Source organism: Chlorocebus sabaeus, chromosome 5 (genome assembly GCF_047675955.1).
Source record: "Chlorocebus sabaeus isolate Y175 chromosome 5, mChlSab1.0.hap1, whole genome shotgun sequence".
Lineage (NCBI taxonomy): Eukaryota > Metazoa > Chordata > Mammalia > Primates > Cercopithecidae > Chlorocebus > Chlorocebus sabaeus.
In genome coordinates this window covers 21,082,029-21,142,187 of record NC_132908.1, presented here as the reverse complement: position 1 = coordinate 21,142,187, position 60,159 = coordinate 21,082,029, and the positions used below count along the sequence as shown (strand labels likewise).

The 60,159-nt window shown below is 46.7% G+C and overlaps 1 protein-coding gene across 1 annotated transcript; it reads right to left on the bottom strand.

Annotated features, from left to right (window-relative positions):
• Positions 1 to 25,456: 25,456 nt before the first annotated feature.
• Positions 25,457 to 58,721, bottom strand: SCNN1G (sodium channel epithelial 1 subunit gamma). The gene is made up of 13 exons (XM_007987843.3): positions 58,640 to 58,721; positions 54,845 to 55,205; positions 51,745 to 52,045; positions 48,828 to 49,018; positions 47,100 to 47,203; positions 43,920 to 44,083; positions 32,659 to 32,757; positions 30,363 to 30,480; positions 29,747 to 29,825; positions 29,609 to 29,666; positions 29,339 to 29,400; positions 27,709 to 27,784; positions 25,457 to 27,259 (listed from the first exon to the last, which is right to left on the bottom strand). The coding sequence occupies exons 1-13, from the start codon at positions 58,716 to 58,718 to the stop codon at positions 26,879 to 26,881; spliced, it is 2,073 nt and encodes a 690-aa protein (XP_007986034.3). The 5' UTR covers positions 58,719 to 58,721; the 3' UTR covers positions 25,457 to 26,878.
• Positions 58,722 to 60,159: the final 1,438 nt, after the last annotated feature.

The following is a 60,159-nucleotide window of genomic DNA, read 5'->3' as shown; positions in this document are numbered from 1 at the left end:
AGGCTGGTCTCAAACTCCTGACCTCAAGTGATCATCCGCCTCACCTCCCAAAGTGCTGGGATTACAGGCGTGAGCCACCATGCCCAGCCGACCTACCCAGACTTCTCCTGGACTGGGTTGCAGCACAGAACAACTGGGTTTCCCCTAACATGCTACATCTCTATAGATGAGGCCTAAAGCTGCCGTCACCCATGTGAGAAGGCCAGGAATCGCAGCACTAGCCAGTCTTACCTAATCACAGTGAAACATCCTAAGATAAAACGAGCTACCCAGATATCATCAAAAAGCTACATTTAGCTATACAAAAGTTATACTGGGACCAAGTGGAGAGGAATGTAGACCAGAGAAGGTTTAAAAGAGCCACTGATGGGCTCTTTGAGACTTTTGTGCCAAAATTGAGGTGTCTAAATTACGATTCTTGTCCAATCCATTGGACCAGCTGTCTTTTGAAACCTGTCCAACATTTAAGGCTTGGTGACTGGATTTGGGGTGAGGGCTGACTTTTGTGTTTTTTTTTTCTTTGGCTTGATGAGAGTGAGGGGGATAACTTCTAGGTTTTTTGCCTGATGAACTGGATAGATGCTGCCAGTTGACATTTTGGGAAGATGAACAGATTTGAAGGGGAAAGAAACTAGTCTAGTTTTGAACATAGAGACTTTTTAAAGGTGCTTGAGGGGTGTTGAGGTAGAAATGTCTAGAAGATAATTGAAAATGTGAATTTGGAGCGTCATATACAGTCATAAAGATGTAGAATTAGAATTGTACATAAGGAGGGGACAATGGCAGTTGTAGGTAGGGACCAGATAGCCCAGAAGTATAAGGTAGAATGAGAAGAGGACTAAAAAGAAAAGCATGAAGAATTGTTATTTGGGGAGGGAAAACAAAAGAAGAGAATTCAGCAAAAGAAGACATGAAAGGCCAGGTGCGGTAGCTCACGCCTGTGATCCCAGCACTTTGGGAGGCCAAGGCAGGAGGATTGCTTGAGCCTAGGTGTTTAAGGCTAGCCTTGGCAACATGGCGAAACCCTATCTACTAAAAATACAAAAATTAGCCGGGTGTCAAGGGACACTCCTGTGGTCCCAGCTACTTGGGAGGTTGAAGTAGGATGACAACTTGAGCCCGGGAAATTGAGGCTGCAGTGAGCCTTGATGATCATATCACTGCACTCCAGGCTGGGCAAGAGAGCAAGACCCTTTAAGAAAGAAGGAAAGAAAGAGAAAGAAAGAAAGAAAGAAAGAAAGAAAGAAAGAAAGAAAGAAAGAAAGAAAGAAAGAAAGAAAGAAAGAAAGAAAGAAAGAAAGAGAGAGAGAGAGAGAAAGAGAGAGAGAGAGAGAGAGAGAGAGAGAGAGAGGGAGGGAGGGAGGGAGGGAGGGAAGGAAAGAAGGAAGGGGAAAGGAAAGGAAAGGAAGAAAAGAAGGAGGAAGGGGCCGGGCGCGGTGGCTCAAGCCTGTAATCCCAGCACTTTGGGAGGCCGAGACGGGCGGATCACGAGGTCAGGAGATCGAGACCATCCTGGCTAACACGGTGAAACCCCATCTCTACTAAAAATACAAAAAACTAGCCGGGCGAGGTGGCGGGCGCCTGTAGTCCCAGCTACTCCGGAGGCTGAGGCAGGAGAATGGCGTAAACCCGGGAGGCGGAGCTTGCAGTGAGCTGAGATCCGGCCACTGCAGTCCAGCCTGGGCTACAGAGCAAGACTCCGTCTCAAAAAAAAAAAAAAGAAAAGAAAAGAAGGAGGAAGGAAGGGAGAGAGAAAGAGAAAGAAAGAAGAAAGAAAGAAAGAAAGAAAGAAAGAAAGAAAGAAAGAAAGAAAGAAAGAAAGAAAGAAAGAAAGAAAGAAAGAAAGAAAGAAAGAGAAAGAAAGAAAGAAAAAAAGAAAGAGAAAGAAAGAGAAAGAAAGAAAAAACAGAGAGGGAAGGAGGGAAGGAATGAAGGAAGGAAGGAAGGAAATAAGGAAGAGAAAAAAATCAGAGAAGGAAGAGAAAAGCCAGAGGCTAGATGTTCTACCACCAGACATCTGAAGGATACCTTTAATTCACTGGAAAATAAATGCAATTAAATTTTAAACACACGAACCATACTCAACCTCACTCATGATGGAAGAAATACATGATCAAACAATGAAGTGGTGCCATTTTTTTTAAAGGCTTTGTTTTTCTCTCTCTTTTTTTTAAATTTTACCCCCCAAAAGAGCTACTTGAGGTTTCATTTTTTTTAGAGCAGTTTTAGGTTCACAGCAAAATGGAGAGGAAAGTATTAATACAAATACTTCCCATCCTTCTCCTCCCCATGCATAGCCTTCCCCACTATCAGTATCCCCCACCGGAGTGGTACATTAGTTGCAGTTGATGGACCTATATTGACACATCATGATCACCCAGGTCCATAGTTTACATTAGGGTTCACTCTTGGTGTTGCGCATTCTATGGGTTTGGTCAAATGTATAATGAGAGCCTGGCATAGTGGCTCACACCTGTAATCCCAGCACTTTGGAAGGCTGAAGTAGGTGGATCACCTTAGGTCAGGAGTTCAAGACCAGCCTGACCAATATGGTGAAACCCTGTCTCTACTAAAAATACAAAAAGTAGTCAGGTGTGGTGGTGTGCACCTGTAGTCCCAGCTACTTAGGAGGCTGAGACAGGAGAATTTCTTGAACCCGGGAGGCTGAGGTTGCAGTGAGCCAAGATCACACCATTGCACTCCAGCCTGGGTTTCAGAGCAGGACTCCTTCTCAAAATAAATGAATAAATAAAATAAATAAATAAATAAATGTTTAATGACATGTGCCCATCATTATAGTATCATAATGGAGTAACTTCACTGCCATAAAAATTCTCTGTGCTCGGCCGGGCGCGGTGGCTCAAGCCTGTAATCCCAGCACTTTGGGAGGCCGAGACGGGCGGATCACGAGGTCAGGAGATCGAGACCAACCTGGCTAACACGGTGAAACCCTGTCTCTACTAAAAAATATAAAAAATTAGCCGGGCGTGGTGGCGGGCGCCTGTAGTCCCAGTCACTTACGAGGCTGAGGCAGGAGAATGGCGTAAACCCGGGAGGCAGAGGTTGCAGTGAGCTGAGATCCGGCCATTGCACTCCAGCCCGGGCAACAGAGCAAGACTCCGTCTCAAAAAAAAAAAAAAAAAATTCTCTGTGCTTGGTGTATTCATCCCTTCCTCCCCACTATCACCTGGCAACCACTGATTTTTTTCGTGTCTCCACAACGATTGGTCTTTTCGTTTAGTAATATGCATTTATGTTTCCTTGTTTCCTTTTCATGGCTTGATAGCTCATTCCTTTTTAGTGATGAATAATAGCAGTTTATTTATCCATTCGCCTACTGAAGGGCATCCTGGTTGCTTCTAAGTTTGGGCAATTATGAATAAAGTTGCTATAAATAAATATCTGTGTACAGGTTTTTTTTGGTGGACATAAATTCTCAACTCCTTTGGGCTATTTTTAAAAAGGCTATCCAATTGGCAAGAATGGCGAAGTTTAACACTGTGTTGGAGAGGATGTGGGGAAATAGGTAATCTAAAATAGTGAAGACACACACTCTTTGGCTTGGTAATTCTCCTTCCAGGAATCTATTGGACAGATATACCTACACATGCATAGAGGGAGGTTTGCACAAGGATATTCTCTACAGCATTATTTGTTGTAGCAAATGGTTGGAAAGAATTTAAATGTCTGTCAATAGTGGACTTACCAAATAAGTTACGGTAAGGAAGGAGACCACTACTACTCCTGCTGCCTTCCTCCCCACACCTTGCCTAGTTCACAAGACAAAAGAGAAAAAGCAAAAAATTAAAAAGAAACAAAAGTAAAATAAATAGCCAGACAACCTTGGCACCACCACCCGGTCCTAGGAGTCAAAAAAAGTAATAATAATAACGTCAACCCCTGACCTAAACTACTACTGTTATCTGTAAATTCCAGACACTGTGTGAAAAAAGCATTGTAAAACTTTTTGTTCTGTTAGCTGATGCATGTAACCCCCAGTCACGTTTCCCACGCTTGCTTGATTTATCACGACCCTTTCACGTGGACCCCTTAAAGTTGTAAGCCTTTAAAAAGGCCAAGCATTTCTTTTTCAGAGAGCTTGGCTCTTAAGACGCGAGTCTGCCGACGCTCCCGGTCGAATAAAGAACCTCTTCCTTCTTTAATCTGGTGTCTGAGGAGTTTTGTCTGTGGCTCGTCCTGCTACATTTATTGGTTCCCTGACCGGGAAGTGAGGTGATTAACAGACGGTTGAGGGAGCCCCTTAGGCAGCCTATGCCTGCTCTGTAGAGCATCCCTGCGGGGGACTCTGGCCAGCTTGAGCGATGCAGATCCTGAGAGCGCTCCTGGGTAGACATTTGACCCGGTGGAACGCCTCATCAGAGCAGTGCACAGCAGGCTCCCGTGGAGGATCAATACAGTGGCTGAACACTGGGAAGGAACTGGCGCATCAGTCTGGACATCTGAAACTTGGTAAGACTGGTCTTTGGAACTTTCTCACTCCATTTGAGTGGAAGCGTGGCCTGATCACCCACGGCGTGCCTGTACCAGCATTTTGGATTTTGTTTTTGACTTGACTTGAATTAATTGCTTGATACTTTGGTTTACTTTTGTTTTTGACTTGAATTGCTTGATAAACAGGCGTGCCTTTATTGGCACTTTGGTTTTGGTTCTGATTTTGACTTGGCTTAAATTGCTTGATGAACAGGTGTGCCTTTAACAACGCTTTGGTTTTAGTTTTGATTTTGATTTAGTGTAAATTAGATGAGTGAGTGACCTTTTACCCTTTCCGTCTTATAGTGTGAATGTTGTTTTGTCTCGAGAGAAGAATAGGTCACACACAAAGTAAGCCCACTCTGCTAGGAACTGTCAAAAAGAAAAATAAAAGAAAAAAAGAAAGTCATCAAATCATCAAAACTTACTCTATCAAAATGCATGTTACAGAACCTAAGAAAGGTTTTGCAGGAGATTATAGAGTTAAGTTAACCCCTTGGAGGTTAAGATCTCTGTGTGAATTAGAACTGCCCTCTTTTGGTGTTGGATGGCCCACCGAAGGAATTATAGACAAGGAACAATTGGCCATGTATTTAAGGTGGTGACAGGGGTCGGAGGACAGCCAGTATACCTAGATCAAGTTCTCTCATATTGACTCATGGTTAAATATAATATAGACAAAACCAGCATAAATTTAGCCCTGTTTAACAGCTTATTGCAAGAAAAGCCAAAAGTAAAAGTAAGAGCAGCTTCGTCAGCAGACACAGAATTAAAAAAGGGAGTCCTAGAAACAGCAAGAGAAGCCAGTTTCGGAGGAGCTACCAGAGATAATAGAAATTCTTTCTCCATATGTCCCAGCCTACCCCGCTTTACCAAGGCCAACAGCCCCCTCAGAAACTAGATTCAGGAGCTAACACGCCCCAGGTCTCACCTCAAAGGGGAGGATGGGAGTCTCAAGAGACCAAGGAAGGAAGTCAAGATAGTCAAGTGGGCCGTCTCAGATCTGGTCTTGCTCGAGCTATGCAAATGCCTCTCAGGGAGATGCGAGGTCCTGTCTATTATAATGACCAGGCCCACATCCGTGGGGGGAACAGACTTTCATCTATCAGCCCTTTTCAACCATTGATCTACTAAACTGGAAACACCCTGAACCCGCCACCTTGCTCTCGGCAGCTAGAGCCCTGTCGAGCATGACTGTGTAGAGGTGTTGGACCCAAGTTTACTCTAGCAGACCTGACCTCTGGGACCAGCCTTGGGCACCAGTAGACTAGGAGCTATACGTGGACAGGAGCAGCTTCATCAACCCACAAGGAAAGAGATGTGCAGAATATGCTGTGGTAACCCTGGACACTGTCGTTCAGCTGAGCTCATTGCTTTAATTCGGTCCTTAGAACTCGGTGAAGGTAAGACTGTAAACATTTACACTGACTGTCGGTATGCCTGTTTAACCCTCCAAGTGCATGGAGAATTATATATAAAAAAGAGCCTGTTAAACTCTAAAAAATAAAGGGAAAAAAAGACCCAGAGAATGCAACTCAGCTTCAGCGTTTGCAGAGGTACCGAGAAGCACTTCTACAGAGGCTGAGTTGGTAGAAAAAAACAAGTAATATAAAAAAAATTTCAGAAATGCTTCAAGGAGCTGACAAAAGCCTAAGTCAGTTTTATAAGAGACTCTATAAAGCATTCTGGCTTTACACCCCATTTAACCCTGAGGCTGCTGAAAACCAGTATATAGTGAATACTTCATTTGTAAAGCAAGCCCAAAGTAACAGCAAGCAGAAGCTGCAGGCATGAATACCACCTAGTCTATAAAAGTGGCCACCAAAGTGTATGTTAACTGTGACCAAGGCACAAAACTGGGAAAGAGCAAAAGAGAAAGAAAGACTAAGAGTAAGTGTAAAAAAAGAAAAATTAGTAATGTGAGAGGACGTGGACGTGGATGTAAATGTGAAAGAAGTCAAGTTAGGCAAGGATTCAAGAGCTGGACAAGGCTAGAGAGAGATTAATGTGCAAGATGCAAAAAGAAAGGACACTAGAAGGGTAAATGTTCAAAAGGCAATAAAGGAAATCACCAAGGCCACAAGACAAAGAGGCCATGGACCAAGGGCTGCCGCACCATGGAGGAACCAAATACTGATCTGATCGGACTGATAGGAGCTGAAGGATGTAAAGGCTAGGGCAGACTACGCACCTTCTCATTAGGCTCCCAGGAGCCCATGGTCACATTAGAAGTTAAAAGCAGCAAGATTCTGCCGTATCTGGATTCCAATTTCTCACTGAAGGCTAAGCCACTAAATAGAGTTACAAAGGGGCGGGGGGCAGGGAGTAGGGAGAAAAACTCCTCCTCTAAGAAACTTAAACAGTAAAAAGAGCCATACCTTGTGAAAACTTGCTGATAGACTTTACAGAACTGCCCTGTGCTGGAGACTATTGTACATGCTAGTGCTTGTTTGCTCATTTAAGATACAATCAGGTTTTTGCCTATGGTCCTCCTCCGAGTCAGGTGCACCCCCACCAAACAAACTAGGTATTTGTCCTATAAGGTTTTGTTCGGTCAGCCATCCCCAAATCGTAAGTTAAATTAAAGGTGACCTCCAGAAACTAAAGGAATTAACCTTTAAAAAGCAAATGCAGGCTTTAAAAATAGCCATACAAAATGTTCATGATTAAATAAATGAAAATGCCTATAAGCCTGACACCCCTTTAAATCTAGTGACTCTGTTTAAAGTAAAATCTAATTTTTCTAGGACCCACATAAGATGGGCTCTATACTGTTAAAGTTGCAGGTGTTGTGTCTTGGATCCACCACTGTCAGCTAACACTGGCAGTTCAGGAGACGTGGACCAGCCAGCAGGACACAGATCGTCCAACCCGGCTGATCCTGAGATGAGACCAAGCTGCTGCTGAGGATGAGAGCCCTGCTCTGGTCACTCCGGAGGCTGACCAGTCTACGCACAGCTGAAGCCTGAGGAGACAACAAGCCCTGTTCTAGTCACACACCAGCAGCTGACTAGTCTACGCATGGCCGAAGCTTAAGGACTTGTCAAGCAAGTAAATGTAGTTAAAAATCTTAAGACTAATAGTTTTCCTGTAATACTGTTTTCCTATTGTTCTGTCGCTGTATTCAACCTTTTTCCCAGGTAAGGACCTCTTTTGCTCTTGCTGGATATGAATATGCTGTACATTGTTTTGTCGTTGTTACCTCCCATAACCATGCTAGAAGAAACACCTATATAAGGTGTCCCCACTGTACACATACTACTTAGGAAACCCAGACCTGTCTAGCCCAGCAACAATTCCGAGTGTTGCAGTCATTCTTTAAACATACAGACCAGAAGTTACCAGAACCTCTTCCTTTAGCAAAAACAGAAAAAACCTATTTGCTCAGTTGGCTGAACACATTGCTGGCAGTCTGGATGTTTCTTCATGTTATGTTTATAAAAAGGCTAACATAAGAGACCAATGGCCTTGAGAAGCAAAAGAGTGAATGCCTCAGGATAACTTTACTTTAACTAACTTTTCCCCCAAACAGATACCACAAGTTCAAGCATCTGACTCTTAAAAACTTCTCTTATTAAAAAATTCTGTGTTACTCGCTAGGAAAAAGGTTTTAAGACCCAGTAAAAAAAAAAAACTAACCTGCTTAGGACATGACAAAGTTGATACATGTGCCTGTACAGGTTTAACACAGGTTTGATCCTAGGTCTTCATTTAGAAAATAGTTTGCAGCTATAAAAATTTAAAACCCTCATTATAAATGTGTTACTGGTAATAGAAAGTTGCTTGCTGCTCCCCTGTGTATTACACTTCTTCCTTCAAATGATAAAAGGTTTTGTAGCTACCGTGGTTCATCAGAAAACTTCAGCGCAAGTATATTGCATAAAACACTATCACTCTGTCTCACAAAGAGACTCAGAAAGTAAAAATAAAAGTGAGAACTCCCACTAAACTAGTGAAAATTCTCAAAGGAGGGGATAAGGAAGGAGACCACTACTATTCCTGCTGCCGTCCTCCCCCAACCTTGCCTAGTTCACAAGACAAAAGAGAAAAAGCAAAAAGTTAGAAAGAAACCAAAGTAAGATAAAGAGCCAGACAACCTTGGCACCACCACCCGGCCCTAGGAGTCAAAAAAAGTAATAATAATAATGTGAACCCCTGACCTAAACTACTTGTGCTATCTGTAAATTCCAGACACTGTATGAAAAAAGCATTGTAAAACTTTTTGTTCTGTTGGCTGATGCATGTAACCCCCAGTCACATTTCCCACGCTTGCTTGATTTATCACGACCCTTTCACGTGGACCCCTTAAAGTTGTAAGCCTTTAAAAAGGCCAAGCATTTCTTTTTCAGAGAGCTCAGTTCTTAAGATGCGAGTCTGCCGATGCTCCCGGCTGAATAAAAAACCTCTTCCTTCTTTAATCTGGTGTCTAAGGAGTTTTGTCTGCGGCTCGTCCTGCTACAATGGCACATCATTTCAGTGGCTGTCATATGGGGTTGTCAAAACAAATAAGGTCAATCAATAAGAACTGATATGGAACAATACCTAAGATTTTTGTTGTTGTTGCTGTTGTTGTTGTTGAGATAGAGTCTTACTCTATCGCCCAGGCTGGAGTGCAGTGGTGCAATATCAGCTCATTGCAGCCTCAACCTCCCAGGTTCAAGCCATCCTCCCATTTCCACCTCCCTAGTAGCTGTGATTACAGGTGTGTGGCATCACGCCTGGCTAATATTTTTGTATTTGTAGAGATGAGGTCTTGCTATGTTTGCTGGTCTCAAATTCCTGAGCTCAAGTGATCCCTCTACCTCAGCCTTCCAAAGTGCTGAGATTATAGCCACTGCCAGGCCAATGTCTAAGACATTTGAAGTGAAAAAGTCAGTAACAGGATGGAACATGGTGTACTACCATTTATGTAAAAGTAGATAAGGGTCTTACCCATTTTTTGAAGCCAGACTGCCTTGGCTTAAATCCCAGCTCTACCACTTTCTAGCTATGTAACCTGGGAAAAGTTGCCTGTGCTTCAGTTTCCTCAGCTGTCACCCTCATAGGGTTATCAAGGAAAGGAAGGAGTTTACTTCTCCCTCTTGTATTTTTGAACCATGGGACTATGTTAACCTATTTTTTTTCTTTTCTTTTCTTTTCTTTTTTTTTCTGAGACAAGGTCTCTGTCACCCAGGCTGGAGCACAGTGGCATGAAGATAGCTCACTGCAGCCTCCATCTCCTGGTGTCAAGCAATCCTCCCACCTCCTGAGTAGCTGGGACTACAGGCACCTGTCGTCATGCCTGGCTAATTTTTAATTTCTTGTAGAGACGGGGTTTTGCTATGTCACCCAGGCTGGTCACAAACTCCTGGGCTCAAGCAAATCCTCCTGCCTTGGCCTCCCAAAGTGCTGGGATTACAGGCGTGAGCCACAGCCCCCAGGCTACCTAATTTTTTTTAGTTGAGATGAGATTTTGCTACATTGCCCAGGCTGGTCACAAAATCCTGGCCTCAAGCAATCCTCCCACCTCGGCCTCCTAAAGTGCTGGGATTATAGGTATAAGGCACTGCACCTGGCCTACCTCTTTTAATTAAAAATTCTAATCAAAGAAGATACACAAGTAGCAAATAAACATGTGGAAAAGACGCTCAACATCATCGTTAGGGAAATGCACATTCAGAATACCACCTCATACTTATTCATGTGGCTGAAATGATAAAGGCTGACAATACCAAGTGCTGGTGAAGATGTGGGCAGCTGGAATTTTCATGTGCTGCTGGTGGAAATGCAAAATGGTACAGTCACTCTGGAAAACAAGATGGCAGTTTCTTATTAAGTGAAACATGCACCCACTGCACCTTCACAGTGACCTGCAATTTCAGTCCTGGGAATTGACCCAAGTGGAATAAAAACCTATGTATGTGAATGTTCTTGACAGTTTCCTTCAAAATAGCCCAAAACTTGAAACCACCCCAAAGTTCATCAACCTGGAAATGGACAACCAAACTAGTATATCCATACAATGGTATAAAAAGAAATGAACAACTGACACTTGGAACAACATTGATGAATTACGCTAAATGAAAACATTAACATTATACTAAGTGAAAGAATCCAGAAACAAAAACCTTGGCTGGGCACGGTGGCTCACTCCTGTAATCTCAGCACTTTGGGAGGCCTAGGTGGGTGGATCACTTGAGGTCAGGTGTTCGAGAGCAGTCTGGCTAACACGGCAAAAACCTGTCTCTACTAAAAAGACAAAAAATTAGCCAGGCGTGATGGCACGCACCTGTAATCCCAGCTACTTGGGAGGCTGAAGTGGGAGAATCGCTTGAACCCGGGAGGTGGAGGTTGCAGTGTCCTGCCACTGCACTCCAGCCTGGGCAACAGAGTGAGACCCTGTCTCAAAAAACAAAACAAACAAAATAAAACAAAACAAAAAACCCCACAACACCCAAATACTGTATGGTTCTCTTAGAGTAGGTAGGCAGACATGGGCAGGGCACGAGAGGGCTCCCCCTGATCCACAGACCAGGACTGTCAGGCGACCATCAGGTGACGGTCAGGCAGCTGTTAAGCTGTTCTCTAAAATAATAATTGGTCACAGTCAGTGCCAGGGAAACAGTCTACCAATAGATAGAAAAACCTGAAACTAGTGAAGAGCAGCTTCCCAATAAGCTCTTGGGAGTTGAGTGAGTGGGCTCGAGCATGCTCATTAACAGGCAAAATGGCAGAGTTTAACTGATACATGGCCTTCCAGGAATATTCAGCTGGTAAGGGAAGAATGCCTCAAGTAGGCATGCGTGCAACTCCAGTAGCCACAGTATGCATGCAGCTCCTCCCAAGCACTGGCAGGTCACCGTGCATGCAGACAGCCCATCCCAAGGGAAGAATCAAGGAACAGATACAAGACCCTGGAAGTATGCCAACATATAAAACTCCAAGTCAAAAGGTCCAACCATGCACTGGACCTCTCTCAAGTCACCTGCTTGGCCCTCTTCCAAGTGTACCTTCCTTCCAAGTATACCTTCCTTCCTTTTGTTCCTGCTCTAAAGCTTGGTCATAAATTTTCCCTCCTGCTCTAAAACTTGCCTTGGTCTCTCACTCTGCCTGATGTCCCTTGGATGAATTATTTCTTCTGAGGAGGCAAGAATTGAGGTTGTTGTAGACTCGTACAGATTAGCGACCAGTTCCACTCTGGGAGGCCTAGGCGGGTGGATCACCTGAGGTCAGGAGTTCGAGACCAGCCTGGCCAACATGGCAAAACCCTGACTCTACTATGAGTTCAAAAATTAGCCAGGTGTGGTGCCACGCGCCTGTAATCCCAGCTACTTGGGAGGCTGAGGCAGGAGAATCGCTTGAATCTGGGAGGTGGAGGTTGCAGTGAGCTGAGATCACACCACTGCACACAAGACTTGGTGACACAGTGAGACTCCATCTCAAAACAAAACAAAACAAAACAGCAGGCTTCATCTAACAACTATACTTTTTTTTTTTTTTAGAAGGATGACCTGGCCTAAAAGGCTCAGGGGCAGAGGCATGGCCTGGTCTCTAATGTTTGGTGGCAGGGAAATTAAACAGGATGAGGCTGGGAAGGGCCCATTTGGTTGGATGCTTTTGTGGCCCTTTTGCTGGGGCATCTTGGTTGGGGAGGGACAGAGTGGATCCCAAACTGTAAGGAGTAAAAGAGTCAATGTGGGGTGAATAAGGGGAGGTAGCCATCTGAGATCAACTTCCAAGAAATTAGTCTGTTCATAGATAATGGAATAAACATGACCCAACCTCTCTGGTTACAAAAGAAAGGCAGATTAAAAGGACAACATTGTGACTTATCTGCTTGGTACAGTCTGATGGCCTGGGCAGTCCTGGGTGTAGGAAAGTGGTGTGTAATCTTTGTACAAAACAATTTTAAATAAAAGGACTGTCTCTTCTCAAAGTGTAAGCTCTAGGCCGGGCGCAGTGGCTCACTCCTGTAATCCTGGTACTTTGGGAGGCCAAGGTGGAAGGATCACTTGAGGCCAGGAGTTCGAGACCAGCCTGGGCAACATGGTGAAACCCCATCTCTACTAAAAATACAAAAATTAGTTGGGTGTGGTGTCACATGTCTGTAATCCCAGCTACTCAGGAGGCTGAGGCACGAGAATCACTTGAACGCGGGAGGCAGAGGTTGTAGTGAGCTGAGATGACGCCACTGCACTCCAGCCTGCACAGCAGAGTGATACCCTGTCTCAAAAAAAAAAAAAAAAAAAAAAAAAAAATCTGTAAAAGTGTAAACTCTTTGACCTGGCTGCTCCAGTAGGAATTTATCCTAAGGAAATAGTTTGGCAAAGGCAGTGGCGAATCAAAGTGTCGTTTATAATGTAAACCTATAGAAATAACCTATGTATCCAGTAATAGAGGATTGGCTGAGTGAAATAATGGTTTATTCATCCCAGAATTTGCTGTCAGCTTTAACCTGTTTTGATCCACCCAATCATGTGGTGGAGGAAAGGATTGGGTGAGTGGGAAATGGGGATGGGAGGGAGATTTTTGCTAAATATTCTTTTCTACCTTTTGTATGTTGAACCATGTAAGTCTATTACCTATCAAAAAGTTAAAATAAAAACATTAATATGATAAAAATGATGATCTTGAGCTATAATTGCCAATATGAAAGGTCATTTATGATACACAATTCAGTGGAAAAAGCAGATTGTAGGACAGGGTAAGCGTATTTTTGTGAAATATATATATATACACACACACACATATATATATATTTACTTGGGTAAACACTATAAGAGAAAAGCAAAATGTCACCTATAGTTGTGTCTGGATCGTGGTTTTTGGTGACTGTGGGGGTTTTTTCTCTTTTTATATTTGTATTTTCTAATTTTTAAAAGAATGATGAATGAAGATATTGTATAATTTAAAACACACACTTTTTGGACGTTAGTGGGAAAACTGGTGAAACCGAATAAAGTCTGTAGTTCAGTTCAAAGTTTTGTACCAGCATTCATTTCTTAGTTTTGACAAACATCCCATGACTCTTTAAGCCACAGTAACATTAGAAGAAACTGGGTAAAGGGTGTACGGAAACTGTCCATACTATTTTTGCAAGTCATCCATAGAGCTAAACTGATTTACAGCAAAAAGCCTTTTTTGTTTGTTTGTTTTAAGGAAATTGGGTCTTGTTCTCTTGTCCAGGCTGGAATGCAGTAACACAATCACTGCTCATTGCAACTTCAACCTCCCAGATCAAGTGATCCTCCCACCTCAGCCTCCCAAGTAGCTGGGACTACAGGTACATGTCACCACGCCCAGCTAATTTTCGTATTTTTTTGTAGAGACAGGGTCTTGCTACACTGCCAGGGCTGGCCTTGAGCTCCTGGGCACAAGCCATCCTCCTGATTCGGTCTCCCAAAGTGTTGAGATTACAAGTGTGAGCCACTGAGCCTGGCCCAAAAAGCCTTTTAAGAAAAGTTTTTAGCTGGGCACAGTGGCTCACGCTGTGATCCCAGCACTTTGGGAGGCTGAGGCAGGCAGGTCACTTGAGGTCAGGAGTTCGAGACCAGCCTGGCCAACATGGTGAAACTCTGTCTCTACTAATAAAAATACAAAATTAGCCAGGCGTGGTGGTGCACATTTGGAATCCCAGCTATTCAGGAGGCCAAGGCAGGAGAATGGCTTGAACCCGGGAGACGGAGGTTGCATTGAGCTGAGATCACACCATAGCATTCCAGCTTGGGTGACAAGAGCGAAACTCCATTTCCAAAAAAGAAAAAAAAAAAAAAAAGAAGTTGTTTTTAAAGTAAGTTTACTTAACTGGGTGTGGTGGCACACGCTTGTAGTGCCAACTACTCTGGAGGCTGAGGTGGGAGGATCGCTTCAGCCTGGGAGTTCAAGACTGCAGTGAGCCAAGGTCACACCACTGCATTCCAGCCTGGGTGACAGAACAAGATCCCATCTCTTAAAAAAATAAAAAAATGAAAATAAAATAAAAAGTTTATGACAAAAAAATGTCTCACAGGCAGGCTGGGTGTGGTGGCTCATGCCTGTAATCTCAGCACTTTGGGAGGGTGAGGCGGGTGGATCACCTGAGTTCAGGAGATCTGAGACTAGCCTGGCCAACATGGTGAAAGCCAGTCTCTACTAAAAATACAAAAATCAGCTGGGTGTGGTGGTGCACACCTGTAATCCCAGCTACTCGGAAGGCTGAGGTGGGAGAATCGCTTGAACCCGGGAGGTGGAGGTTGCAGTTAGCCGAGGTTGCGCCACTGCACTCCAACCTGGGCAACAAGAGTGAGACTCCCTCTAAAAACAAAAACAAAAACAAAAACAAAAAAAAGAAAGAAAGAAAGAATAGGAGGCGAATTGTGGGAGAACAAGGGGGATGAACGGCGGAGAGGAATGGGCTAGGGTAGAAGAAGCACCTCCTTCTCCAACCTTGGAGGGAAAAGAACAAAGATAAGACGGATCATAAGTGAAGTTTCATTCATGCCAACACACCTTAGTTGTCTCTGGAAGGTCAGGGCCAGCTCACCTGCTGAGGCTTATGGGGATGAGTAAAGGGTGGAGATTGTGAATGGCAGAGAAGGTCTGGAATCCAAAATGAGATATGCAAATCAAATTACACGAAAGAACACTGTTTTCCAATTATCCCAGGAGATAAGTCACTTCAAAATTGTTAAAATTAAGGAGACCTTTTGGCCTCCAACCCCTACATATTGAGTGGGAAATTCCATGGAAGAGACCTGATATCTTCATATTTAACAAGCACCCCAGGTTCTTGAGGAATGTCTGAGGGACACTAAGGTAAAGGAATGCTGAACCCTGACCGCTGAAAGTGTGCTCTGAGGACCAGTAGCTTCTTTTTTCATTTTGTTTTGATTTGCTTGAGATGGAGTTTCACCCTTGTCACCCAGGCTGGAGTGCAATGTCGGGATCTCGACTCACTGCAACTTCTGTCTCCAGGGTTCAAGCAATTCTCCTGCCTCAACCTCCCGAGTAGCTGGGATTACAGGTGCCCAGCATCACGCCCAGCTAATTTTTGTATTGTAGTGGAGAAGGGGTTTCGCCATGTTGGCCAGGCTGGTCTCGAACTCCTGACCTCAGGTGATTCGCCTCCCTCGGCCTCCCGAAGTGCTGGAATTACAGGCCTGAGCCACCGCACCCAGCCGATGACCAGTAGCTTCTGCCTCACCTGGGAGCCAGTTAGAACTGTACACCTCATTCCAGACCTAACAGATCAGAGTCTGCATTTTAAATTGGATCCCTAATGGTTCATATGAAGATCAAAGTTTGAGAAGCATTATGCTAAGTAACTGCTGTGACCATAAATGTGTAACCGATCAATTGGTATAATTACACAATTTTCCCCAGCTGGGCTAATAAGCCCACTAGCCGAAAGAGAGAAACTCTCATTTGCACTGTTCCAGGGTTGCAAGAGTGAAAAGGTAGGGAGATGTTGAATGCGTGGCTAAAGTGTTTGACTATGAGGTCTCCTACAGAAAGATGAAGGAAAGGACGGATGAGTTGGGAGTTTAGCTCCTCAAAGTTGAACACTTGAGGCCAGGAGTTCAAGACCAGCCTGGCAACACGGTGAGAACCCATTTCCACAAAAAATTTAGCAAATCTGGAGATTCCAATTGGGTCAAGAAATAGGGTAGAGAACACGAGTAGGAAAAGTGGAGGGGGCCGGGCACGGTGGCTCACGCCTGTAATCCCAGCACTTTGGGAGGCCGAGGTGGGTGGATCACTTAAGGTCAGGAGTTCGAGACCAGCCTGACCAATATGGTTAACCTCGTCTCTACCAAAAATACAAAAAAATTAGTCGGGCGTGGTAGAGGGAGCCTGTAATCCCAGCTACTCGGGAGGCTGAGGCAGGAGAATCCCTTGAGCCCCGGAGGTGGAGGTTGTGGTGAGCCGAGATCACACCACTGTACTCCAGTCTGGGCGACAGGGTGAATTCCCTCTCAAAAAGAAAAAAAAAAAAAAGTGGAGGAATGGGAAGTATTTCATACGAAATGTGTAGCTTTGGGAATGTGTGGCTACCAAAGACTGAAGAGGAAAGTTATTGGAGTTGAGGAACTCAAAGAATTGTGAGGTCTCCTGATTAAGTGGGTCATTCAGAGTTCAAGTACAATCTGCTCAAGCTGAGGACTTAGACTTGTTTGCTCGGTCACTGTTCTTTGGGAAATTCACGTGGTGTGGGTGGCACTCACCTTTATCCAGGATGGAAACATGACTCAGACATGGCCAATGAGAGTGTCATCCTCTGACCACTGTGATTGGTTCAGAGCTGGGCATGTGACCCAAACAGGACCAATCAGAATCCCTTGCTGGGTTTGATCTATGAATGCAGGCCGAAGAGGAGCTCGTTTTCTTTGACATGAATGAGCTGGAAAAGCAGTAGCAGCTTAGCGGGGTGAGTGGTTGTCAGAGGCCATCTTCACACACTGTGGAGAGAAGTGATCTCAGAAGAAAGTCAAGGAGATCAGGGGAATGGAGGAGGGCGATAGATGGGGCCCTAATGACTGAACATTGGGTCCATCTGCCCTTAAAGCTGGATGCATCTAGACAGTTCATTTAAGTGAGTCACAATAACCCCCTCCCCCACTGTTTACCAAAGCCAGTGTGAGCTGGGGTGTCTGCCACACCTGAAAAAGCACAAATAAGACTGGGTGCCGTGGCTCAGGTCCATAATCCCAGAGCTTTGGGAGGCCAAGGCGGCAGGATCACTTGAGGCCAGGAGTTCAAGACCAGCCTGGCAACACGGTGAGAACCCATTTCCACAAAAAATTTAAAAAAAAAAATTTTTTTTTTTTCTTTTAAGGAGCCGGGCTTGGCGGTCCATGCCTGTAGTCCCAGCTACTCAGAAGGCTGAGGCAGGAGAATGGCTTGAGCCCAAGGAGTTGGGGTTGCTGTGAGGTATGATGGTGCCACTGCACTCCAGCCTGTGTCACAAAGCAAGACTCCATCTCTTCAATTAAAAAAAAAAAGTTGCGTAAATGCAAGGAGCAAACAGGGCAGCAGAGGCTGAAGTCTTCAGGGGATGTAAACAGTCCTGGATGATGGTGGGTGGTGTTGGCAAGGGTGAGAGAGGTGGTATGTTGGTGCCAGGGTCTTCAAAGGAGGAAGGTTGTAAATAGTGCAGTGGAAGGGAAGTGGCAGAGACAGCCTGGGAAAATGTCAAGGTCACCTTGAGGAAGCCTGTGGACAAGGAAGCAGCCCGTAGCCTCCACCCAAAGCCTGACAGTGAGGCAGGACCATCAGGACCAGAGACCTGTACATGAACTGAGCCTGGCCCTTGTTCGGGTTTAACCCTGATCCTAACCACAGACTGACCCCTGATCCTGACTGCACTGGGCACTCCTCTGGCCGTTGGCTCACCCTTGACTCAGGCCCCATGCCAAGCTCTGATCCTGTCCTTTTTCTCTCCCTCCCTTCATACTCAGTGTAAAGCCCCTGGTGTATGCTGGCTGGCCCACGGCCATCATAGTCTCTCCTTATTTCATGAGGGGCATCCATTACTCGCCAAGGCCAAGAACATTGTTCTAAGATTTCAAGCCATGGCCCAGAAAGCCGTATCCAGTTTTCCACCTAAAGAAGCAGCTAGTGACCTCTTAAATCCTCGTCTCTTTTTCAACGTCTCTGCCCCAAGGGAGGATGTGATGAGGACACCCCCTTGACTCCCAAGATATTCTGTAAGGCCATCAATTTCCATAAACTGTCCATTGAGGGTGGGCTGGCATTTGCCTGCCCCACTCCCCAGATCTGCATGAATGTGAGGGCTCCATAGCTGTCCAGTTTGGTCATTTTTCAGGTGCCCAGCCTTAAGCCAGAAAGTTTAAGTCAATAATTGCAGACCCCAGACAACTCCCTTGAGGATCTTCAGGAGTTGCAAAGCCTGAGTTGCATTTATTATTATTATTTTAAAGTTCAAGATATAGCAGCTTTAAAAACCAGAAGATCCCAGAGGACATTTCCCTGTGGTCCTAAAAGTTCTTTACAGCATCTGCCTCTAGGGCAGCAGAGGAAAAAAATTGCAGTTGGCAGTGCTTACCCAACCTTAGCCCATTCAGCTGCCTGTAGGTGGCCTTACTAATGTCTGATGCATGGTAAATACCTAATGTTATAACAACAACAACAACAAAAACCCAACACTAGAAAATTCTGCTGTGGATCTTTCACGAGCCAGGCCCTCTGCCAAGCGCTCAGAATCAACCTTATCTCATTTTACTCTCAAAATAAGCTTAGGTAGTAAAAACTGTCATTACCCACCCCCGCCTCCACCTGCTTTTATAGATGAGAAAACTGGGGCAGAGACTGGTTAAGAAACTATCCCAGAGACATAGAGCTAGTAAGTGTTGGGACTTGGATTTGAACCAGGTAGTCTGACTTCGGGGCTTAAAAAATAATTCTGGATCACTTCTTGGCCTTTTGGCTAAGATCAAGTGTAAAAAATAATTATAGGATAGGTGTGTAGTAGAATGGATGGATGGATATGTGAATGGATGGATAGATGAATGGATGGATGAACTTATATGTGAAAGGATGGATGGGTGAATGAATGGATATATGAATGGATGGATGGATGGATGGATGGATGGATGGATGAATGGATGGATGGGTATGTGAATGGATGAGTGAGTGGATGAATGAATGGATGGATGAGTGGATGGATGGACAGATATGTGAATGGATGAGTGAGTAGATGAATGGATGGATGGATGGATATGTGAATGGATGGATGGATGAATGATGCATTGATATGTGAATGGATGGATGGATGAGTGGATGGATGAACTGATATGTGAATGGATGAGTGAGTGGATGGATGGATGGATGGATGGATAGATGGATGGGCGGATATGTGAATGGAAGAGTGAGTGGATGAATGGATGAATGGATGGATATGTGAATGGATGGATAATGGATGAACAAGTTAATGTCAGATGATTCAGAGGCTGGAGGTATTCAGGAGGCAGAAGTGTGTTCTGAGGCTGGCAGGGATCTGGGGACTGACTGGCTGCAGAAGGTTGGCAGGCAACCACAAATAGCCAGCCTCACTGTCTTGCCAAAACTCCCTATGCTTTTCTTCTTTTTCTCATGTTTGTACTTGAATCTATTTCATGTTGCTGGGTTGGAAAATCCTCTGAGCTGGCTTGAGTTCCCTCATGTAAGAAAAGAGAGCCCAGATGGTATGTCCTGGAAGCCTGTCATTGTGGAGTGATGGCTGGTCTTTATTTTCTTCTTTGTGCTTTTCTGAAAATGCCCAGTTTTCCATAGTGTGGAATGGGGTATGTATTGTTGCACTAAACCCTGGTGGCTCTTGGGCAATCATTCATTACCCTCCTCTTTTAATGTGACTTTTAGGGGGAGGGCTGCTATCCCAATTCAGAAGTACACACAAAATCCAGGTCTGGCAAACCACAATGTTTTCATTCATTTGGCCACAGCGGTTGGTTCAGGAAAAGCCCCATGACCTAAGGATGTCCAATGCAAGCCCATTCAATAATTTGGGAGTTTGAAATAGTTATAAGACAGAAGTTCTCTTTCTTTGGATGAGGAGAGTGATAAGAGATGGTACACATGTCTAGGGTTTCTAGCACCCATCTTAACACCGTATGGCGAGTATGTCTGAGAATGGAGCTAACATAAGGGAAGACAAATGAGAGAGAGAACTTAGAGTTCAGATTTCATCTTCTGAATTCCTGGATCCAGCCATACCTGAAGCAGAGACCCATGGACATTTCAATTATGTGAGCCTATATGTATTTACTTTTTCTTAATCAAATGTAATTTAGGCTTTTACCACTGACAGACAAAATTCCAAACACAATACTTACTACTTTTCTATAACTACAAATAAAAATGTATTTTTAATAATGTTATTACCAGCCATGGAGGCTCATGCCTGTAATTCCAGCACTTTGGGAGGCTGAGGCAGGTGAAGCCCAGGAGTTCAAGACCAGCCTGGACAACATGGTAAGACTCCATCTTTGCAAAAAATACAAATATTAGCCAGGTGTGGCTACCGACTATATACTTGGGAGGCTGAGGTGGAAGGATTGAGCCTGGGAGGTTGGGGCTGCAGTAAACTATGATGGTGACGTTTCACTCCAGCCTGGGTGACAGAGTGAGACCCTGTCTCAAATAATAATAATAATAATATTAAAAAAGAACAAAAGACAACTGTCAGATCCCTGAGTACATGCAATCATTTAACAAAGAGAGCTGTTGAACAACAGAGTTTATCAGACAAACACCTGCCCATCTGGCCAGAGGTATGAGCAGACGAGGCTGGGAAGATTCCACTGGGAATGTTCCTGGAGGAGGGCGAAGCAGCGTTTTAACAATCAGTTCTATTTCACCTCCTCCTGCTGCTCCTTCCAGCTTCCAGCTGGGCACAATGGGGCCCCTTCAGTCTGCAACCCGCAATTAGAGCACCCGTCTCAGGAATCCTGCTGATCCAGACCCCTTCTCCACCCTGGACTGGTCCTGCCTTGGGAGAGAAGGAGCTAGAACAGTTTATCCGTTTCCTAGGAGGTAGCGGTGGCTACATGAGCCAGAGGTGGGTCTGGAGGGGACATTCCCAGGGTAGCTACCCTGGGGAATGTGTGGCCAGTCATTTCTTGGGGATGCCTCTGTGGAGGGGACAGAGCCGGAAAGATATTTGCACTTTGGGGACATTGCCTTGAATGCTGGCTTGCTTTTAGAATGTGTTATGAACATCCATGCAACACCTGTGTTAACACCCACTCATCATTTTCTTTCTTTTCTAAGATTTTTTTTTCTAAGACAAAGTTTTGCTTTGTTGCCCAAGCTGGAGTCAGTCATACTCACTGTAGCTACAAACTTCTGGGCTCAAGTGATCCTTCCCCCCTCAGCCTCCCCAGTATCTACTACTACAGGCCACTATGTCTAGCTGTTTTTTATTTGTAGAGATGAGGTCTTGCTATGTTGCCCAGGTTGGCCTCAAACTCTTGGGCTCAAGTGATCCTCTTGTCTGAGTCTCCCAAAGTGCTGGGACTACAATCATGAGCCACTGAGTCTGGCCTGAGATTTTCAAAAAATGTTGCAAAATCATGCACTATAGAAGAATGCATAAAAGACATATGTGGTTTTTAAAAATAGGAAAGCTGGCCAGGCACAATGGCTTACGCCTGTAATCCCAGCACTTTGGGAGGCCAAGATAGGCAGATCACTTGATCCCAGGAGTTCAAGACCAGCCAGGTAACATGATGAAAATCTATCTCTACCAAAAATTAGCAGGGCATGGCGACACATGCCTGTCATCCCAGCTACTTGGGAGGCTGAGATGGGAGGATCACCTGAGTCTGGGAAGTCAAGGCTGCAGGGAGCCGTGATCATGTCACTGCACTCACTCTACCCTGGGTGTTGGAGTGAGACCCCGTCAAAAAAAAAAAAAAAAAAAAAAAAAAGCAAAGCAAACACTTGGGTTTCTACTGCCACTTAAAGTGAGAAATAGGTCCTTGCTACCCAGTTTTCCAAATGCCCTGTGTACCTCTAATCACTTCTACTTTCTCCTCCACTAGTCTAGCCCTAGGCCAGAAGTTTCTGCTCTTCTAACTTCTATGCTCAGTGCATCTTGCTTTTCTTTGTAATTTCACTTATTATTTTTCATTAGGTCAACTCGCTCTCTTTTCATTTAAATAAATTTAGTTTTTGGATTTTTTATTTTTTATCTCATAACTCTTTTCTTTTTTTTAGGCGGAGTTTCACTCTTGCTACCTAGGCTGGAGGGCAGTGGCATGATCTCGTCTCATTGCAACCTCTGCTTCCTGGGTTCAAGCCATTCTCCTGCCTCAGTCTCCTGAGTAGCTGAAATTACAGGCGTCTACCACCACGCCCGGCTAATTTTTTGCATTTTTAGTAGAGACAGGGTTTCACCTTGTTGACCAGGCTGGTCTCAAACTCCTGACCTCAGGTAATCCACCTGCCTGGGCCTCCCAAAGTGCTGGGATTACAGAGGTGAACCACTGTGCCCAGCCACATAACTCTTTTAAAGTGCACAGTTCAGCAGCATTTATTATGTCCTCCATGCCATGTAACCACCACCTCTATCTAGTTCCAAGGCTTTTTCGTTATCCACAAAGGAGACTCCGTATCCATTAAGCAGTCACTCTCCATTTCTCCTCCCTGCAATCTGCTTTCTATCTGTGAATTTATCCATTCTGAGTATTTCGTATAAATGGAATGGGATCATGTATGACCTTTTGCATCTGCTGGCCTTATTCACTTTGCATGAGGTTTTCAGGGTTCATTCATATGTCAGTAGTTCATTCTTTTTTAATTTTTTGTTTTATTTTTATGGATTTAGGGATACAAGTGCAGTTGTGTTACATGTATATATTGCATTAGTAGTGAAGTGTGTGCTTTTAGTGTAGCCATCACCTGAACAGTGTGCATTGTCTCCAATAGGCAGTGTTTTATTCCTCATCCCCCTCCCACCTTCCTACCTTTTGGAGTTCATTTCTTTTAATGGGTGAATAATATTCCACTGGGAATAAATTTTATTTATTTATTTATTTATTTTTGAGACAGAGTCTTGCTCTGTTGCCCAGGCTGGAGTGTGGTGATGCGATCTTCGCTCACTGCAACCTCTGCCTCCTGGGTTCAAGTGATTCTCCTGTCTCAGTCTCCCAGGTAGCTGGGATTACGGGTGCACACCACCACGCCTGGTTAATTTTTGTATTTTTAGTAGAGACGGAGTTTCACTGTGTTGGCCAGGCTGGTCTCGAACTCCTGACCTCAAGTGATCCACCTACCTCGACCTCCCAAAGTGCTGGGATTACAGGTGTGAGTCACGACAACTGGCCCAGAATAAACTTATTTTAAAAGGAAATGTTTCTGTTACCACTGGCTTCTCCTTCTTCCTAGAACATTCTTCCTCCAGACATATCTGCATGAGTGATTCTCTCCAGCTGCTCAGATCATATCCTCTCAAGGTCTCCCCTGACCAAATAGTATTGTTCCCAGCTCCCTCTGCCTGTCCTTGCCCTCTCAGCACCCAACAATGTGTGTGAAGTGCTTAGCAGAATCCCTGGCAAACTGTAAGAGCTCAATGCATGTTAGCCATTGTTAGCATTGTTACTGTTTTTATAAGTGCCACAAACTTTTCCTAAACGCCAACACTGTACTCTGTCCTGTCCCCATCTAGGTACAAAGAGATAAGACACAATTCCTGCCCCTGTAGAACTCATAGTCTAATGATAGAGACAGATGTGGGAAAAAATTTATACAGGGCCAGGCACCATGGCTCATCCTGTAATCCCAGTACTTTGGGAGGCTTAGATGGGAGGATAGCTTGAGGCCAGGAGTTTGAGACTAGCCTGGGCAACATAATAGGAACCCATCTCTACAAAAAATTAAAAAAAATTAGCCAGGCATAATGATGTGCTTCTGTAGTTACAGCTACCGGAGAAGCTGAGGCAGGAGGATTGCTTTAGCCCAGGAGGTTGAGGCTGCAGTGAGCTATGATTGTTTGAAGTCCAGGAGTTCAAGACCAGCCTGGACAACATAGTGAGATCTTGTCTTTATAAAAAATTTAAATATGAGCCATGGGTAGTGACATGCGCCTGTAATCCCAGCTACTCAGGAGGCTGAGGCAGGAGGATCACTTGAGCCCAGGAGGTCAAGGCTGCAGTGAGCTATGATCATACCACTGTGCTCCAGCCTGGGAGACAGAGGCAAGACCTTGTCTGTTTCGTGTGTGTATATATACACACACACACACACACACACACACACACACACATATGTATGAAAGCTGTATAATGGTGGAAGCTCCAACTTCTTGGGGCAAGGGAAGAGGATCAGGGAAAACTTTACAGAGGCGCTGACATTTGCAGTTGGCCTGGAAAGGTGAAGTGGAGAAGGAGGGAAGGAAATGCTGGATACTGCAAGAGCCAAACAAGAATGGAGATGGCTGGAGCTTGCTGGGTGTGCACGCCTGTGTACTTGGGGAGAGTTGAGCAGCTGTTGGCTTTGGATTCTCGTGGCCTTGCCTTTGGCAAGCCTCACTAGAAGTGTTCCTCCATCAGGCAGAGGCTGGCCAGTTCCACGAATCTGAGGGCGCCTCCTGCCCCCACCATGGAGGAGGACGAGGAAGCTCCTGTCTGCGTTGTGCCTAGGTAGGCATCTGCTGCAAGTTCCCTGTCGGCACCGGCTATAGCCACCAGAGCCCAGCGTGGACGAGAGCCAGGCTCACGGCCTCTGTAACCCAATCCCCGCCTGCATGGGCCTGGCTCCTAAGCCCACTTCATAGGGGAGCTCCCTCCAGTCTGGGGTCACCATGACCTCCTCCTTGCTGACTGGCATGCCTGCTGGCAATGCCCTGCCCTGTGAGGTCTAGTGGAAACACCACGTAGGGCAGAGGCTTACTCTAGTCACAGGCCTGGGGTTGGGTTGAGTTGAACCAGGGGTGCCCAGGTCCAGACAGGGTCCCTACAGCCCTCTCTTTTACCAAGACTCTTGCCCTTACTAGCAGCCAGCCAGTCTCATGAAGGGAATTAGTCCTGAATTGTGGACCTTCGCCAATCATAGATGACGGACTTCCTTCAGCCCTAGAGCCAGGGTATTTAGCCTCTCCCTCTTCCCACCCAAAATAAAGGATGAAGCCTCATCCTTCAAAGGTACAGACCAGATCGGCTGCAAAATAATGGAGCGATAAAAGGCACCAGCTCTGGAGTCAGACTGTCTGGGGTCAAATCCCAGCTCAGCAACCTCCTAGCTGTGTCACCTTGGGCAAGTAACTTAATCTTTTATGCGTCAGTTTCTTCATCCACAAAATGGGATAATCATATCCATCGAATGTGCTCATCCAAGGGTCAGCATAGTTTTCTGTAAAGAGCCAAAGGGAAAATATTTTAGGGTTTGCTGGCTTTGCAGGTTTGGGTCGTAGCTACTCAGCTCTGCCACTGTAGTGCAATGAATGGCCGTAAACAAAACTTGAACAAATGGATGTGGCTGTGTACCAACAAAACTTTATTTATAGACACTCAAATTCGAATCTCATATCATTTTCATGAGTTACAGAATCTTCTTCTTTTGCTATTTAAAAGCAAAAATAAAAATTCTTGGCTGGGCACAGTGGCTTGTGCCTGTAATCCCTGCACTTTGAGAGGCTGAGGTGGGAAGATCATTTGAGGCCAGGAGTTCAAGAACAGCCTGGGCAACATAGTGAGATCCTATTTCTACAAAAAATAAAAAATAAAATAAAATAAAATAAAAATTTTAGTTCATGGTCAAAAACAGGATTTTGTTTGCAGAACACCATTTGCAGTCCCCTATGCTAACCTATCTAGGTGCTTAAAACAGTACCTAACACCTTTTCTTGGGTTGGCTTTAAACACCAACCAAGGATTTAATACCTGTTAGCCATTTTCGGGTGGGAAGATGTGAATGTGATATGAAATGGGTCATCTGTCGCAGTTGGCTTGTTGGTGAGGGACAGGCCATTGGTGATGGGGGGGTCAGCTCTGTCTTGGAATAGCTGCCCAGAGTATGGCCCACCATGCTCCCCGTCTTTCCACCCAAAGTGACATGGGCCCCACCCTTTAAAAGGTACAGACACAAATTGGATGCAAAATCTTGGAGTCAGATTGTCTGGGTTCAAATCCTAGCTCTGCCACCTCCTCACTGTGTCACCTTGGGCCAGTAACTTAATCTTTCTGTGCCTCAGTTTCTTCATCCACAAAATGGGATAATCAGATCCATCTCCTGGGCCCACCCCTGCCCCAAAGTGAGGACACTCTGACATAGTCCCAGACCTCCACCACGGCACTCTGATCTCCACCAACACTCCAAGGGCCCTGGGCCAGTTCTCTGCTGCCTGAGGGCATGGAGGACACCTTTCCCCAGTGTCAGCGACGAAGAACAGTTTATTCACAAACGGCTCCGGCTTCAGGGCTGGCACTTTCTCCTATCTTTGGCATCTGGCAGTAGCTGTCCAGCCTTGATACTCAAGGTCACATCCTTGGGCCCCAACCCAGGCTAGCAGTGCAGGTGAAACCCTCGGCTTTGGGGCTTTGGAAGAGTCCTTCCCTCTCAAGATCCGCAAAGAGCTGCATCAGTCCTCACTCGCCTTCGCTTGGGCCGGCACCACTGCCTCGGCCCCCAGTCTCTACTGACGCACTAATAGTTCAGGTCCCAGGACATATCTCAGCCTGGATAGTTGTGACTGTTGCTGCGTAGTACCCGATGGGTCTTCCTGCACATGTCCAGGCCCCATCTTGCGGTTTAAAGCAGGCTTTTTGGTTGGAGTCTCTGAAAAGCCCAGAATGGGGCAGAGGGTCCCCTGTGTGCACATCTGGGGGCACCCGGTCCATGTCCTTAGACCGTGGCTGGTGGTCCTTAGACCATGGCTGGTGGTCCTGACTAGATCTGTCTTCTCATCCCTGACTCAGAGCTCATCTAGCATCTGGGTATCTGTGAGCTGGTTGGAAAAGGCCCTCTCCAATCGCAAGGTATTGTATTTGGGAGGCGGTGTGCCGGGTACTTGGGTTCCTAGGGCTGGAGGCAGGTGCAAAGCAGAGTTGAAAGTGGGTAGGTCATTGTCTATATCCAGGGCTGGGTTGTCCTGGCCCTGTGGGCTGCGGGGAGCTTCTGGACAGGGGGGAGCCTGCTTCCGAGCCCACCACTCCTTGGCTTTCTGCCACTGGCGGCGGGCAATGATAGAGAAGAAGTCGATGAAGAAGACCTCAATGATCTCAATGACGCAGACAACAGAGCAGCTCATCCACAGGCCCAGTTGGCCACCGAAGTTGGACAGAAGCATCTCAATCTGCAAGAGAGGCCAAGCCACACAAGTCCCATCAAGAGAGACCTCCCCACAAGTTGGTCTCACACAGGAACCCTGATTCCCAAGGGAGCCACGGGTCAGCCCTGACCCTGCACAGACTGGGAGGAAGAAGCAGGCAGGCTTCCTGTCTCCTCTTACTCTGTGCGTTCTGACCTGAGACCTGGCTAGCCTACAGCAGCCCTCCTAGAGCAGGCTGGAACCCCTTTCCCTGACTGTGCTCCCCAAGGCCAGGCAGATGCTCACATCTGCCCCCAAAGTGAGGACACTCTGACATAGTCCCAGACCTCCACCACGGCACTCTGATCATCAACACTCCAAGGGCCCTGGGCCAGTTCTCTGCTGCCTGAGGGCATGCAGGACACCTTTCCCCAGTGTCAATGACAAGGGACATAGGCCCAGGACAGGTCCTGGAAGGAAGCCACTCTACTCACACTGTTGGCTGGGCTCTCCATGATGGATCTCTGGTTCAGGTCTTTGTAGAATATCAAGAGTTTTGCCAAGTCTGTCCTGCAAAATTCCAACAGGTGAGTCAAGAGCCTTGGCATCCTACCAGATCACCAGTCCTCAGCATGGCTGTCTCCCTCCTACCCAAGTTGGCAGCACAGTCAAGGCACTGAGCTCCTTGGGGATATCAGAACCTGGCCCCTAAGGGCTCCCTCTACACCCCAGAGTGTATCTCCAGCCTGGAACTGGTCCTCAGGTCATTCATTCACTCAATAACTGCTCCCCAGCTTCCAGATTAAGTCAGTCAACCCAGCCACACTGCCATTGTACCTTGTTCTTCATTAAACGTCGACATTTGTAATTGTTTGATAGCAATCTCAAGTATGTACAGGTAATGTACATGAGCAGGGTAGTTGAGGTAATATGATAATAGGCACAATGGCAATGAGCATTTATGGGGCACTTCCTGTGTTGCCAAGCACTGTCGTAAGAACTTTATGTGAATTAACTCACTGAATTCTCCCAACAGCCCTATGAGGCAGGTATGTATAGTTTCATCATCCTCATTTCACAGATGTGGAAACGGAGATGCAGATTGGTTAAGGAACTTGTCCAAGACTACACTGTCGATAATCGGCTGAGCCAGTACTCCAACTCATTTAGATTTGGCTTCAAAGTCCATGCTCTTAACCATTGCACTAAACTGCCTCGATAGGACGATGGCGAACTGGACCATGACTCATTCCAAAGGAGCAGGTATTACTCAGCTCTTCGGTGCTACAAAACAGTGGAGGGTCGTTCTTGCCAGAACTTTTGAACTTTCAGGAAAAGCTGGAAATAATGGATTGCGTTCATGAGGCTAGATTTGTGCCAAGGATCAGTCACCAGTTTGCAACACTTGGTTTAATGGTTTGCAATTGCTTGGTCAAAGTCTATTTTATCATTAGAGTGTAAGTACCTTGGGGGGCAGAGACCATGTCTGCTTGATTGTCCTGGTTTCCCCAGCACCTCACACAGCACCTGGCACCTAGGGGGTGCTCTATGAATGTTGGAAGCCAGATTGGCCAGATTGGCTCTCACGGTGGGCAGGCCCAGCAGTGGGCATGAGGGAGATAGTGATGGCTTAGAGAAATGTGAGTTCACACGGCATGATTCACAGATGCGAGTTCACTCTCCCCCAGCTTTGAGGAAATGAATGAGTGAGTGAATGAAAAGAAGAGGGGGGCAGGCTCAGTGGCTCCTGCCTGTAATCCCAGCACTTTGGAAGGCTGAGGGAGATGGATCACTTCAGGTCAGGAGTTCAAGACCAGCCTGGCCAATATGGTGAAATCCCATCTCTGCTAAAAATATAAATTTAGCCAGGTGTGATGTTGTGCACCTATAATCCCAGGTACTTGGGAGGCTGAGGCAGGAGGATTGCTGAAACCCAGGAGGCGGAAGTTACAGTGAGCTGAGATCACACAAACACCGCTGCACTCCAGCCTGGGTGACAGAGTAAGACTCTGTCTCAAGAAAAAAAAAGAGAGATTTGGCCATACCCATACTCATATGGAAGCAGGTGAGAAGACTGGGGGCTGTGGCGGCCAGAGGCAGAGGAACAGGGTAGAGGAAACTTACTTGTTGAGCTTTTTGTTTATTTGCCGGCCTTGGTCCCAAGTGAGAACAGGCAGCAACCACTTCTACAATGGAGAGAGAAAGAGTGGGTCTGAGGATGCCCAAGAGGCCAGGGCCAGCCTCCTCCGCTCAGGCTCCCCAACTTGTTCCCCAGCCTCCGCAAGGTAGCTCTCTTCCCCTTGGACCATGTCCCAGGCCAGAGGACACAGCAAAAATGTCAGTGGGGCTCCAGGCTGGGGGCTTGAGTGGGGAAGGGTGGGCAGAAGAACTTACCTCCGAAACCACAGATGGCCATTGTGCCAGGCTTGTGGTTAGTGTCCACTCCTTAAAGCTAAGGGAGGAGGGGACAGTATGAGTGTAGGTAGCCCAACCCAACCCAGCCGCCCATCTCACCCCTTGGGGTCCACATACCTGCAGGCTTCCTTGCACACAGACTGGCAGCCCAGCTCTTCCTGGACAAAGGCTCGATGCAGTTGGTAGTAACAATACACTGAGGGACAAGGGAGAGGGCAGCATGAGCTTTGAAAAAGCCACAGGACCCTTCCCAGGCATCCCCGGGTCACCAAGGACAGCCCTGCAGTCTCATTTTAATGATTTCTCCTCCCACTTTCTACCAACACTGGCTCTCTGGAAACACATACTGCCTTGTGACGTTGGGAAACAGAAAGCAGTGGTGGTTAAGGGTGTGAGTTGAAGGTCAGACCGCCCTTGGTTTGGATCCAGCTCTGTTCCTTTCTGGCTGTGTGACCTTGGGCAAGCCGTCTAGCCTTTCTGGGTCTTGGTTATCTATTCTGTGAAAAGGTAATATCGACCCATTCCTACCTTCTGGAGTTGACTAAGGTGGTCAGTTGCAAAGTATAATTCAAGCCAGGCTTGACAACAGAAGTAAAACTCTAGTTAAACGGTTCTCAACCAATACCTCCCTCACGCAAAAGGCAAGAGGGTTGGAGTCCCATGAGTGCCTATTGTCAGGGCTAGGCTGACCCTGGTCCTGGGGCATGCAAGGCTGGGGCTGGGTCTCACTCACTCCAGTTGGGGTGTTGTTGGTAGTTGCAGTAGTTGGCTGCGGGAGGTAGAGGCTGGCTGTACTGGGCACACCCACATTTCTCCACCATCTTTGTCTGGAAGCATGAATGAAGGCAGATCTGAAAGAGGAGACCCAGGGATGCCATTCATGTCTTTGCACAGGGATGCCAGGGAGTTCCCTGCATATCCTTCAGCCCAGGGGGTCAGCCTCCCTCAGCCTTGGTCAACCACATGAACCTGCCCCTTATGCCAGCTGGGCTGGGCATGGTCCCAGAACTGCAAAGGGCCCAAGCTGGAAGATATATTAAGAATTTATTTATTATTTTTATTTATTTGCTTATTTTGAGACAGTCTTGCTCTGTTGCCCAGGCTGGAGTGCAGTGGCACGATCTTAGCTGACTACAACCTCTGCCTATCGGGCTCAAGCGATCTTCCTACCTCAGCCTCCCAAGGAGCTCTGATCACAGATGTGCACCAGCATGCCCAGCTAAGTTTTTGTATTTTTGGTAGAGACGGGGTTTCACCATGTTGGCCAGGCTGGTCTCGAACTCCTGACCTCAAGTGATTCTCCCACTTTGGACTTCCAAAGTGCTGGGATTATAGGCATGAGCCGCTGCACCTGGCCAAAGTATTAAGAATTTAGACTAACTGAGATATGGAGATCGGGCTGAGCTGGGGCTGGAGTGGTCATTTTCCATCATGTGGGTGCCAACACAAAGTTAAATGGGAAAATTGGAGGAGTCCTCCAGAAACAGAGAGAAATAAACACAGTCTCAGTGTTCCTATTCTCAAGCCCAAGCCCTCCATGTTGGGTCTTCATGGATCATAAACTACCACAATATCCATGGAGCTTTTAGCATAAAAGCTAATAGCAGAGTTCCTGAAGGCAGGCTACTCAGGTCAAATCCCAGCTTTGCTATTTATCTGCTGTTTGGCATCAGGCAAGTTACTTAACCTCTCAGATGCTTTGCTTTCTTTATAATAATATCAACTTCATGAAGTTGTGAGCATGAAATGAATTGACACATGTAAGGTGTGTGTGTGCATGGTAGCTCTCACTAAATATCATCCAGAAGTATCTTTCTGATGAGCTCACTTTTTTTATTTTTAGAGACAGGGTCTTGCTCTCTTACTCAGGCTGAAGTACAGTGGTGTGATCGTGGCTTACTGTAGCCTTGAACCCTTAGGCTCAAGGGATCCTCCCTCCTCAGCCTCCCTTATAGCTGAGATTACAGGTGTGCACCAGTATACCCAGCTAATTAAAAACTTTTTTTTTTTTCAGAGGCAAGGTCTTGCTATGTTGCTCAGGCTGGTCTCAAACTCCTGGGCTCAAGTGATCTTCCTACCTTTGCCTCCCAAAGTGCTGGGATTACAGGCATGAGCCACCATGCCTAGCCCAAAAGTCCTCTTTTACTCATTGTCTACACCACCTCTCAACTCAGCTCTTATCTAAGTTGGCAGACTCAGTGCTGAAGGTTTCTGGTCCTTTTGTTCTGCTGGGCTGATTTTCATGGACTCTCTGGGGTATCCTGGTAGGAGGTGAACTATAAATTCCCAGAATGTGAGAGGAGGCAGAACAGATCGTCTCACTTAAGTGTTAAAAAGTCAAATGTCTACAGGAGACAGTGATGTAAGTGACATACGGAGGGGTAGTGAAAACTGTGGGAGCCAGAGAACACCTGCTTCATTTATTGGGGTGGCTACACCCACTGTTTATCCTGCAGGAAATATGTGCTCATTGCTGCCGTATCGTTTCATTTTTTCGAGAGACTGGAAATCTGGATTTTCTTGTGAAATTCTCTAACTTTTAAACACCATCCAGGCTCTTGAAAAACTGGGTATGCCACCTGGAAGGCAACTGGGAGCTGCGAATTAGCAGCCCCTGATCCAATCCCACCTCCCCTTGTGGTTGCTGAGGGGAATCCAGCTGGTCCAAGGCCATCATCAAGTGAGGGGCACCAGCAGGCCTGGAAGCCATGCTCTTGACCCTTCGGCCAGTGTCTCTCTCAGACAGCTTCTCTCCTGTTCCTCCCTTGCCAAGGCCTATTTAGCAGGTGTGTCTGTCTCAGCTGTACATTGAGTTCCACAGAAACCTCGGTGAATCAATTAAGCTCTGGTTACAGATGAACTGCAGAGGACTGGAACCAGCTGGCATCATTTGTTCTTGAGGTCTCTGGATGAACCCCAGGGATCCTCGCCAGAGTTCCTGGTGCAAGCCACACCCCAGCCTAGATATAACTTTTTCTCCTGGGTCCGGGCCATAAACCCAGGGCTGAGTGTCCCCGGCAATCTGTTACCTGGAGCGAGTAGGCAGCGTTGTAGATGTTCCTGATTGGCACGTCACTCCCGTCCTCCGTGCACTGACTGTAGGGCTCACTCAGCTTGAAGGACTCTGTCTGCAATCACAGCAGCACACATTCAGCCCTGTCGTCCCCCAGGACCCAGGTGGAGGGTTTTGCAGGGGGCACCAGACAGGGGACTTTGCAAGCAACCCTTGGGAGCTGAGAAGCTATTTGGTCATTCATTTAACGAAAAGTTAGTGAGCACCTATTAGGTGCCTGGTACTATGGTGGACACTGGAATCAGCAATGATCAAGACAGATAAGTTCCCTGCTGTCCTCGAACATACCTTCCAGTGGGGCAAATAGATGGTCAGGAAGCAATTAAATAAACAAGATGATTTTGGATAAATCTGGGTGGTGTTTAATGAAATGGGGTAGGGAAACTGGAGGGGTTAAGAGATCCCATAGAGTGACTGGGGAAGATACTTCTGAAAAAGGGACCTGTTGGCTCAACATGGAACTGCAAGAAAGAGCTGGTCTTGTCAAGAAGTGAACAGGAAGCCAGGCATGGTGACACACACCTGTAGTCACAGCTACTGGGGAGGCTGAGGTGGAAGGATCACTTGAGCCCAGGAGGTCAAGGCTGCAGTGGGCCATCATCGTACCACTGCACTCCAGCCTGGGCAACAGAATGAGACTCTATGTTTAAAAAAGAAGATGAAGAAGTGGACAGAGGATGACTGGGTAGAGCAAACAGGAAAGGCTTGAGGCAAGAGGGGCTGGTGTGGCTGAAAATGGCAAAATAGAGAAATTGCTGGAGATGAAGTCAGACAGGGAGGTTGAGGTCAAATCATGCCCAGCTGAGAAATTTGGATTTGATTGTCTGAATGAAATGGATTTGCAGTCGGCGAATCCACTGGGAGGTGGGAGGAAGAATTAGAAAGATAAGTAGGGGCTAGGCACAGTTGCTCATGCATGTAATCACAGCACTTTGGGGGACTGAGGAGGGAGGATTGCTTCGGTCCGCGGTTCGAGGCTACAATGAGCTACAATTCTGCAATCCAGCCTGGGTGACAGAGCAAGACCCCATTTTGAAAACAAAGAGAGAGAGAGGAGGGAAGGGGGAAAGGAGGGAAGGAAGGAAGGAAGGAAGGAAGGAAGGAAGGAAGGAAGGAAGGAAGGAAGGAAGGAAGGAAGGAAGGAAGGAAAAAAGAAAGGAGAGAAAGAGAGAAAGAAAGAAAGAAAGAGAAAGAAAGAAAGAAAAAGAAAGAGAAAGAAAGAAAAACAAACAAAGAAAGAGAGAGAAAGAAAGGAAGGGCAGCAGGGACTAAGAGTTGCTTGGGATTCCCGCTCAGGTAAAGGACCCATTGCCTTGTTTTCTGGTCCCAGAAGCTGACTTGAAAGATGTTGACTTTCTTAGAAAAAAGCCAAGGAAAGTTCAACAGAGTAGAATGCTACCCTGATCATCAGAGGAAGTAAACAGCATTGTCACTCAAAGTTCAAAATCCTTATTCAATAATTTTTTATTTTTATTTTTTTTAGAGATGAAGGTCTCACTCTGTCACCCAGGGTGGAGTACAGTGGTGCAATCAAGGCTCACTGCAGCCTCTACCTCCCAGGCTCAAGGGACCCTCCTGCCTCAGCCCCCCCGAGTAGCTGGGACCACAGGCTCCTGCCACTCCGCCTGGCTTCAATGATGTTTTATTGTGGATGACTAAATTTTGCTCTAGCTTAATATTTGTCACTGCAAATAAATAATCCAGCCAAGCCAAACAAGCATAAATGGGGGTGGGGGGAGGATAACATCTTCTAAGGGCAACAACTCAATGGAAGATAAATCGTGACCAGTTTATCACAACTGTGTGTTTGTATGCTGTGTGCATCCACGTGCCCATGTACAATCGTTTTTATTTTTTGGGTTGGGGAGATGCGGGTAAAGAGAAAATGAATGGCAGATTTGTGGGAGGGAAGAATATTATTTTCACTTTGAAGAAAGAATGAAAAGCAGCGGGGGCAGGGGGGCGGGGAAGGAATGAAGAGGTTTGAGGCAGGTGGAAACTGTAGCCATCTCAATTGGCTATAATCCCTTTCTGTTTGTATTGCATTTCATCTGCTGACCCATTAGTCTCCCTCAATTCACTGCAAGTACCTCCAGGGCAATTGACGATTCTCATTTAAAACTGTTTAAACAACAGAAGCAAACAAAGGGGAAAATGGCTGTCTGGCGTCCCCTCTTTCCCAGGGTGCCTGCACTAACAGATCAGATCCTGCATCTCAGACAGACAGACAGTCATGGACTCACACATTCACTTTGCCCTGCAACCTGCCCTTCTCACTAACATGGGTGAGTGTCTTTCTGTGTCAGTACAGAATAAATAGACTTAACAGCTGGGTAGAAAATGCATGCAGGGCCTTTAGTACACGCCAGGGCTGGGCTGGGCACAGAGGTGCAAAGATGTCAAGCAGTGGCCTTCCTGGAGGTCACAATTCCTTGCCATCCTCTAAGCTTCTTCAAGCAGCAGGATCCCTGGGCAGACGTGTTCCTTTGGGTGCCCCCCGGTCTTGCTGAACTGTTCCCGGAGTCTAGAGGGTCAGCTACAGGCTCTACCTGCCTGGGGTAGGACAGTACAATACCCTGGCATCCAGATGAGGGGTCTGTCCACTTAGGCAAGCCGTGTGCAGCCAGCAGGGGTGACTGCGGCTCCCTCTACCTTGAAAACCAGCCCATGGGCTGCTTCCAGGAAACTGATTATGAGAAACCATTTGGATTTCAACGCTTTCTGGGTACTCAATGGCCCTTCATTCTGCAATGATGCTTATCAAACTCACAGCTCTTGGAAGGTTCCGGTTGTTTTCTGAAGCAACCAGAATTAGAGCAAATGGAGCGAAATTCCTGTTCTGAGTGGGGTAGAGATCTTGAGATTCTCAAAACCTCGAATGCGGTAACTTTGACAGAATGCTCTTCCCTCCGACCCAGCTTTCAGTTTTCCAGAACTGCTGGCTTGTGGAGGCTAGGAAGACATTTTGACTTCTAAGCTGACCCCTGGGGACACACAAAAAAACAGTGCGTATATGTGTGCATATGTGTGAGTTTGTATGTGTATCTATGCATACACTTATGCATGTTAAAGTGTGTATGTGTGTGCACGCATAGGTATGTGTGGATGTGTGTGCACGCATAGGGATGTGTGCATGTATATGTATGTATAGAGGTATATGTGTGGGACATGGAGCCCATTTATATCAAACCAGGTTCTATCTGCTGCTTTCTGAAGATCTTGGGGGAAGGAGACAATTGCATAGGAGTCCTTAGCTCACCACCCTTTCTCTCAGACAGGGTCTCGATCTGTCACCCAGGCTGGAGTGCAATGGTGCTATCATGTCTCATGGCAGCCTTGACCTCCTGGGCTCAGGTAATCCTCCCACCTCAGCCTCCCAAAGTGCTAGGATTACAGGTATGGGCCACTGCACCCAGCAAGCTCATTCTTTAAGGTATAAACAGTGTTAAGGGGAAAAGTCCAGATGGCAACAGAGCCTAAGGGGCAGGCAGGTGACAAGAGGAGGGCCTTTATCAAAGCCCCCACAGCTTGTGGGGTTAGAGAGCCAGCTCCCACCTTCTTGCAACCTTGAGAACTTCCAACCAGTATAATCATGTCTCATCTGTGAGATGGTCAGTCCAGCCAAGCTATTCTTAGACAAGGTGGCTATTGTTCTCACATTTCAGTGGTAACTCTTGTCCCAGCCAGTAATCCCAAGTCACCTTCTCAGAAAGATTGCCTGCCTTGCCACAGCTTAGCGGTTTGCAAATTCTGTTCTGTCTGCACCCTGCTGTTTTAGGGCCCATCACAGAAGGGTGGGTGGTAACCAGGCTGGTCTGTCTCCCAGGCTCAACTACATTCATCCTGCATTTCTATTTCCATTGTGTACATTTCTGGGTAAGACTTTGTTTGAGTGAGAGATTCTCCCAGTAGTAAAAAGGACTTCCTCCCCCAGCCACTGAGGGCATGGTGGAGGTGTCTACCAGCCCCGGTCAACAGGCCAAAGTGGCAGCTGGGCTCTGGGGGTGGGTGCGGAGCCTTTCTTTCCCTTGGTTTCCATGCTCTGCCCCTGTTTCTCAGAATGGACTGCTGCTTCTGCCAGGCAGGGGACAGCAGGGATGGCCAGGCTGGGGACGAAACAGGTGGATGGCTTTCTTCTTGAACTGTGCAGACCTGGGAGGGACTTTTTTTTTTTTTTTTTCCCTTGGAGATGGAGCCTCACTCTGTCGCCCAGGCTGGAGTGCAGTGGCATGATCTCGGCTCACTGCAACTTCCACCTCCTGGGTTTAAGCCATTCTCGTGCCTTAGCCTCTCAAGTAGCTGGGATTATAGGCGTGTGCCACCACGCCCAGCTAATTTCTTTGTATTTTTAGTAGAGATGGGGTTTCACCATGTTGGCCAGGCTGGTCTTGAACTCCTGACCTTAAGTGATCTGCCCTCCTTGGCCTCCCAAAGATTACAGGCATGAGCTGCTGTGCCCAGCTTGGACTCATTATTGAGGAAGTTTTGTTTGCTTTGAGTCTCTAAGCTGTCTCAGGGCCCCTCCCATGACCCTATCCTGATGGTCTCCTCTGACCATGGGCATAAGGGGATTGAATTCTGGGCCCTTCTAGAAGGCTTTTTCTCTAGGAACCGTGTTATGGTCAATGGTCATTCACCCCTAAGCAACCAGTAGCACCAGGTGGGCTAGCTAAGGGGTCAGGAATATGGGCTCCGGTCTGAATAAGTCTGAAATCAGATTCCCACTGTGCTACCTAGTGGCTATTTGATTTTGATTAAACAATAACAACAATAGACCAGGCGTAGTGGCTCACGTTTGTAATCCCAGCACTTTGGGAGGCTGAGGAGGGTGGGTCACTTGAGGTCAGGAGTTCGAGACTTGTCTAACATGTCAGCCTGTCTAACATGGCGAAACCCCATCTCCACTAAAAATACAATAATCAGTTAGGTGTGGTGGTTCACGCCTGTAATCCCAGCTACCTGGGAGGCTGAGGTGGGAGGATTGCTTGAACCCACAAGGTCAGAGCGGCAATAAACTCCCACTTTGGCCTCCCAAAGCACTAGGATTGTAGGTGTGAGCCACTGCACCCAGTGAAAAAAATTCTGATGGCTTAAAATATTACATGAAATAATAAAAAAACTGGAAGCAAACTCATTTTAGTATTTGGTCTCAAAGAGGAAGAACTCTCATTAACATAATGACTAAAGAAGAAAACAAAGACTTTGACTATGTAAACATTCACTATTTTGCATGTGAAAAAGTACCCTAAAGAAAACCACAAACTGGGAAAGATACTTGCAACACATATGGCAAATAATCACTATCCTTTATGTATGTACAATTATTAATAGTATCTTTTATATATAATGTACTAGTAGTGTATAATATAAATGTATATTATATATGTGTATACATATATGTGTGTATATATATAATTCATAAAGGAGAGAGGTGTCAAAAAAGACAATAGAAACCTTCCCTAATCCCTCTTTTTCCTTTTTCACTCAAAGTTATTTTTCCATCTCTTCACCTCTTTTCTTAAAAAATATATAGTAACAGTCTCTCTCTCTCTCTCTCTCTCTCTCTCTATATATATATATATATACACACACACACACACATTTTTGTGTGTGTGTGATGGAGTATCACTCTGCCATCCAGCCTGCAGTGCAGTAACACGGCCACAGCTTACTGCAATCTCTGCCTCTTGGGTTCAAGTGATCCTCCCGCATCAACCTCCCAAGTAGCTGGGACTACAGGTGTGTGCCACCACAGCTGGCTAATTTTTATATTTTTTGTAGAGATGGGGTGTCACCATATTGCCCAGGCCGGTCTCAAATCTCCTAGGCACAAGTGATCCACCCGTCTCAACCTCCCGAAGTGCTGGGATTACAGGTGTAAGCCACTGTGCCCAGTCAAGCCAATATACTTTAAGCACTTACTACATGCCAAACACATTTCCAAGCGTTTCACATGTACCAACTCATTAAATTCTCACCAGCCATGAAGTAACATCATTATTATCATCCCTATTTTACAGATGAGATCACTGAGTCAGAGATTACACAACCAACGTGCAAAACTGGGGTTTGAATCTCAGCCATTAGAGCTCTTAATCCCTGTTTGGCATAGATTGAACTTGTGAAATGAAGTCTGGGTATGTGCTTTAGAATCAAAAGGTACAACAGGATTTGTAATGACATGGAGTCTCCCCAGTCTCCAGGGCCTGGTTCCCAACTCCACTGGGTGAGTGGTCCACCCATGTCCACTTCCTCATTTTCCATTCACCATTTAACCCATTGTACTTTGGTTTCTGTTCCACTCCTTCCACTGAAAACGTCTCTGGTACAGAACACTGGTGACCTCTTGGCTGCCAAAACCAGAGAATGCTTTTGCCCTCTACCTTTCCTGACCTCTCGACTGTACTTGCTACTTTTGGTCACACCTTCTGTAAAATTATCTTCCTTGATTTATCTGATGCCAACTCTTTCTGGCTTCTGATCCTACTTTTCTGCCTCTCTTTCTCCTTTAACTTTCCGCTCAGCCCTTAAACATTTGCATGTTTAGGGTTCTGTCTCAGGTCTTGGGTGATGGCATTTATTTCCATGTCTACAATTACCCCCCAAGATTCTCTCCTGAGCTCCAGGTCCATAGCATCTAATGAATGCTGTCTTTTCACCTTGACTTCTCAAAGGCATAACAAATTGGGTCTGTCCCAAATTGAAGTGGTCTTTTCCCCCAAACATACCCTGCCCTTGGATTCTCTAATTCTGAGCCTGGCATTCCTCCATCTCTCTGCCCAAGCCACTACCTAAATATCAATCTAACTTCCCCCTGGCCCTTCTCGCTAACATTGGCCGTCAAGCCCTGTTGCTTCTGTGCTGTAATATCCCTGAAATCTATTCCCTCTGCTCATCCCCACAGCCATTGCCTCAGCTGAGGTCCACATCATTTCTTTCTAGAATTACTACAAATGTACTGTCTCCCGTATACTGATAATACTTCCATTAAAATGATTTCTTTGAAAAGTTTCACTACACAGCTTAAATAAACTCATTTTGTGACTCCTTTGTAATTGTTACGTTCTTTGTCTGGACTGGCTCTTTTGACTATTTGCCTGCACTTGTCCTTCTAAATCCATCATTTATAAAGCCTTCTCCAATAGCTTCTGTCTGGGCATCCATCCATCCACCCGCCTACCCACCCACTCACCTATCTATCCATCCATCCAGCCAGCCAACCATCTACCTACCCATCTACCCACTCACCTATCCATCCATCCATCCATCCATCCATCCATCCATCCAACCATCCATCCACCCACTCACTTATCCATCTACCCATCCACCCATCCATCTGTCATCTATCAATATTTACTGAGGATCTGTTATGTTCTAAGAAGCAAGCTTCGGAACCAGGCAGAAAATGTCTGTTTCCACAGAGATGAAAACTGTATTGTAAAGTTGTGCTTACTTTTGTCTTTGGTCAGGCGTGCTGGCTCACGCCTATAATCCCAGCACTTTGGGAAGCCGAGATGGGAGGACTGTTTGAGGCCAGGAGTTTGAGACCAGCCTCAGCAACATAGTGAGACCCCCATCTCTACAAAAATTTAAAAATTAGCCAGACATGGTGGCATGTGCCTGTGGTCCCAGCTACTTGGAAGGCTGAGGCAGGAGAATCACATGACCCCAGGTGGTCGAGGTTGCTGTGATCTGTGAGCTGTGATCACACCACTACACTCCAGCCTAGATGACAGAGCAAACAAATTTTTTTTTTAAAAAAGCAAACAAAGTTTTGTCTTCCCCTCTTCAAGTTAAGAACTTTGAAGGTAGGAGCTCTGTTGGGTTCACCTTTTAATATTCAGTACTTTGGACACGCAATCTCTCAGTGAATAAAGGAAGTTTTGTTTACCAACTGCTTGCCAGCCTGACTGAGCCTACCAGCTACACACACCTATTAATCAATCAATACATAAATAAAATCAGAAAGGAAGGAAGTCTAGTTTGGTTGGACTTTTTCTTAGTGACTCTCTGCTGACCTCTTCATAATCCCTGGTGTTTTTTTTTCTGTTGTTGTTCTAAATGCTCATAAATCAGACCTAAAGCTGACTGACCCTGCTCTGTGGCTTTGATTTTCTACATCTCAAATTAAGTGTAGCAGAAAACTCACTCATGTCTGTGTTTACCCACCACTGGTAAAGAGAACATTTGCTTAACAATGTGGTGGATATTTCCAAGCTGAGAGCAAGAAAACAAGAGAGCAGAATTCCTTAGTTCTTGTACTTTTGCAAGCTCTAGTAACTCACACCAGTTTGAAAAGAAGGAAGAGGGCGAAAGGATAAGGGAAGGATGCGCTGCAAATCCTGGATCCTACTTCAGGGTGCAGATAAAACTGTGTGGGACATGTCTGACCAAAATGCTCACTACTGTGCTCTGAGGTTTTGCCATCTGCCAGTGAACAAAAGAATGAGTTGCCCAGCTACTTAAGTGGCTGTCTCTTAAAAAAGTCTTTTCAAGTCACAGTTTGAGCAGATTGGGTGATCGAGATAGTTTTTCTTTTTTCATTCACACAGCTCAAGCTAATACACATTACTTCCCTCCCATGCTGGAACAAAGCCCCTAAGTAACATGCCTCCTGAGAGCATCTGGGGGCCCAGAAAGACCATTTTGATGGTTTCCCTTGTCCAGGGTTGTCCTTTCTATGGGGCACCAGGAGGCAGTGAAGCCAAAGACTTCGTCTGTCATACTTCCATTCTAGTTCATCATCTTACTGTCTCAGCTTAAATAGCACCTCCTCAGGAAAGCCTTCCTTGAACCTCATCTTCCCCACTGAAAATGAGCCCGAGGTCAGTCATGTCATAATATACACTCACATGGTCTTGCATTTCTTCTTCAGAGCACTTACGGCAATTATAATGAATCATTTGTGCCGTTTCTGGTTTATTACTCAATCCTCTCTGCTGGGCTCTAGACTCTCTCAGGACAGGGACGGTGTCCTCCACACTGAGGTACCCCATGTGTAGCACATAGAAGGTGCTCAGAAAATATCAGTTGAATGGATAAATGACAGATGGATATCCAAGCCCTAAATGCTCACCATCTCTTTGTCTAACCCAATGCAAAGCTACAGCTAGATCTTTGTGTCATTCTAGCTTCACTTTCACTTGGGAAGACACAATTAGCTTTTCCTCTAATTCTGCATTGCTCAAGTTTCTAAAGCCGAGGCCCTCAGGAGTTCAAGGCTCCAGTGAGCTATGATTGTGTCACTGCACTCCAGCCTGGGTGACAGAGCAAGACCCTGACTCTAAAAATTTTTTTAATTTAAACATCAAAAAAAAGGTCGAGCCAAGGCTCCCAAGTGTGCTGCCTCTTAGAATAACCACTGCAACTTGGTAAAAATATAGATCCTTAGGCTCATCTTCTAGAGATTCTGATTCAGTGGCTTTGAGTCTGATAATCAACCAGGTTTGGAAACCACTGCTCTGGAGGATACATTTGTGAGGGATAAAGGCTAGGAAGTTTAATTGGGGATATTAAAGTTGGATTTAAATAAAGGCGTGAACAGATGTATAGTCCACAAGGAGATTTTGTTTCTTTCTCCCCACCCCCAAACAGGTAAAGAAAAGTGTCATTATGGACCAGGCACAGGGGCTCACGCCTGTAATCCCAGCACTTTGGGAGGCCGAGTTGGGTGGATCACGAGGTCAGGAAATCAAGACCATCCTGGCTAAGACGGTGAAACCCCGTCTCTACTGAAAATACAAAAAATTAGCCAGCAGTGGTGGCGGGCGCCTGTAGTCCCAGCTACTTGGGAGGCTGAGGCAGGATAGTGGTGTGAACCAGGGAGGCGGAGGTTGCAGTGAGCCGAGATCGCACCACTGCACTACAGTCTTGGTGACAGAGTCTCACTCAGGCTGGAGTGCAGTGGTACAATCATCGCTCACTGAAGCTTTGACCTCCCTGGGGTCAGGTGATTCTCCTACTTCAGCCTCCCGAGTAGCTGGAACTACAGGCATGTGCCACCATGCCTGGTGAATTTTTGTATTTTGTCTTTGGTAGAGATGGGGTTTTGCTATGTTGCCCAGGCTGGTCTCAAATTTCTGGGCTCAAGTAATCCACCCACGTCGGCCTCCCAAAGTGTTGGGATTACAGGCATGAGCCACTGTGCCTGGTCTAAATAAGTTCTTAACAGTCATTCTACGAAAGAGAGAAAGGAGAGGCAGACAGATCCTGGAATAAAAGGACCCCAGGCCTGCAAACAAGAAAACTGCAAACAAGAAAACTCCATAAGCAGTGGAGTGACCAGGGCCATCAGAGTCCGCTCTTTACCTTGCCATTCAGCTCCCACTGGGCAAGGCTGACTCAGGGGTTGGAGTCTGCAGCTTACTTGTGTTTCTGTTGATAGGTTTGTGTGTTCTCAGTGCCCAGAGAGGTCCACAAAGGTCAAATTTGGAGGGAGAAGGGGTTCTTGGTAAATGAAGTAAAATTGATGGAAGCATGATGGGCTAAATAGACCTTGGAGAGCTGAGTGACTTTCCACTAGGCTTTAATACAGTTACTGACATGCCTCATAGGCCTTTAAGCAACCCAGAAAGATAGTTGGTAATCTTATCTATTTGTATTACCGACAAATACATAGTTAGTGCCCTAATGCCTTGCTTCCAGCATAGGTTCCACAAATGCTAGTGTCTTGCTTTTTAAATTCTTTCCACAAATGGCATCCTGTCCTATTAATCCATACAAATACAACCTTTTTTTTTTTTTTTTTTTTTTTTTTTTTGAATTGGAGTGTTGCTCTGTTGCTTAGGCTGGAGTGCAGTGGCATGATTCGTGATTTTGGCTCATTGCAACTTCCTCCTCCTGGGTTTAAGCTATTCTCTTGCCTCAGCCTCCCAAGTAACTGGGATTACAGGCATGTGCTACCACACCCAGCTAATTTTTTGTATTTGTAGTAGAGACAGGTTTCACCAAGTTGGCCAGGCTGGTCTCGATCTCTTGACCTCACCTCGGTCTCCCAAAGTGCTGGGATTACAGGTGTGAGCCACTGCAGTCAGCCAGAAGATACAAACACAACCTTTAATGTAACTCCTGAAATGAATGGGGTAACCATGGGAAAATCTGGGACCATGTTCCCTTTTGAAACAAACACTGTTTTCCACAGGCTGCACCTCATGGGTTATCCTTGAAAAAAAAACATCTGTTCTCTCCAAGCCTATGGAAATGAGAATATTCTCTTACCAGGTGCATTCCTATAGAGGTGACCATTGCCGTCTCAATCTCTGTTCCCACATCTTCGACGAAGGGATACTCGTCCTGCCGATGGATGATCACCTTAGCTCCAGTGGAGGAAACAAGGAATGGGTTGTATTCCTCTTCATTGATGTACAAAATGACTTGCAGCCCTGGGAGGATAAGGCAACCTGCCGTGATCCAAGGCTAGGAAAACATTTCCTGGGGCGTAACCCACCTCTCCCACTGCTTCAGGAGCTTCAAATCCAAGACCAGGTATTTCCAACAAGTGACAGGTGGCCAAGGGCTAGACTGGAAGCTCCATGAGATTGGAATGCGTGCCTGACTTGCTCTCTGCTGTGCCCCCACAGCTTAGCCCAAAACAGGGGCTCAAACAGTATCACTGTCACAGTTCTTGCTAAGCGTACGTTTTTGCCAAGTGTAAGGAAATTGCCACTCTGCCTGAGACGTGCATCTCCATGTGGTGCTTTGAGATGGGGAGCTCAGAACATTCAAAAGAACATGCATTGCTCTGGCTGCTTAACCCCTCAGGGCGGGCACTCAGAGAAGAGATGAATCACTAATGGTGTTTCTGATCACTTAGAACTTCTTCTCCCACTCCTGCTCTTGTCCCCTGCAGTCTATGCTGACCCAGCACCAGAGTAAACACAGTACCAGTGCACATGGGAACTGAGAGTGAAAAGTTGCAGGGCCCTGGCTCTTCTACAGATGGGCTGTGACCTCTAGCAATTCCCTTCCCCTCTCTGGGCTTATTTACACATTGTTTGCAATTGTTTACAAATCATTTGCAATTGTTTACCAGTTGCCCTTGTTTACAAATTGAATGTCAGGATAACTCAAAATTCTCTTCTTTCCATCCATAGAGACCCTGCTCATTCATGTCTGGGCTGAGGTCCTTTGAAAATTGGACCTCAGACCAGGTCACTCCTTGAAACCTGAAACTCTTCAGTGGCATCTCACTGGATATATGGGAATGCCACAGGATAAACCTGGCTGCATCTGTCAAGGTGATGATGATACAGCCCCTGCCTACTTCTCCCTCCTCATCTCCTCCCCCTCTCTCCCCACCTCAATAAGCTCCAAGCACACTGGTCTTACTTCTGTTTCTAGAACATATCTGATTCATGTCCTTCCCAGGGCCTTTGCCCTTGCTAGTCCCTGGAATGTTCTTGTGTAGATTTTAACATGAATCTTTTCCTCCTTAAATAGCCCCCTCTTAGAGATCTTATCCAAACTAACCAACCCCCCATCCCGACCCCAGCCACTCTGTCTTCCCACTCTGCCTCTTTCTTCCCTGAATAGCAGTCATTAGGATTTGTAACTAGATCATGTCTGTGTAGTTGTGTACTCATTTTTTATCTGTCTCTCCCCAGGAAAATTTAAGTTCCCTAACAGCAGAGAAGACATCTGTCTCTTCACTGCTGTGTCCCCGGTATGTAGAAGAGGGCCTGGCAAACAGGAGATACTCCATGCTTGGTAAGTGGATGAGTGAATCAGCGGGGTCCATATGGATGGAAAGAAGATACTTTTGAGTTATTCTGACATTCAATTTGTAAACAAGGGCAATTTGTAAACAATTGCAAAGAATTGGTCAACAATTGCAAATGATTTGGAAAAACTTGTAAACAATAGCAAACAATGTGTAAACAACTTGTAAACAATAGCAAACAATGTGTAAACAACTTGTAAACAATTGCAAACAATTTGTAAACAACTTGTAAACAATTACAAACAAAGCCCAGAGAGGGGAAGTGAATTGCTTGAGGTCACACAGCCCCTCCGTAGCAGAGCCAGGACTCTGCAAGTTTTCACTCTGTTTCCAGATTACTTCTTCCCCATGAAGTATGTGCACTGAATTATGATTCCTTGCAGACTTAATAAGAGCGCAGACTACACAGTGACAAAGGCCAGGATTCCAAGTGTGGATTTCCTTTATGACAGGCCCTTGCTTGTCCTGGTGGGAGTATATCTGCATATCACATCATATTCTATTTGCAGGGGACCTTTCAAGCATTCTTTTAGGGCATAAGCCAGGCCAATCTGCTCAGTTCCTACCTTCTCTACAAATGTAATCATAGTGGAATAGTAGTAATAGTAGTGCTGGAAGTTGCAATGGTATTATTTTGGGGGTAGTAGCAGCAGTAGCAATGGTGGTAGACTGGTAACAATGCTAGTAACGGTAATAATAGTAGTAATAACAATAGCAACTAGCACTTATTGTGTGCTTAGTATGTGTTATGGCTGAATTGTTTACCACCTCAAATTCATATGTTGAAGCCCTAACCCTCAAAGGGATATTATTTGGAGATGGGGCCTTAATTAAGGTGAAAGGAAGTCATAAGCGGAGGACTCTAATCTGATAGGACTGATGTCCTGATCAGAAGAGAGAGAGACATCACAGGCCTCTCTCTGTTGACACACCACAGAGGAAAGACCATGTGAGGACATGGAAGGAAGACAGTCAGCCTTCTGAACCCAAAGAGAGAAGCCTCACCAGAACCGAGTCTGCCTGTGCCTTGATTTTGGACTTTCTAGTCTCCAAAACTGTGATATATAAATGTCTGTTGTCGAAGGCACCCAGTCTCTTGTATTTTGTTATACAAGCAGATGAAGAGAGTGCAGACCAGGTCTTATTCGAAGTCTGTATCTTAAGTCCTCTCAGTAATCTCATATGGGAGATACTGTTATTAGCCCCACTTTATAGATGAAGTGCAGTCGCTTCCCCAAGGTCACACAGTGAGTGGCCGAGCTGGGTTTCAGCTCCGTCCAGAATCTGTCACCTGAACTAAGATAAATGGGCATCTACCTCCCTAATCTGTTCAGCATATTTGGGCTGAACTCCATTTGGAAACCACCTGTCCTGCATTACTCACCCTAGCTATGAGTCTAAACCGGAATAGTTCCCTAGCAGAAGGAGCCCCAGCGACGTCCCTGTCACTCTCTCAAAGGTGGAGGAGAAGTCGAAAAGGAAAACAGACACTGACATGGAAGGAAGGAACCAGCATGAACACTGATGGAAACGCTGATAGAAAAAAAGGGTATCCTTACTTTCTGGCCAAGTGGGAGAGATCCTGCATTTCCAGAGGGCTCCCGCCATCCCCACTGTCCTGCTGCCCCTTTGTCCAGTGTTGGAGGACCTCAAGATCTCCTTGGCACACGTTTCCTTACCATATTCGCTGCCCCCCATGGAGGTGCTGAGAATGGTCTCATTTTCTCTGTTGTTGAAAGTGTAGCAATTCCCATGCATTGGATGGTGGAAAAGCGTGAAATTCCTATGGAGGAAGAAAATGGGTCAGAAAGGGATCTCCCCCATGCGTCTTAGCTGAAGTTGGGCAGGGCAGTGCTAATGGAGTCAACTCTCTTTGGGGAGAATGCGTGAGAGACATGACTCATTTTCCACATCTTGCTCCTGATCAAATGACACACAAGGCCCCTCATCCTGGTTGGCACACATGGACATAGAACTAGACTCTCTGCCTTCTGTTTTCTCTCGGAATCCTCTCACCTTCATCTCTATCCTGACTTGACATTCCTTGTGCCATGTCTGTCCCCAGATTCCTCCACTTGTGAATTTCTCAGTCAACACTTGACATTTTCCATTCAAATTTCCATTCCTAGAAAATAATCCCCAGGGAAAGAATCACATCACCTGTGCCCTTACGTGACTTTGGAACCCAATTCTTAGGGAGACATGATTCCATTTATTTACTTTTCACAAGAACCAATCTGTCTGCTAACATATGTATAGGTGAAAGAGGCTTAGTATTTTATTTTATTTTATTTTATTTTTATTTTTATTTTTGAGACAGGGTCTTGCTCTGTTGCTCAGGCTGAAGTGCAATGGCGCAATTATGGCTCACTGCAGCCTCAACCTCCCAGACTCAAGTGATCTTCCCACCTCAGCCTCCTGAGTAGCTGGGACGACAGGTGTGTGCAATTATGCCCAGATAAGTTTTTGATTTTTTTTTCTAGAAAGGAGGTTTTGCCACATTGCCCAGGCTGGTCTCAAACTCTTGAGCTCAAGCAATCATCCTCCTCAGCCTCCCAAAGTACTGGGATTACAAGTGTGAGCCACTGTGCCCAGCCCAGGAACACTTTAGAATGTCTCACCCACTGCCCAGTCACCATGAGGGATCTGAGTGTTATCCTAAAGGTGAACAGTTTGACATCTCACATATTTGAACATGGGCCTTTCTCCCCCCATCCCTCTCTCCTTCTCTTCCTTCCTTCCTTCCTTCAAACGACGGTTCTTAATCAACAGTATGCATTTTGGTAATATGCAAGGTTAGGTTATATGCACACTATATGACAAAAACAGCAATCACTTTTGTGCCAATCTAATACCTTGTGGGTTGGTGTGTTTGTTTGTTTGTCCAGAGTCTTGCTCTGTAGCCCAGGCTGGAGTGCAGTAGTGCAATCTCGGCTTACTGCAACCTCCGCCTCCCGGGTTTAAGTGATTCTCCTGCCTCAGTCTCCTGAATAGCTGGGACTACAGGCGTGCACCACCATGCCTGGCTAAGTTTTGTATTTTTAGTAGAGATGGGGTCTCACTATGTTGTCCAGGCTGGTCTTGAACTCTTGACCTCAAGCGATCCACCTACCCCAGCCTCCCAAAGTGCTGGGATTTAGAGGCATGAACCACCATGACCGGCCAACTACCTTGTTTTTAATGAGTAGTTTAATGACTTGAAGGATATTTTGATTTTATGTCATGCACACCTCACTCACTGACTCTAGAACACAGCTCCCATGTAAGCAATTTCCAAAAGGCAGCGTCAGTGAGAAGAGCACCTTTTGCTCCCAAGACCTATCATCAAGGCTGTAGGTTCCTGCAAGGGGCCTGGTACTCAGAGCTGCCAGTCCTCAGAGGCTGAGAGAGCAGCATTCTCTCCTGACCTGGCATCACAGGACACTCCATCAAAGAAGCAGGTCACCAGCAGCTCCTCAGCAGAATAGCTCATGTTGATTTTCTTCTCCAGAGGCACCTGTGCCATGATATTCATGTAGTGCAGCTTATACCACTCCTGAATGGCATTGATCCCCGAGCTGAAGGTGTAGGTGGCACAGTCAGAGGTGTCATTCGAGCACTGTGAATAAGAGGAGACACGAGGCTGAAGCCATCGATCCTATCGCTGCTCTTCAGAAGGACCGTAAGAATGAGGGACTGAGACTTCCAGGCCAGATACTCAGGGGAACAGGTTGGATATCTGGGGCAAGGATGAGTTTCCTCTGACTTCTAGGGGCTGGGAGTGATCATCCTCAAGCCTCAAAGACCAAAAAGGGGCTGAGTGAGAAAGGACACAGAGTCCTACTCCTACAACTCTGCACTACTTGCCCACCAAGCAAGAAGGAAAACCAGCTTCTTCAGGGTCCCCAGGTACCCTGAGGTTCACCTGATTGATGCTACTACGTTCCTAACAACCTTTCCCATTTCCTATCATATCAACAGTCAAGCTATCTGGATTCCAGCCTGGACTCTGCAGGAGAAGGAGAGACTACTTCTCTGCAGGATCTTAGGCAAGGTATCCTGTACCCATTATCTCACCCACAAAATGTTGACTGAAACACCATCCTTCCCAACCATGTGTGGGAAGGACCCATGTTTGAAATATACAATAATGAGAACATCATAGGGAAGCCATTGTACATTCCAAATGTTCTCGTCACACAAAGCTGGGAAACTTTTCTAAATGGACAGATGTCAACTGATTTTGGCTGGTTGCAGTGGCTCATGCCTGTAATCCTAATGCTTTGGAAGTTTGTAGTGGGAAGACTGATTGAGGCCAGGAATTCGAGACCAGCATGGGAAACATGGCTAGACCCCCATCTTCACAAAAAATAGAAAAATTATCCAGGTGTGGTGGTGCATTCCTGTAGTCCAAGCTACTCGGGAGGCTGAGGTGGGAAAATTGTTTGAGCCCAGGAGTTCTAGGCTGCAGTGAACTGTGATTGCACCACTCCCACCTGGATGACAGAGTGAGATCTTGTTTCTAAAACAAACAAACAGACAAACATATATGTAAAGAGTTGATTTTGGTATCAAGAAGAACCTTGCAGATATCCTATGAAAGGACCCAAGAAGACTTTGAAATCTCAATGGTTTAAAAGAAGGTCCATTTTTCAGGATTTGGGACTATAGCTACAAGGTCACACAATTGGCAATCAAGCCTATAAGGTATGGACATAGCCCCCGTCCTCCAGAGGTGACTGGGGCATGGAGAGGGAGGGTGGTGATAGAGTTTGCCCAGGAAGGTACTAGAATTCATTTTCAGTGAATGGCATTTCTCAAGAGCCCCTCAGGCCAGGTGCAGTGGTTCACGCCTGTAATCTCAGAACTTTGGAAGGCCGAGGTGGGGGGACCACCTGAGGTCAAGAGTTCGAGACCAGCCTGACCAACATGGTGAAACCCAGTCTCTACTAAAAATACAAAAAATTAGCCAAGCATGGTGGTGCATGCCTGTAATCCCAGCTACTTGGGAGGCTGAGGCAGGAGAATCACTTGAACCCAGGAGGTAGAGGTTGCAGTGAGCTGAGATCGCACCACTGCACTCCAGCCTGGGTGACAGAGTGAGACTCTGTCACCAAAAAAAAAAAAAAAAAAAAAAAAAAAAAAAAAAAAAAAAAATTTCCCTCAAGTGGGACCAAAAGAGAAAATGAAGTCAGATGAGGCACCTCATGAAGGCAAGTACTGCAGGAACACTCATGTTTCTGCCGTTTATTGTCTGTCTTTTTCTTTCTGGTGCCTGCACGTCAATTTTGCTTTGGAATAATTTCCTTTCCCCCTCTGGATACAGCCTGGTGTGATTGTCCATGAAGATACTCCACCATCCATTAGCCAAAGGGTGATTAGGTGACCCAAGCTTGACCAACCAGATAGTCCCAAGATGGAATCTGACTCTTAAGCATTAACAACACCAACAAAAACTGAACATATTTGACGCTTCATTCAGCAATATCTGAAATGACTTTTCATTATGCCTTGCTACCTAGATCCCTGCATCTGTCCTAATTTCTGCCCCTTGAGAGGCCTCTATGAGTTACTGGTTGCCTTCTAACACATTTCTCCCTCCCTCTGCACCCCCCAACTTAAAATTACCTGAGTCAGTTTCAGTTGTTTGCAGCTGAATCACCCCAGCTGGGTGTCTTTCCTTTCTTTTCTTTCTTTTTTCTTTCTTTTCTTTCTTTTCTTTCTTTCCCTCTTTCTCTCTCTCTTACTTTTTTTTAAAAATAATTTTACTTTAAGTTCTGGGACACATGTGCAGAACATGCAGGTCTGTTACATAGGTATACATGTGCCATGGTGGTTTGCTGCACCTATCAACCCATCACCTAGGTTTTAAGCCCTGCATGCATTAGGTGTTTGTCCTAATTCTCTCCCTCTGCTTGCCCCCCACCTCTACCTCCCCCCCTTTTTTTAAACGGAGTCTCATTCTGTCACCCAGGCTGGAGTACAGTGACACCGTCTGGGCTCACTGCAATCTCCACCTCCTGGGTTCAAGCAATTCTCTTGCCTCAGCTTCCCAAGTAGCTGAGACTACAGGCATGTGCCACCATGCCCGGCTTATTTTTGTATTTTAGTGGAGACGGGTTTCACCATGTTGGTCAGGCTGGTCTCGAACTCCTGACCTCAGGTGATCTGCCCGCCTTGGCCTCCCAAAGCGCTGGGATTACAGGCATGAGTCACTGTGCCTAACCCCAGCTGGGTGTATTTCTTCCAGTGGGACCACAGGGGCTAGTGGCTAAGGAGAAGAGTCCTGGACCCAGCCCATCCCATGCCCTTAAGCAGTGAAAGAATGAGAAGGTGAAATCTTACCAGTTGGAATCCCACCACCTGCTTGGACTCGATGTGCATGACATTTGAAGCCTTGTGAATGATTCTCCCATCAACTTTTCGCTTCCTCCCTGTGAAGAAGTCCCTGGCCTTGCCCTTCTCATACTGATCAAAGATCAGCAGCGGGATCCGGTAGGAGAATCTGGGCTGCATTCCCTCCAAGACGGAGCTCCAGGACTCCGCCTCTCGGCGCCTCCGGGACTCTGGAAAGCCGTACAGGGACTTCAGGGCCTCTCTGGTCTCCTGTTCCAAGTCAGCTAGAAGGTTGCGCACAGCGCTGTACCTGCCAAGGTGGGGAGGAAAAGTCAGGGAGAGGGGAGGCGGCACTGGCAGAACCCTGGTGCTCCTCCGGGTTGTTTTCCATCAACACGTGTCAGCCTCGTGCCCACCTTTCCCAACACCTTGGCAGAGGAGACCACGCCTTTCATGACTTGACGCATCCAGAGTGACCCTGGCTCCCGCGAATGAGGAAAGGCTCATGCGTGACCTGTGTGTGACTTCCTGTGGCTTCACCTCTGCCGCCACTATCTGGTTGCTCTCGGGGTGTGTTGATGAATTTGTCCCGACCAGCATTTCTGGAGTGGTGACTGTCAGGTGCCTCCCATAAACCAGCCACAGTGAGGACAAGTAAATAACTGCCAACCAACAGTCTACCTAGTGGGCAGGCTCCTCCACCCAGCTCACTCTGCCTCTGCCCTCTGATTGTCCTCAAATCTGTGCTGGGGGGAAGGAGGGTATAACTGTTACCTCGACGACCCCCAGGAACACAAAATAGTTATAAAGGAGTTGCCTTCATGAAGCACAATATACCATCTTTCAATTTTCGCAAATCAAATGGTTCCAGCCTCCTCTTAACTCTCTCCTCTCTCCTTTCTCTCCCTTGCTCTAGGCATAGGCAGCAGAGCATAGCAATTGAGAGTAGAAACCCTAGAGCCAAACTACCTGGGTTTAGGTTCCCCATCCTGGTACCGGCTACCTTACTTTGGACAAATGTCTTAGCCTTTCTGTGTTTTAGCCTTCTCCTTTGTAAAGTGGGGTTGTTGGGAAGGTTCAATGAGTTTATTATATATAATAAACACACACAGATATACATATAGATAATTAAATGGCCTCTATTGTTGTTATTATTTTAGAGACAGGGTGACTCTGCTGCCCAGGCTGGAGTGCAGTGGTGCAATCATGGCTCACTGCAGCCTAGAACTCCTGGGCTCAAGCAATCCTCCCACCTTGGCCTCCCAAGTTGCTAGGACTATGAATGTGTGCCACCACACCTGGCTAATTTAAAATAAAATGTTTTTAGAGATGGGGTCTTGCTCTGTTGCCCAGGCTGGTCTCGAATTCCTGGCCTCAAACAATCCTCATGCCTTGGCTTTTGAAAATGCTGAGATTTCAGGCATAAGCCACTGTGCTTCTATTGTTAACTATATTAATGTTATTATATTGATTAAGACTTTATTCCTCCACTACAATATAAGCTCCACTAAGGCAAATACTGTGTTTGGGTTGTTCAGTTCTCTATCCCACAACCTAGTACGTGCATGACAGTTTATAGATGCTGAGTAAATTATTATGGAACAAATAATGAATGGAAAGAAGGAAGGAGGACCAGAGAGAGACAGAAGGAGGGAGGGAGAAAGAAAGAAGAGGAAGACATGGAGGGTGGAGAAAGAGTCTTAGACTTGATCTTGATTTGGAGCTTTGCACCACCTCGGTGATGACTCTGGACAAGTTAGTTTCCTTCGATAATCTTCCTCCTCTGCTCTTCTTCCCTTCTCCCCACCCCTGCTCTGACAGTCTGCCTGATTCTGACCTGCCTCACGGACCAGTTTTCCATAATCCTGAGAAGGACTCTGATGACCTATTTAGAACAGGTCCTGCCGAGGATGATATGGCAGTCCCAAGGGCTGATCACACCCAGAGCCTGATGATCTCAATTAAAGGGGCTGGGTTTATTCAGATGAGGTTTTGGGGCAGCTGAGGTGCTCACAGAAGTCACCTGGGTGTCACTTCTGAGTCAGCCTTGAGCTCACTCGTGCTGCAGGGGGAGTGGGCATGTGAGCTTGGAGAACCAGGGGCGCAGATGCGGACGGGGGTTGGCTAATTTGGGCTTAATATGGGGAGTGTGCAGAGGGGGTTAGTTCGTTCCAGGCCTCTTCTAAGTGAAAAAAGCCTGCAGCTTCCTCTTTCTGCTCTCCTGGGCTAGCCTAACCTCGGAAGTCATTGATGGGGTGGGTGTGGTGGCTCACTCCTGTAGTCTTAGCACTTTGAGAGACCGAAGTGGCAGCACCACTTGAACTCAGGAGTTCGAGACCAGCCTGAGTAACACAGCGAGACCCCATCCCTTAAAAAAAAAAAAAAAAAAAAAAAAAAAATTGCTGGATGTGGTGGCATGTGCCTATAGTCCCAGCTACTCAGGAGACTGCAGTGGGAGAATTGCCTGAGCCCAGGAAGTCGGGGCTTCAGTGAGCTATGATTGCACCACTGCACTCCAGCTTGGGTGACATGAGACCCTGTCTCCAAAAAAAAAAAAAAAAAAAAAAAAAAGGCCAGGTGCAGTAGCTCACGCCTGTAACTCCAACACTTTGGGAGGCCAAGGCGGGTGGATCACCTGAGGTTAGGAGTTCAAGACCAGTCTGGCCAAACATGGTGAAATCCCGTCTCTACTAAAAATACAAAAAATTAGCCTGGCATGGTGGTGCCCCCCTGTAGTCCCAGTTACTTGGAAGGATTGTTTGAACCTGGGAGGCGGAGGTTGCAGTGAGTCAAGATCGTGCCATTGCATCCCATCCTGGGCAACAAGAGTGAAACTCCATCTCAAAAAAAAAAAGAAAAGAAAAAAGAAAGAAAGAAAGAAAGAAAGAAAAAGAAAAAAAGTCACTGATGGTCTGAAAACTTGGCACATACAGATTTAGAACCGAGGAGAGGGCTGTTTACCAGTGTTAGCAACAAATTCAAATTTCTAGAAAGCACGTTTGTAGCTGGAATCGACCTCCAGGCTGCCAGTGTGTCACTTTCGGGAGGGGCTTTGGCCTCCGTAAGGGGCCTGGCTCCCTACTCGCGTTTCCCTGCTCATGCCTCTTACTTGTAGGGGTTGATATTGCAGATGGTGACCGCAGGAAAATCCAGCTTCCGGAAGTGAACTTTGATGGAAACCGAGACAGTATAGAAGGAGAAGACGAGGAGGGCGCACTGCCAGAGGATGAGGGCGACTGCAGTCAGTGTGAACCCGATCCAGAGGAGGCGGCGCAGGCGGCCGCGGGACACCACGATGCGGCGGCAGCCATGGGTGTTGGTGTTGAGGCAGTACCACCGCATCAGCTCTTTAATGGTCGGCGCCTGAGGGCCCGTCACGGGCAGATTCTTCTTGATCTTGGCTTTGATCTTCTCTCCGGGAGCCATGGCGAGGATGGGACTGTGAGGACGCGACTTTGAGGACGGGCGTGCTGGAGGGGCAGAGAAGAGAAGCAGGTGAGCTGTCAGGCCCCAGTGTGTTCCTGGAGGCCACAGCCTGAGAAACACCAGTCCACGTGCCCTTAGAGGGCTCCTTCCTCTGTTCCTTGTGGCTTAGACACTTTGCATTCCGAAGCCTTGGCCCCTTCTCCACGACGTTTGGTTTTGGCCACCACAGCTGCCAGAGAAGCTGCCTACTTCTCTTACCGCCCCCAGGCCTAGCCGCGCGGGGGCTGGGTGAGGTGCAACCTGCAAAGCACTGGCTGGACAGGCTGCAGGACCTTTCCCCAGGTTCCTGGGGCAGGAGCTCTGGAAGCAGCCCCATCAACTTTCTTATCAGGCAGAAGTACCCGTGCCTTATCACCTCCAGTGGCCCGCCTTCCTCGAGGGCAGCATTCCTATCTCATTATGCCCCCTGGTGCCTAGCACAGTGTCTGGCACAGAGCAGTGCTCCTCAGATGGTAACTGACAGATGAAATCTGCCAAGAAAATTTCCCGGCAGCCACCTTAGATCATGTTCCTGGCTGTATTTTCCCCAACTTTTTCTCTGAGGCTTTATTATAAGTGAAACGATTTCTCTTTCCTTTCTTCTCTTTATAGTCAAGCTCTTAATGTTTCCAGATCACCTGATGTAACAATAACTTACAACTGTTGGCCACCTAGTGTTTGCCAGGCACTGTGCCATATTTCCTTGATTCTAATATACCATTAATTTAGAGAATGCCCTTGATTTAATAACAGCTTTGGAGGAGAGTACCAGTATTGGAAAGCAAATTATCACATTCATCAATGTATACGATGCATCTCAACTATACAAACTTTACAATGAGAAATAATTTTAGAAGTGAACTAATATACTACATAAAAACTTATTTCATGTTTATAATATATAGTCTCATTAGTCTCTTAAGTAAATTAGTCTCTCTCTATAAATATACACATAGCCTATATATATTTCATTTTGTGTTTCAACAGGTTCATGAAGTAGGCATGCTATTATTATCTCCATGTTACAGAGGAGGAAAATGGGCTCAGAGAGGTTGAATATCTTGGGCAAGATGATGCAGCTGGTTAGTGGAGGAGCTGGATGGAACCTTGCAGCCTTTACCACTATGGCATTTGCCTTTGAGGGGCCTGGTAGTACGCTGGGTGCAGAGAGTTAATTAACAGTATCAAGAACTAAAGGTAGAGGAAAGAGAAGGAACCCTGAGTTATTTAATTTAAAAACTCTGAACAGTGCACATGACCACTTCCCAAGACTTGTGAGCACTAGTATTGGGGATGGGGGGTATATGAAAACTGTGTCCCCCTATGCCTTCTACAGTGACAGAGGCAAATTAGGACATGTCCTAGGGTATACAGGGTGGTCCCCAGGACCAGAAAGGGCCTGTGTCTGTGACTTCGATGTGCCCCATCAAGATTTTTAGGCAGGATTCAGATCCTGCAGAGTTATGTTTTTTTCCCACCCTGAACCCATGAAATACGGGCTAAAATTGGAAGCTGGGGCAAAGCTAGGAGGCTTCCAAGCTTATGATACTAGTGGGTCTGAGGTCTCTAATGCAAAGGAAATGGAGTGCTGGGCATGGAGGTGAGATGCCCAGAGCAGCCAAACTGCTCTAAACCCTCCATAAATTGATATGATTTTACCAGGATAAAGAACACCATCAAAATGATGCTAGTAGCTTCTGGGCAACAGGAATATAATTTGTTTTGCTTTTACCACTTAAAATATTGTCTATCCTTACCTCCTCCCTCACTACAATCCAAAAAAAAAAAAAAAAAAAGAAGAAGAAGAAGAAAGAAGGAAAGAAAGAAAAAAAAATTAGCAAGAGTTTGTTTTTAAAATCTAGGTCCAGGTTCAATTGCTTATCAAATAAAATTGCAGCCCTTCTCTGTGAATGTTCAACAGAAGCTGTGATTCTGGAAGCTCCTATCCCCAACTCTCAGGGGTCTCTCTGCCCCATCAGCCCCTTCCCCAGAAATGACCTTGACCCCAATGGATCAGTCGACAATGTCAGAGGAGCCCCAAGTGAAGGAAGGGAACTGATCTTGCACTTTGCAAAACAGATAAAATATTCATATAAATAATATTTCAACTTCAAAGCAAAACAAGACTGTAGCTACCATTAGATTATGCAGCCCGATCCAATGTGATACCTTGGTGGAAGAATTACTGGCTGATATCCAGCACTTACTCTTCTAAGTACTTTGTAGGTGTCACCTCATTTAATTTTCACAAGAAACTTCTGAGGTAGGTGTCACAACCACCCCCATTATACAAATGAAACAGATGCTGACAGGTTAAGTAGCTTGCCCAAGGTCACACTAGAAAGTGGCTGAGCGGGGATTTGCACCTAGGAGTCCCTTTAACGACTAGCTAGGCTGCTCCTCAATCATTAATAATAATAACAGCAGCGGGGAAAGCAGCACTAATAGCAGCTATCACTTATTGATCCCTTTCTTTACTCCCAGGCATCCCACTCAGTCCTTTTCACACACGACCTGATTTAATCCTCACTACAGTTATATGAGGTGCTATTACTCGGCCCATTTCACAGAGAAGGAAACTGAGGCACAGAGGTTAGGTAATTTGCCCAAGACCACACAGATAGACAGGATTTGAAGGATTCTTTAGAATTCCACGGTCCTGGCTCACCGCAACGACTCCGTGCACCCCCTCCTCGCCTACCACCGACTTTGCCTGTCCCCCATCCCACAGTGCAGGACCCCAAAGCTTGGGGAAGGATGAGAGATTTGCCCCAAGTCTAGCGTTGGGTTCGCTGGACCGGAGAGTTCCCGACCAGTGCCCATCCCGGGGGGCGACTCCTGTGCAGAAATCACTTGAACTCAGCCCTCAGCCTCAGGGCCGGGACCTGAGCTCCTACCGAGCGACCCCGCAGCCCCTGCCCTCCCGGCGCGGAGCAAGCGGGCGCTGTCCTGTGAAGGAAGCCACGTCTGCCCCGGGAGCCCCGGCTGAAGACGCTGGAACGAATCCAACCAGCCCACTTCAAGTGTTTGCTTCTTTCTGCACCAAGTCACCCCGGAGAAAGCATTCCGGAGGGTAGAAGGAATAGTAGCGGACAGGTCTACGCGACTCATCCCGGCAGGGAAGGGGGCTGAGCAGGCGCTGGGCAGAGAAAAAAGGCGAGGTGCGGCCCAGAACCCCCAGACCCCCGGACTCCGGATACGGTTCCTGAGTGGCTCTCGACTGGCTCCGTGCTCCGGGTCACGGCGTGGGTAGACCCCGGAGAGCTGGCCGCTACCGCCCGGGCAAGGTGTCCCAGCATCCCGGACACCGGGAAGCCGCCACTGGCTGATGCTGGCTCGGCCACCTACCGCGCTGACGGCATGCGACGCCCTGGCGCCCGGCAGCCGCTCCGGTGTCCAGAACCCCCGAGCTGGTCCGACCCAACCCGGCTGAACTCACCTCTCGGTTCCAAAGGGTCCAAGGCTCGTGAATGAGCGATCCGGGTGCGCTGCTCATCTGCTTGCTCTCGGGCTAGCATCCCCTGGCAGCGCCACCACGGGCTCTTGTGGGCCGGCCGGGCGCCGCCCCCTAGGGCCCCGCCTCCCCAGGCCCCGCCCCTACCTGCCCAGGTGCTTTCCCCAGTCCGCCAGGCATCTGCGGCCGCCCGAAGCGGGCCACGACTTCAGCGCCCCCTGGCGCCACGAGGCCGCCCTGCGCCCCAGCCCGGCCTGCGCTGCGCCTTCCTGGGCCACTGCGCAGTGCCTGCTGCCGCCCCGAGGCCGCCCTGCCACCCTGCATGCCCGCTGGATCTCTGCGGCACTTACCCCAAGGCGCCTCGCAGCGCCTCCCGCCCCCTATTACTGCCCCGCGCCTTCCTTCCACTCTCGCGGATGGCAGGCGCCTGCCCTAGCACCAGCAGGAATCCCACGCAGCCGCGCTCCTCCGACTCCCTTCAGACCCGCAGCGTGAGGCCGCTTCAGTGCCCACCTGCGTCCGGCTGTAGGCAGCAGGGGCTGTTCAGCCAGGCCACTCATCCTTTGCCCTTTTCAGCTGCTTCTTTCTCTTTCTTTCGTTCTTTCCTCCTTCCTTTTTCTTTTTTTTTTTTTTTTTTCTCTTTCCTTCTTTTTTTTTTTTTTTTTTTTGAGACGGAGTCTCGCTCTGTCGCCCAGTCTGGAGTACAATGACGTGATCTCAGCTCACTACAGCCTCCGCCTTCCGGGTTCAAGCAATTCTGGCTCAGCCTCCCAAGTAACTGGGGTTACAGGCACGCGCCGCCAAGCCCGGATTAATTTTTGTGTTTTTAGTAGAGACGCGGTTTCACCATGTTGGCTAGGCTGATCTGAAACTACTGACCTCAGGTCATCCACGCGTCTTGGCCTCCCAAAGTGCTGGGATTGCAGGCGTGAGCCACCGCGCCTGGCCTGGCTTTCCTTCTTTCTTTCTCTTTCTTTCTTTCTCTCCCTTCCTTCCTTCCTTCCTTTCTTCTCTTTCTTTCTTCCTTTCTCTTTCTTTCTTGCTTGCCTTCCTTCCTTCCTCCCTCCCTCCCTCCTTCCTTCCTTCATTTCTTCTTTCTTTCTCTTTCTCTCTTCCTTTCTTGCTTGCCTTCCTTCCTTCCTCCCTCCCCCCTCCCTCCCTCCCTCTTCTTTCTTTCTTTCTCTTCCTTCCTTCTTTTCTCTTTCTTTCTTGTTTGCCTTCCTTCCTTCCTCCCTCCTTCCCTCTTTCTTTCTTCTTTCTTTTTCTTTCTTTCTTTCTTTTTCTTTCTTTCTTTCTTTTCTTTTCTTTCCTTCTTCCCTCCCTCCCTCTTCTTTCTTTCTTTCTTTCTTTCTTTCTTTCTTTCTTTCTTTCTTTCTTTCTTTCCTTCTTTCTTTCTTTTCTCTCTTTCTTTTTTTGACAAGGTCTCCCTCTGTCACCTTGGCTGGAGTACAGTGGTGCAATCATAGCTCACTGTAGCCTCCAACTGCTGGGCTCAAGTGAGCCTC

Coding starts and splice junctions, on each gene's coding strand:
- SCNN1G (XM_007987843.3), bottom strand. CDS start 58,718: ATGCTAGCCCGAGAGCAAGCAGATGAGCAGCGCACCCGGATCGCTCAT. Junction 52,046..54,844: donor TGCAATATCAACCCCTACAA/GTAAGAGGCATG, acceptor CCACCTTGGCAG/GTACAGCGCTGTGCGCAACC. Junction 47,204..48,827: donor GGAGTGTCCTGTGATGCCAG/GTCAGGAGAGAA, acceptor CTTCCTCCATAG/GAATTTCACGCTTTTCCACC.